Source organism: Procambarus clarkii, chromosome 81, assembly GCF_040958095.1.
Source record: "Procambarus clarkii isolate CNS0578487 chromosome 81, FALCON_Pclarkii_2.0, whole genome shotgun sequence".
Lineage (NCBI taxonomy): Eukaryota > Metazoa > Arthropoda > Malacostraca > Decapoda > Cambaridae > Procambarus > Procambarus clarkii.
Window position 1 is genome coordinate 10,698,770 of NC_091230.1, and position 72,089 is coordinate 10,770,858.

The 72,089-nt window shown below is 43.0% G+C and overlaps 1 protein-coding gene across 1 annotated transcript; it reads right to left on the reverse strand.

Annotated features, from left to right (window-relative positions):
• Positions 1-27,745: 27,745 nt before the first annotated feature.
• On the reverse strand, positions 27,746-30,346 carry LOC123751534 (basic salivary proline-rich protein 3-like). Its single transcript, XM_069315525.1, has 5 exons — positions 30,234-30,346; positions 29,808-29,913; positions 28,650-28,834; positions 28,156-28,449; positions 27,746-28,031 (listed from the first exon to the last, which is right to left on the reverse strand). The coding sequence occupies exons 1-5, from the start codon at positions 30,344-30,346 to the stop codon at positions 27,746-27,748; spliced, it is 984 nt and encodes a 327-aa protein (XP_069171626.1).
• Positions 30,347-72,089: the final 41,743 nt, after the last annotated feature.

Here is a 72,089-nt window from a genome sequence, read left to right on the forward strand (position 1 = left end):
ATATTCGTATTGCTTTTGCTGCGAAGACCTCCGTTGTTACCGTCCTTTTTGACCTGGAAAAGGCTTATGACACCACTTCGCGATATCATATTCTGTCCCAACTTCATCCTTTTGGCCTTCGTGGTAATCTCCCTCTCTCGTCTTTCCTTTTGGGTGAGGCTTGGTACCACTCTCTCTGCGTCTTTTCAGCAATACGAAGGTGTGCCCCAGGGTAGTGTTCCGAGTACTACTCTTTTTGTGGTTGCCCTCAATGGTCTTCTCTTTCCTCTCTTCCTTCTGGCGTCTTCTCCGGTCTCTATGTCAACGATCTTACCCTTTGTTGTCGGGCAGATGATTCACATCTCCTTCAACGGCAGCCTCAACTTGCGATTGATGCCATGTCGTCTTGGGCCACCAATCATGACTTCAGGTTCTCTTCGTCTAAGATTTGTGCTATGACTTGTACTCAGAAGCGTGTCATTCTTCGCCCTTCTTTGTCGCTTTATAGTCACCCCATTGTGTACAAACATTCTGCTAAGCTCTTGAAGTTGATTTTTGACAATCGTTTCTCTTGGTCGCCCCATATCTCTTACCTCCTAGTTGAATGCTCTAAGGCCCTTTCCCTCCTTCGGGTATTGTCCCATACTTCTTGGGGAGCGGATAGGCGCACTCTCCTCGCTGTACATTCCTCTCTCGTCCTGTCTAAACTCGATTATGGTTGCCCTACTTACTCGTCTGCTTCTCCTTCTACTCTTCGCCGTCTTGATGCTTTGCACCATATTGGGTTGCCCCTTAGTTCTGGTGCCTTTCGTTCGACTTCTACCCTCAGCTTGTATGTTGACACTGGCTTCCGTTCTCTCCAGGACCGCCATGATCGCTACTGTCTTCGCTATCTTGCGTGGTCCTTGCAACATCCTTCCTCTCGCCTCTGTCGTGCTTTAATTTTTACTCCTCCTGTGGTTCCTGTTTCTCTTCACCACCTCCCTCTTTCTGTCCGGTTATCTCACATACAGGTTTCTCTTTCGGTTCGTATTTCTAATATTTCTCCTCGTGTTGTTCCTTCTTTGCCCCCGTGGAGAGTCCCCATTTTACAATTTTGAACTTCCTTAACTTGCATCACTAAAGCTTTTACCCCTCCTATGGATCTGAAACGCCTTTTCCTTGAGCACTTTTCTTCACTCTCCCGCTCCGTTTCCATCTTCACCGATGGGTCTAAGTCTGCGGACAGTGTAGGCTATTCTGTTGTTTTTCGTGACAGCACTTATATATGTCCCTTACCTCCGGAGACTAGCATCTTCACAGCGAAACTTTATGCTATTCTCTATGCTCATCGACTCCTGCTTTCTCGTTGTCAATCTTCCTTTGTACTTGTCGTTGACTCTCATAGTGCTCTCATGGCTCTTGGGTCCTTTATTCCGGTTCATCCAGTGGTTGTCGAGATTCAGCATTGGCTGTTTCTTACTCACAGTAAATTTAAGTCAGTTGAGTTTTGCTGGGTTCCTAGCCATATTGGTGTTTCTTTAAATGAGCGTGTGGATGCTGCCACTAGGGAAGCTGTCCGCTCTTGTCCCATCTCACGTAAAGGTATTCCTTATTCCAACTTTTACCCAGTTATTCATTCCTCCATCCTTACCCGTTGGCAGGCTTGTTGGTCCTCTGTTACTGGTGACAAACTGCGTACTCTAAAGAGTTGTGTGTCCTCATGGCCGTCCTCCTATCACCGTAACCGGCGAAGGGAACTGCTCTGGCGAGGTTGCATATTGGCCATACTCGCTTAACTCGTGGTCACTTAATAGAGCGCCCCCCCCCCCACTGCTCCTTATTGTCCAAATTGCATTGTCCCTCTTACGGTCGTGCATATCCTGGTTGAATGTCCTGACTTCTGGGACTAGCGTGTGTTTTGTTTTCCGACCGTCCCCCGCGGTCGCTTGTCCCATGATAGAATTCTTGGTAATTCGGATATTTTTTATATCGTTCGCCTTATGCATTTATGTTCTCGTATTGGCATTCTTGGTGATATTTAGCGCCCTCTGATTATCCCGCACATTTGATGGTGCTACATACCTTCCCGATTTGGTTCCTTCTTTTGATAATTACTTACTTACTTTGCTTTCAGGTGAGTTTTAAAGATTCCCGTGTGACCTGCAACCTTAGATGCATATGCCAGCTTTAATGCTGCTGATCTTAACTCGTCTGAAATAATTAACTGGAATACTGCTCCATCTGCCTGACTATTTACATAATATAGCACTCCCTCCTTTCACTCAAAGTCGTGTATTGGCAATTTACGATTTTTGGAAAGATAATTTCCCCCTTCCAAATATTCAATAATATCTTTCCACCTGGGTTCGCTCATCTGGAATTCTCTCATTTTCTCAGAAGAAATGTTTTCAATATTCTGGTTGACGTTAATAGCAACGATGATCCTACTTAAAGTATCCGGGACTTCATGTGACGGTCCAGGCATGTAAAGGATCTGGAATGAGTGTGCAGACAATTCGTGGACCAGCGTGACATCCGTGGGTATTTTGTACATTTCTTAAAAATGTGTGTTAATGCTCTGTGGTCAGTGTAGATTACAAAATGGCGTTGAAAAAGGTAAGGTTCAAAATATCTAACTGACTCTACCACTGCGAGCGCCTCCCGATCCGTGGCCAAATAGCGAACCTCTGGTCCGTTGACCTTCCTTCTGAAATAGGCCACTGGATGGGGAAAATTTTCATTATCTCGTTGCATCAAACATCCACTAATAGCTATACTACTGGCGTCTGCTGTACTTCCCACTCTTTATCAAAACCAGGCACTGCCAATACTGGTGTTGTACTGAGTTGACTTCAATTGTGCATTGGCTACGTCATGTTCAGGTATCCAAATAAACTTTACATTTTTCCTTGTTAAATCGGTCAGAAGTGCGGATGTTCTCGCAAAACCTTCAATGTGGCGTCGAAAGTATCCGGCTGCACCCAGAAACCTGCACACGTCCTTTCCTGTCCTTGGAGTTGGTATTTCAGCATTAGCGTGGCAAGAGTCAGGGTCTGGCCTGATACCGTCTGTGTTCACCTGGAACCCCAGAAATTTCAATTTCTGAGCTGCCAGAGTGCACTTCTGCGCACTTAATTTAAAACTCGCTAGATCTAACAAGGTCAAAGTCTCAGTCAAGTCTTGTAAGTGCTCATCAAATGTCGTATAATAGATTACCACATCATCCAGGTACGCTAACGAGTGTCTTCCCAAAAATGGGCTGAGGATAAAGTTAAAGGCCCTCTGAAATGACGAAGGGGCTGTCTTAAGGCCAAAAGGCATCTCACAAATTTGGTAGGTATGCCTGCCATCGGAAAATGCTGTTGTTTCCGTCTTTTTCAGCAACTGGTATTGCCCAATATGCCGACTTAGCATCGAGAGTGGAAAAATACTTCGCAGCTCAAAATTGACCTATTATCTCCTGAATTCGGGGTAAAGGGTACACATCACCGCTAGTTATTTCATTTACCTTCCAGTACTCCACACAAAAGTGATAACCTCCCTCTGGTTACGAACTAACACAACAGGCGACAGCCACGGTGACGTACTAGGTTCTATCGCGTCTTGCCTAAACATTTTCTGTCACTCATCCCTTGATAGTTTTCTTAACCTGTTCCAGCAACTTCCACTGCCATGTATAAACAGGCACGTGACCACTTGTTGGAATGGTGTGGTCAATCCTATCAAGAAGACCAATCTGGTCATCCTCGGTTGCAAACAATTTTGAGAATTTTCGTAAAATTACCCTTAGCAGTTCTCTATTAGTCTGCAAAACATGTTGGAAATCGAGTTCCGAGATCAACTTACCTATATCCTGTATGTTACTCGAAACATCTGTCTCATTCTTTATCTTTGATGGTTTATAGTTGCCTATCACATTTAAAGCACTACATTGTGCTGTGACAGTTGGCATGACAGCTGACTCATGGTGAAATTTTTTTATGTCATTCACCATAGTTCCCTGAGATACCTTATCACTCGCCGTGAAGCAAAAGGTCTTGTGTGAGAGATTGACGACTGAAATAAGTGTACTTTTATCAAACACTACAATTAGATGATGGGGAATTAATAACCTATCACATCTTGCAGCCATCTGAAGGGTGGTGCCTGGTAGGATGTGACGTCCCAAGACCACTTTAATAAATTTAGAGGCAAGTAATACACTTTTTTAAATGTTGTTTAATGTCAACCAAACTTTTTTTACTAGTTGTATGTAAGAAGGGCTGCAACTGTTTTATGTTTCAGTATCGCACCCTAAATAGAAAGGGAGTTATTGTGTTTTTTGTTTTTTCCAACGAATTTTACACATTTTCAAAAATCTTCACAAACACAAGTTTCAAATGAAATCATTTCTATGACACTCATATATCATAAAAGCATATAATAAAGGATTTGTATGAAAAGGATTATCCAAAATATGTTTAGTTTTACTAATACAAATAGTCAAAGTTCCCTAAAAATATATGCCAATATTTCATGTTTGAAAATTATTTATAAAATCAATAAATGAACTTAGGAAAAAAGTATTTTAAAACGTTTGTAGAGACGTAAATTCTACATATAAGGAGTAAATTTCATGTAAATTGAAAAAAAATGAAAGCTGTGAAGTAATTTTATGTTACTTGACCATAAATAAGATCAAAGATTCTGCCACCTGTGGTTGACGGTTACTTCAACCAATTTCCTGCAAAATTTGCATCCCTATAGATAGGCGTACGTTCTGTAAGGTATATAAGTTTCATGCAAATCGGCTGATAAAAAATAAGAGAAAAAAAGATAAAATATATATATATATACATTTTTTTTTGCATAAAACTAAATATTAAAATACTTTATTATATGCTATTGTGATAGCTTAGAGTCATAGACATGATTTCAGTTGACACTTTTGTTTGATGTTAATTTTTGACCATTTCGGAAAATTTTTGATACATAATTCAATATTTTTTTCTCCCTTCCTATTTATGCTACGATACTGAGACCTCGACCAGTTAAACCCAATTTTATATACAACTAGTCCAAAAAGTTTGATTAAAATCGAACCAGTTTTCATTTATAGCATATTTTCGTAATGTGCCCCCTTAATAGAATTTAGAATGTGGTGGGCAACTATGCTTAATCAATGCATGTAACCCACATGACCTCTTGACTGTGTCTGGAAGAGACTTAAAAATAAATTTTGGATAGTGTGCTTTATATTTCTGTTTCCTCTTAATTGAAGCCACAATGGGGGGATGGTCGATCATCTCCACTGGGTAGGAAATCTGTTCCCACTGCAATCTGCAGTTCCTTTCCCCCCTTTTTGTGTAGACAAAGAGTAATCAAACCTATACAAAAAAATCGGTACCCATAAGGATGTCCCCAAGAAAATCAAGATTCTCAACGATCGTACATGTATGAGGTTGCAATTCCCTGTTAATTTCAAAGTTAATGGTACCTTGACCCATGATATCAATCTTTTCCCCATTTACTGGCGTTAACTTTGTCTCACTATGCTTAAGGCATGCATATTAAATTTGCTGAAGGCTGACTTTTTAATTAGAGTTGCCTGGCTTCCGGTGTCTACAAAAACTGTCAATCTCACACCTTCCACTTTCACTTCAAAGGTAGGCCTACCATCACTAGGGGCGACCTTTCCCGGGTCTACCTTAATCCCTATGTTTTGACAAGAATTCCTAAAATGGCCTTGGCCATAACAATTCTAACACACTTCATTAATAATATATTAATGAAGTAAGCAGGCGTCTACCAGACGCTTGCTTACTTCTTTGACAAACAGCATCCTGGGATGCAACACTAGGGAGGTGAGGAGTGAGGAGTAGGGACCGTGGGGAATAAGGGAGTAGAAGAGGGCATTTGGGGTTGAGTGGGATAGTGAAAGAGGGAGGAGGGAAGGGGGTAAGAGGTGGGATTCGAAGGAAGGTTGATAGGGAGGGATTGAGGGGGAAGGGAAGAGTGGACGGCGGATTGTTTAGGAGAGGAAGTTTGGGTGGGGTGGGGTTGAGGGAAGACCGTGTGGGTGGGAAGGGGTTGAGGGGGCGTGTATTCAGGTAGAGGTTGAGGGAGACAAGGTTTGGTTTGGATAGGTTGTGGCTGGGGTGGGTAGGTGAGGGTGGGTTCAGACTGGGGTGGGTAAATGGGTAGAGGTTGGGTAGGGATAGGTTGTGGCTGGTGTGGGTAGGTGAGGATGGGGTTGAGGCTGGGGTGGGCATACAGGCAAGGGGTTGGGAAGGCAGAGGCTGTGGCCGGGGTGGGTAGGTAGGGGTGGGTTCAAGCTGGGGTGGGAAAATGGAAAGGGGTTGGGTAGGGAAAGGTTGTGGGTAGGTGGGGATGGGTTGAGGCTGGGGTGGGTAGATGGGGAGGGGATGAGGCTGGGTTGGGTAGGTGGGGAGGGGTTGAGGCTGGGTTGAACATGAGGGCGGGGGTGGGTAAATGAGTTGGGGTAGGGTAGGGATAGGTTGTGGGTAGGTTGGGATGGGTTCAGGCTGGGGTGGGAAGGTGGGGAGGGGGGTTGAAGCTGAGGTGGGTAGGTGGGGAGGGGTTGAGGCTGGGTTGAGCATGCGGGCAGGGGTTGGGTGGGGATAGGCTGTGGCTGGTGTAGATTGGTAGGGGTGGGGCGAGGCTGGGGTGGGTATGTGGGGGTGGATTGAGGTTGGGATGGGTAAGTGAGGTTGGGTTGAACCTGGGATGGGTAGGTGAAGGTGGGCTGAGGCTGGAGTGAGTATTAAGGGGCGAGCTGAGGCTGGGGTGGGCAAATGGATAGGGGTTGGGTAGGGATAGGTTGTGGATAGGTGGGGATGGGATGAGGCTGGGGTGGGTAGGTAAGAGTGGGATAGAGGCTGAGGTGGGTAGGTGGGGGCAGGTTGCCACTCAGGTGGGTAGGTGCGGGTGGGTTGAGGCTGGGGTGTGTAGGTGGGAGTGGGTTGAGACTGGGGTGGGCATACAGGCAGGGGTTGGGAGGGGATAGGCTGTGGCTGGGGTGGGTTGGCAGGGGAGGGGGTTGGGTGAGACTGGGTTGACACCATTGTTTATCCATGAACCATATCCATCTTCAGAAATTTCTATAACTATATGACCAGTCATCCGTTCCATGCGAAATATTAACACCTCGCATCTCCATAACAAATTCACAAACAATGCTTGAAAAGCTTAACTTAAAGAGCCCTTGAAAAATCTTCCATGCATCCAGTCCTGTATTCAGAATTAAGCCACGTTTTTAAAAGGATTTCCATAAGCCATAAGGGTCCATACATCATCTAGTTATTAAGACAAGTGGTGACAGGTGCTGGGGAGCCAAGTTTTGCTAAGCCGCCAATGAATAAACTTCTTTTCTTTCTTTAATTACGCGACCCACCGTCGTAATTAACGCGAAGAAAACATAAAATTTGCACTTGATCAAGTATACAATAAATCAAGTTGCTTAATTGTGCAAAACTTTTTAAAGAAAACTAATTTATGAAGGAGCACGCACTGCCCAGCCAGTTTCTGAAGATATCCTTGGCCACTGAGATGCGTACTCTCTATAAGAATTAAAAAATATTACTTTCACAAAAATTTAAACAAGAATATATTAACTATCGTGCCGCACTCATGATGGACTAATAACGACGATACTGAACTCGTATATTAGATGAAATTTAAGAGAACAGAGCGGCCACTTGCTATTGATGAAGCATTCAGACGCGCTAAAACACAAGTCCCGTGTTTTCTGTTTTTTTTTTTTTGCTTAAACAAAAATCAAATTTGTATCTGCAAAGTAGAAAACAAGATTTATGTTAATAGCTCGCTCTAATGAATAAAACAGACACCTGGGACACGCATTTATCTTACCAATTCGATTTTCCACCAAAAACTGCGTTTTTACACAACCTGGACTCTGAAAATTTTCTATCACGAATTCTTCGAAAATTCGCTTAAGTCGGCAAAATTCACCTTACGATTTCCTAATGCTAACACAATAATTATTTTACTGTCGCGGTAAAAAGGATAACCATTACACATTGGACGTCCACTTTACACTCAAATTCGAATTTCTCTCAAAATCTGCTATTCTAGCACAACACCGGACTTAAAAAAAAATTCCAACACAATTTTATTCGTAAAATCTCTTAACTTAGCAAAAAATCAAAGTACAAATGCCCTGGAACGTTCACTTGACATGAAATTTCGAATTTTCACCAAAAAGACAGATTTTAGACAAAGTTAGACTTAAGATTTTTCCAACCAAATTTTCCGAAAAAATTCACTTAATTTAAAATAAAATAATTCTACATTCCTATCTTTAAATCTAGAATTACGTTATTGCCACAGGAATCATAATGATATCCGGATCTTACCCTTGACCCGCGGAATTCAAATTAACCTCAGTTAACCCAAATTATCCAAGTGGACTCTGAAAAAATTCAACCACACAATTTTCCTAAATTTTTTTAACTAAATCGTTTTAACTTTTTCCACAAAATCACTGTATCACTTAATAAAAAAAACTCATTGTACAATTACTAACCGGACAGGAAGTACTATGCTGGTTAAATGTATAAATACAAGGCATTATGGTAATATTTATGATAAATATATGTATATTCTTTTTATGTACAGAGGAAATATAAGTTAATTCCTATCAATATGTTACGGGATTCATTAAAATATTGATTATATTTCTATATCGATGCTACAGAGGAAGGATTCTGTAATGAGATCCAAGCTATGCACGAAAACCTTTTTGAGAACCAATAAAAAATATTCAGACATGACGCGAATACATTCACACATGTTGTGAGCTTTACAACGCATCGGAATAGTGAGTTGTTAATGTGGCAACACAGGAATTAGGTGTTACTGTTGAAACACAGAAATAATGTGTGTTTCAACACAAGACTAATATATTTGTTGAAAACATTGCAACAGAAAAATAATATACTGTGAGTGATGCATCTCTTTATTTCTGTGTTGGAATGCTGCAACATTCATCACATAACATCCTTGTGTTACATCACTCGCAACACGTTGCAACACTGGAATAACGTGTTGTGAGTGTTGCACCGGACATTTATACATTTGTTGTAACACATAATTACTGCGTTGTGAGTGTTGCAAAATATTTTTTATGTGTTGCAACCATCATAACATGTTATTATTGTTTTGAAATATAATAATAATGTAAATAATAATGTAAATAATAATAATAATAATAATAATAATAATAATAATAATAATAATAATAATAATAATATTAATAATAATAATTATCATATTAATAATAATAATAAATAAATAATTTAACATATAAAAGTTACAACACTCGACATATAAAACGTGATTGAATATTTAAAATATAATTAAATAGGCGACAAATATTATTGAATTAAAGATAAAGGATTTTGTTGCCAATATATAGAAAAAGGAATGCTGATTACCTTCAAAGTGTTCGAACTGGTGACCGCGTGAACACCGGGTCCGACCTCCCAGTCTGACCATGACGCTTTCTGCTTAATGAAGAACTCAGCAGTCATACATTCATCCACTTCATCATACATTATCAATTCACATTCGAGGCATGAGAAGAAAAAATTAGAACAGAAAAAAAATAATCTCTGTGAGGAAGCGAGGTAAGGTATGGTAATTATGAGGTGAAATTACTCGGCCGGTATGATTATATAGCACTTGGAAGGGATATTAAGATCATCTGGGATATATAAGGACGATGTGAAGGAATGGAAAGCTACCACTTGAACCTTCGGGAATCGAACGCAGACACTGCAAGAAGGGTGAGGACGGTGTGGAGTAAAAGTGCCCAAGCACTTGGACCATCGGGGATCGAACTCAAACGTACTTTATAAGCAGCACAGATGTAATAAATTTAAGCAAACAGAAGTGTACACAGTTGTTCTTACCAGTCCTTTTTGGTATATAATTAGTTATTGAACTCGGTATTTATCTAATAAATATTATTCTTTGTACAGGCTGTTTATAGGCATAGATGCTCACCTAGATGTACGCACCTAGACGTGATCACATAGATGTGCTCACACAGATGTTCTCACTCTAATATAAAATCTTTCATCTTGTTTAAAGCTTAGGTATTACTGACACCTTAAGCTGATTTTGTACTGTTCATGTTTGTTTAGTAATGGTCGGATGGTAGTAATCCCAGTTCAATGATTAGAGAAAAGAGGGAAACATTGGTATATTTGACGAATTGTTTTATTAAGATTTTTCTTTTAGTTCGCCACACGTGTTTAAACACCAGAACGAAAACAGATCGATGGATCGTTACTTTTAAATATGTTTCAAATCATGTCTCAAATTCTTGCCATAGATTTTGTCAAATCAGTTTCTTAAAGTTATCTTTCTACATTGAAAACTTTATGAAATGATTCTTAATGACATAGAAATTAAGTATTTTCAGTAATAATTTATGATAACAATAAATAAGGTAATTATGGTAAATTCCTTTCAACATATTTTTTATTATAATTCTTTATTGATTCTAGAGAGAAAAGAATTTTGGATGACAAACTTAATTTAAATAATAGTTCTCACTCTATTAGAGGAACAAAAATTACATAGACATAACACGAATGTACATAGAAATCAAAATAATGTGAGATATCATATGAACAAATCCACAAGGGCCGTTATGAAGGTTCGAACCTGCGCACGGGATGTTCCCAGATGCGCCTTAGTCAACTGTGCCACGACATGGTATAAGAATTGCCACCACGTTAATACTGTTTTGTAATAATATAATAATAATAAATAATATAATATATGAATGCTGCTAGAATCGATATTTAAAACGTGATTGAATATATAAGATATGATTAAATAGAGGAAAAATAGTATTGGATTAAACTAAAATATTTTGTAGTCATTATATGGAAAAAAGAAAGATCTGCCTACATTCAAAGATGTCGAACTGGTGACCGCGGGAACACCGGGTCCGACCTGCCAGTCTGACCACGACGCTTCCTGCTTCATGAAGAACTCATACCTCATTAAGGTGTGAGATTTTTCTCTACGCCTACCTCCCTTAGGAGGTGGACTACAAGTTTAAAGTCTGCTCACGGCAGTTAAGCATGAGTCCAATAGAAAAAAGGAAAAGCGGGAGCAAACCGCCAGGCCTCCACCACCAAGGGTGAAAACCTGTCCACAATAGGCCGCTGGCTCCTCCTAGTTAAACAGGACGTTAAAACTAATAAAGGGTAACCGACGGGTTCTCACAATCAAATATTTATATTTGATGTGGCGCTATGAATTGGAATTTGAATTCCCAAGAACAGCCGCCTTATCAAGATCACATCAACATTTATTAATATGCAGAAATATGGTGGAATAATATGGTTGAAGGGTTGACATCAAAGACCGTTTTCTATAACATAACAATTTATTAATAACAAGAGACTAACTACTACATTACCGAGTTTACGTTACATTAATGTCCATCCAGTGGCACGATAACAACCAGCTAAATAGCAACCCTTGCTGTGAGGCTGCATACTGAACTAACCTGAACACAGGTGTGCCCACTGATGACGCAATATTGCAAATCAAAGAAAAATATCACAGACTAAGTTACACCACAGCGAATGGTTACGTTATTGTACATCAAGTGGCATTTGCAACACAGCTATTCAACTGCCCCTCGAGAAGTGACAGCAGGCTCCATCTTGCTGACAACATGAACTAACTGAACAAATGAAGGATATCCACTGAAGACAAAGACACAAGCAGGCAATCAATAGTGTCTCGGTTTCCCTGACAGCTACTATAATCACAAACTTAGGGGTCCTCCCGCCCCCCAGGAGAGACCCACGTAACTAGGAGGGTAGTCCAACAGTGACCCCCCCCCCTATCACAACCCAGTGTGACCACTCTTTGCAACTCCCTACAAGAAGTTGCACTGTTGTAAACAGTAACAAAGACAGGCAAGGCGGGATTCTGGGACACAGCTCCACAAATCCCTAGATGACTCTACTCTCATCACCAGACGACAACCAAAAGAAATTGCCTTAAGTGATTAATTACGTTAATTGACTGATCGCAGCAGTCAGCAACAAAGTACTACGGTAATCACAAACAATTGTCTCCCACTAGACAACAACATGATGATACTCTACGTTAATCTTTAACACTTGTCTCTCTCTTGTTAACAATAACTCAAACATATATTACATCACACTTGACTCCTTGCAAGTATTCAGTGAGTAATTCTCAATTAAGGTCAAACGGACCACTAATTACATCCCCAGTGAGTTACGTTAACTAAGCCTACCCTAACTTGGTAGCTTCTCCACAGTCTGTGTCAAAAAATTACTAGGTAGTGTTAATTACCCTAATTAACTCCCTTAATTAATACTGAGCAATTAATTAACTGTCATCAGGACCGATAATTAATCATCCATAAATACGTCTCACTCCGCACTGCCTAAGCAGGTCTCATCAAACACTGTGAATTCACGGGAAAGGAGTTAATTACCCTAATTAACAAGATGTGCCACTAATCCACTGTCCTCAGACAGGATATGATTAATACAACGATTTATGCTAGCTCCATGACCTCGCTTTACCGAGTCATCGAAGCTCTCCAATGTTAATTACTCCACTAATTAACCTGAGCCACTAATTGCTATACCCCAGAAAGGTAATTAGTCTCGAGCATATTACGTTAACACAAATACTGACAGATCCTCTCCCACTACGTGAATTCATGATGAGAAGGCTAATTACATAATTAGCTAGAGTGGTCAATTAGTTGTCACACGGACAATTAATTGCTCCTGAGACGTATCTCACTCAAGCTCAACACTGTTTTCTCTCATAACAGCCCTCACTTACTCCACAACACTAAGTGTGCACCCCTTATCCAGTTAATTACCCCTTACTTAATTAACTCACTGAATCCTTAAGTCCTCAACACAACTTAAAGAAACAAAGTAACCCCAGTGTTACATAGGTCACACTACAATGGCATGCAACATCATAAAAGCACTGCCCACATATGGTTGCGGTTACTGCAACTCGCTAATTACTGTGCCCACACAATAATGACACACGGTTGTGCAACACACAAAAGTATACTAATATTACTGCCCCCCTCTTTATCTTGCACCCATTGCAAAGGACTACTGTGAACACACACATACCTCAGCAAAGCAATTAACCCATCAATTGCCTGCTCTCATTAAGTACTGTGAATTCCCCTGAATAATCCTAGAGGTCCCTTAAACCCTCAACACAGTTCCTGGGGCAATAATATCGTATAAACTGAAACAATACTGCACAAACCTTCAACATAATGATGCCGTCAGCATACCCCACATGCTAATGACATCATTAGGCAATCAGTCAGCAATGACATCTACTGACTTACCACACCACACAGTACATAAACATGCAAATGAACACATAGAAATGGCATTCACATAATCAATGAAAATTATATCATCATGTAAATGTAACTAACTACCTCTAATGATTATAATTTTACGGTACTCTATGGCATTAATCCAGTCTGAACGATTATATAGAATCGACAGGCTGAATCACTTATATGGTAAATCTCTACACTGACCGGTTACATACTCTAGTCATTCTACTATATATATACATAATGATACTACAGTGTTGTCCCGTGTATAATATCTATCTCCAGGTACCGCCCTATCAATCACCTGGACCCTACTGACAGCTGTCACTCAGCTGCTTCTCTAGCCTGGCGAGGCTCTGAGACAACTCTTACCGTGAATTTCCACCGGTATGCATCACACTGTATACAATGATAATAGTCCTATCATAACCCTTATTTTTTCCTCATTTCCCAAGTCACTACCACACTAGCTGACAACACTTAGCTTGCTTGCTCCTCATGCGTCGACAAGATGTGGCCCTAGGCTGTCCCGGGAAAGTGGCCAAGGCATGTGGCCACCGCGTGGCCCACAGCGCCCCTCCCGAGCTCAGAGGGGGGGGGATGGTGGTAGTGGTAGCCGGCGCGCGGGCCGGGCCGGGCCGAGCCGGCCGAGCGTCTGGGTGGCCTGGGGTGGCCACGGGTAGCGCATGACGTCATAGCACCCCACCCGGCTGAGCAGGTGCGCGGGGTGGGGGTGGAGTTTGGCCGCGCGGGTGGCCCTCCCCCCCCCCTTCCCCAAGCAGCTGGCCAAGGTGGGCGGCGCGGGTGGGCACGCACATGGGTGCCTCAGGCTGGCAGGCTGCCGCCCACAGGAGTACCCACGCGGCTGGGGTTGACAATGGCCGGCGGCGTCCCCACACTGACGCAGCCTGGCGGAATGCAAAGTCCAACATGGGCCTGTAATATCACACTCACTTACACTGCCCAACACCAATTGTCCATTGGTGTTGGACAGGATACTCGACCCACCTGTTACACCATGAGGCTCTGCCAGCTGCCTCATGTGTGGACACAGTCAACTGTCTCTAGCTTTTTACTGTTCCTTCCGTAAATCCTTGGCCCCAATTCACCTAATTGGGCCTTGACACAACCCCTGATAGCAGGAGTGCCATATTCGATGAGTAATTTGGACGAGAGAAGCGATTAACGTGGGGTGGTGGTGGCCGGCGTGCCACCTCCACCAGACACTTCTTCCTCCCCTGGCAGCCCAATTCAAACTGCCTCCCTGGCGGGCAGGGAAACTCAAATACCCCTACCTCCTCCCTACTTTGTCTTGACCAATCAGCTTAGAGCCGGCACACTACCAAGATGCCGCTTCCAACCACAGCTCTTCGCGCCAAAACTAGGCTTGGAGCACACATGCCTAAACCAATCACCTCTCTCCGTCACCCTCGGGCGTCCTGTGACGTCACAAGCAGGGGTGAGGCCTAAAACAAAGGCGCGATGTCTCCCATGTGGGGGGGGGGAGCAACGTTCACTCCACTCTCCCCCCTCCTCTAACGGTTTTAGTCAAGTACCTCCTCGTCCTATTTCACAGAAACAGGAAAATCTCTGTAATTCTCTCTACAGAGCAATCACAGACCTCTAACTACTCACAAATGATAGTCCATAACATAAGCTTTCATTCAACACCCAACAAGCATATGTTATTTTGAAAGCTTCAGTTTCTAGAGTGACTAGCCTAATCTAGAAACTAGGAAAACTAGCTGAGGATCTAGATCCCTCATATAAGGTATATAAAGGTATATATATTGGTTATTGAATTTGGTATTTAACTAATAACTTAAAAATTTATGCACGTGTTGTTCATAGGCATAAATGATCACCTAGTTGTGCTCACCTAAATGTACTCACCTAGATGTGCTATCCTAGATGTTCTCAACTAAATGTGATCACTTAGATGTGTTCACCTAAATGTGCTAAACTAGATGTGCTCACTTAGATGTGCACACCTAGATATGTTTATCTGGATGTGGTGAGTGGTGGTGAAGGAGGTCAGCCATTGTTGTTAGACCAATTCGCTGTGGAGAAGATCAGCTCCTATAATTCTCTCTTGGACGAAGTGTTATGGAGATCAAATTAGTGCTCTACCATCATTAACACGCAGTCAACATCTAAACTAGGAAAGTGTCTTACCGAAACCCATTTATCTAATCATTTCTGGCCAGTTAATGTTAGGTAGACATAGGGCGAACTGGTTAGCACGAAAAACAGCGTCTAAATACAGGTAATTCATCCTTGTTCCTTATCTTATATAATATACAGTGTTTCATTTGATATAGCTGTCATATATGAGAATTCCGGCTATACAGCTAGTGCTCTTTAACAGGAATAATAGAAGAGGAAGCAGTACAGTTGTTTGGTACATCAGTACAGGGATGGTGGATGCTAGCCTCACCCAGAGTTTTATTTGGTGTCATCATTCGTGTTTTTACCATAAAGGAGAGTGCCATAAAGGAGAGTGCTCAGGACACAGGCTCTGTAAACCTGAATCTTAGTATACTCAGTTAGCCTATTGTTAGCCCACACTCACTTTGTCAGTCTGGACATGGTAGTAGATGCCTTACCGATGCGTTTGTTTAGCTCCGTATCAAGAGAAAGGGAGTCAGAGATTGTGGAGCCCAGGTACACGAAGTCGTGAACGACTTCCAGTTTTGAATCGGAGATGCCGATGTCAGGTGTGGAGTCCACTCCTTGTCCCATGACTTGTGTTTTCTTCAAACTGATGGTGAGTCCGAAAGCCTGAGAGGCCTCGGTGAAGCGGGTTATGAGCCGTTGGAGGTCTTCGGCTGAGTGGGCAGTGACTGCTGCGTCGTCGGCAAAAAGGAAGTCGAGTAAACACCTCAGCCGAACCTTCGTCTTGGCTCTCAGCCTGGCGAGGTTAAAGAAATCTCCATCCGACCTGGTCTGGAGGTAAATGCCTTCCATGACAGATCCAAAAGCGTGCCGCAGCATAACTGTGAAAAAATCCCGAATAGGGTTGGAGCCAGTACGCTCAGGGCGTCTTCGGTGACCACATTGTCCCTGGCGAATAGCTCAGAGTAGTGCTCGACCCAGCGCTTCAGCTGCAGTGTCTGGTCCTGAATAACCTCGCCAGTGGCAGATTTCAGAGGGGCGGTCTTCCTCTGGATTGGGCCGAGGGTCTGCTTGATGCCGTCATACATTCCCCTTACATTGCCTGTATCCTCTGCAGTCTGTATCTGGGAGCCGAGCTGGAGCCAATAGTTGTTGGCACATCGCCTGGCGCTCTGATGCACTTTGCAGCGGACGGCCCGAAGGATCTGTAAGTTGTTCTGACTTGGGCAGGCTTTGTAGGCTGCCAAGGCGTTTCTCTTCTCTTCGATGACAGGTGTCATCTCTTCCAAGTGAGCCTCGAACCAGTCTGCCGACCTGCTGGTCTTCTTGCCAAAGGTGGAAATGACAGCGTTGAACACAGCGTCTCTGAAGTGCTCCCATATTTTACAGGCAGTGACCCCGGCTGGGCCAGGGAGAGCTTCCTTGAGCACACGTGCAAAATCTTCCACCTTGTTCTGGTTGCGGGTCTTGGTGGTGTCAATGCGAGGTCTGCCCGCCTTTTTCGAGCGATGAATCTTCTTTGGTTGCATTTTGACCCTGCTACATACCAGGGAGTGGTCGGTGTCACAGACAGCACTCTGGTAGCTACGCGTAATCTTGACGCTGGGTAGACTTGCACTCCTGGTAAGAATCAGGTCAAGCTGGTGCCAGTGCTTGGATCTGGGGTGTCTCCAAGATACTCGGTGTTGAGGCTTTGTGCCAAAGAACGTGTTGGTGACACAAAGACCATAAAGGCAGCAGAGTTTTAGCAGACGTTGCCCGTTCTCATTCATCCTCCCTATGCCGAATTGACCCAGACAAGTGGGCCAAATGTTGTGCTCGGCACCCACTCTGGTGTTGAAGTCGCCGAAGATGAACAGTGGCTCCTTTACAGGGATTCTCGCTATGACTCTGTTGAGGTCATCGTAGAACTTTTCCTTTGCCTCTGCTGGAGAAGTCAGGGTTGGTGCATATGCACTAATTACATTGACTGGTCCTGTTTGGGAGTGCAGCTGCAGCGACAGAATTTGTTCTGTTTCCCCATTGTTGGTATAATGTGTCCCAACACAACCCGTCCTCGCAAATTTAATAAGTCAATATTGACTTATTAGTCGCGTGCATAGGTGACATACTAAACATAATAGTTTCCCTTGAAAAGCTTCATAGAAAACACCGACCTTACCTAACCTACTTAGTATGTTAAAATAAGCATCTTATAGCTTCATAATTACAATTGTTACTTAACCTATTATAGGTATAGGTTAGGTAATAATTGTAATTACGAAGCATTAAGATGCTTATCTTAACATACTAAGTAGGTTAGGTAAGGTCGGTGTTTTCTATGAAGCTTTTCAAGGGAAACTATTATGTTAAGTATGTCACCTATGCACATATTTAATAAGTCAATATTGACTTATTAAATTTGCGAAGACGGGTTGCCCAACAGTGCATTCCTGACGGCAAATCCCACACCATGTTCTCTGGTCTCATCAGGTGGTTTGCCTTGCAAGAAGAAAGAGAGGGTCCTCTCTCTCACAGATCATGATCCTGGGAGCCTGGTCTCTTGGAGAGCAACAATATCCATCTGCAGCTTGCTCAGCTCCCTATCGATATTGCTGTTTTTCGGGCGTCATTGATTTCTTGCAGGTCGTCAGAGAAACCTGGTGTCAGTGTCCTGACGTTCCATGTGCCCAGCTTTAGGGCAGTTGATATTTTCTTCTTTGGTTTGGTATTGCTTGGTGCAAAGTTGTCGGGCCGCTTGTCGGTTTTCACCCTACACCCCACGCACCCAGTGAGGTTAACGGACCGTGGCGAGGCAACACCTTATTGGCTGGGGTTTGCCCAGCTTGAGGCGGGCGGTAGCTGCCCAGTGGGGCGCGATGACCCCTCCCACCGTCGGAAGCAACCCCTGGCGTCACACTCTTCGCCAATCGAGCAGAAGACTTAAAACCGGTAGCCTGTCGCTTCCCGTGTTGGTTCGACGCTGTGAGGCGAAGCTGGAGTGTCCTCTCCAGGGCGCAAAGCCTGGGTAGGTACATATGGAGGAGAAGCTATTACCCATGCAGCAGGTCCCCCCTCTCCACGTTGCTGAAATTATCCAATAGAAAGGCAAATGCCAATACGCCTGGTTCCAGCAACGTCGCAGGAGCTGCCAGAACGAGGTCGACGTCAACAACGAACTGCCTTAGGGGCTCCAACTCCGGATTTTTCCTCGAGGTTGACTCCTGAAGCCTTCCCCAAAAAAGGGTATGGCCGCAAGGCAGCGGAGGTTTAAAATCAGGGTTTTCCTTCCCCTAGATGGGCTGCCTTCCCAGGCTATCGAGTCCCATCTACCCGGAGCAGCTGGTTTTAAGGCGCCAGAGGCACGCCCTCGCCCCTTCTCCTGTCGGTAAAAGCAGTTTCGCAGGACTTAGACTAAGCCACCCGTGCAGGCCAGGAGTTGGACTTGGTTGACAGAGGCTATTTGAGACGCATGCCGTATAGGAGCATTTTATAGGTCATGGGAACTCGTTCCCCATTACCACCCCCTGGCTATGACAACCCCTTGGAACCAAATACTCTGGTACTAGTGCAATTTATACAATAACAACATATTGCCAGTCGGGACCGGCGGCGGTGACCCGCCATCTGCTCACGACCCCCAGCCCAGACTCATCAGCGGTTTCATGGTCATTCACCAATTTAATGGTGTGTTATTCCATGAAGTGACAGTGCTTATTTTAAAGTCAGCCAAATTAGTGGCTGCGCCCTTGCAAGATTATCACCGAATTTTGTGGTGTTAATTTTGCGAGGTTACTAATACGATTTAATACTTCTAGATAATATTAGAAGTTTCTGGAGGCTAATTAAGAGGTTATCATCATTAATAATTGTGTATATAATTTATCTTAAATATATATTGCACTAGTGTTCTCGATACAATATTTACTAATTGCCAGCCCACAACAAGGTAGGATATACAATGACTAGTGTTTATTGATAACCTTGTCCCCTATTATCATTGACTAGTTGAAATATTTATTGTTCATCCTATTTCCATTTATTACCATAGTCTACTAGACTGGGTTAATATGTAATTTGGCTATTATTTTAGCCTCCCAAAGAGTTAACAGGGAAATTAAATCACATTGGACTTCAAACCTCTGCAACTCTAGTACGGGACATCCGTCCAGTACGAACAAACACACAAATGTGTGATTACTAATTATTAACATCAAATTAATTTAATTATTAAAAAGGGTCATTTCGGTGTTCGTCTGTTCTAAATAGGACTTCGACCCGTGAGCAGCCCCCCGGGGAATTATGTCGGAAAACCTGACACATTTACTAATATTGAATACAATAAGCAGATAATATTGTTATTGTTGTATACACAAGTTAGCCCATAAAAAAGAAAGCTTGTAGTGGAATTTTTCATCAATAGAAAACAGGATATCATTGCCACATAGTGCTATAAATTCCCCAGCTATTCTTTTGGGAATTATACTTAATACAGTAGTCTTTGGACTTATAACATCACAAAAACATCTCATTTGAATTAACTTAATTATCAGTATCAAAATAAAGTAAATGTGACCCTTCTATCACTTATTAACATCTGGACAAAGAGAGCCAAGTGTCAGGTGTGAGGAAGGTCAGCCATTGTTGTTAGACCAAGTCGCTGTGGAGAAGATCAGCTCCTATAATTCTCTCTTGGACGAAGTGTTATGGAGATCAAATTAGTGCTTCTTCCATCATCAACACGCAGTCAACATCTAAACAAGGGAAGTGTCTTACCAAAACCTGTTTATCTAATCATTTCTGGCCAGTTAATGTTAGGTAGACATAGGGCGAACCGGTTAGCACAAGAAACAGTGTCTAAATACAGGTAATTCATCCTTGTTCCTTATCTTATATAATATACAGTGTTTCATTTGATATAGCTGTCATATATTAGAATTCCGGCTATACAGCTAGTGCCCTTTAACAGGAATAATAGAAGAGGAAGCAGTACAGTTGTCTGGTACATCAGTACAGGGATGGTGGATGCTAGCCTCACCCAGAGTTTTATTTGGTGCCATCATTCGTGTTTTTACCTGGTGGACTAGGCCTACCATACAATAAGATAAGATAATTATTATTACTAATGTATGTAGTATAATACTGTAGTTTGATTGGCTGCATATATATAAATTTAATATAAACCTCCCCTAATGTGTAAGAATCGATTTGTGAGAATATTGCAGAAATACAGTCCGCTAAACATCATATTATATATTAAACATTATATATATTGCTATCGAAAATATATATTAACGTAAATATAAATTCTATATAAATCAAGTATATATAAATATCACAAGTCGGTTCTCACAATTGTAACCTGACTATAATAGCATAGAGAGTTGGAGTCATATTATTATTCTTGTGTGTGTGTGTGTTGTACACGTTCTCTGTCAAGTAAATATGTATATTTTACTGGTGTTTGCCCTTGTGTTAGTGAGGCTTCCCAGGAAGTAGAAAAGAGAGAGAGAGAGAGAGAGAGAAAGAACCACAGCTGTAGACAGGGTGGTACAGAATAATAATTCAAAGAAATGGGGATTGAGGAGGTCATACCAAAATGAGGAGAGAGTAGGGAGTCACAGCGGCTTGAATTGGGTGTATGCACGTGATAACGAGGCCAGTGTTGGAGCCGGCCCCCTTTAAATGTGTGATGCTGAGCCCCTCTCCAAGAGCAGGAAGCATACAGGGTGATCTCTTGATCAAAGTAAAGCACTACAGAGATTTTGGTGGGTTGTCCGAAAGGGACAATCCATCTACTCACAACAACCACAATAACAGCGAACTTGGTGCGTGGCCTCTGGAAAAGACAAACGTTCCCAGTGCTTCATGGTGAGGATGGCTGCCTCAAGTTTGTAATGTATATACGCGCGGGAGAAGGTAGGGTGGGTCTCACCGCAATTGAGGCAGCGAGCCTGGGGAGAAGTGCACTCCGATTTAGAGTGACCTTCGTCCCCACACATGGGACAGAGAGAGACAGAACTGGAGCATCGGAAGGCACCATGGCCAAAAATCCAGCACTTATTACAGAACCGAAGAGAGGGAATGTACTCTTGGACCTAGCACCTGGCACCAGCAGGAATGCCAGAGGGCGGAAGGGTCCTACTATCAAAGGTAATCTTCATAATCCGAAGGGGCTGACGCGACGATCACGAGGGGTACGAGTAAACGTATCCACCTGGAGGACAGAACAGCCCCGGGCTTAGAGGATATGCCAAATAACTGACTGTCCTGAAGATTCCTAACACCGGTTGCAACATGGGTGGGAGAAGAATAGTGCCAACACTGACATTCAACCGAGCGTTCTTGGAGACCCAAACAGGGGTCTCGCCAAGGCAGGATAAGGGAGCCAAGCCGGAGGCGGCATCCTGAGAAGGATCAGCAACGACACGTGTACCAAGACGAGTGGGGTTGAAAGTAACAGAGGCATCTACTGAATCAACAAGGTGCCTATGGAGGGAGAAATCGTCAGGAGGTGTAGAATCCAGAGGGAGGAGATCAAACTGTTTGGCCAACGAAGCGGGACCAAACAAGGCTTGGTACACATTAGTATGGGAAGGGATCATGCGAGTGCGGCCGTGGTATGGACGGTGTTGAGAACCCCCAGAGAGAGAGGGGTTAAAAGGTGCAGTAGTCACAATCAGAGACTGAGCCGTGCCAGGGGACGAGGTGGTCACCACTGGGAGCTTGTGCCTCGACCCAACCACAGAGGAGGGAGAGGAGCCGAGCGGAATGGTCAGGAGGGTCAAAGGAAGAGCAAGGTCGGGGCCCAATACAGAGGCTACAGAGCCCGGGACTACAGAGCCCGGTCTTCCAACACGGTCCGACTCGGGGGCTTGGTCGCCTACCCCACGAGCCCGAGAAGGTACATGAGGAACAGTATTTAACATAAAGACGAGAGGAAATACTTTCATTCACAAATGTGCCTCCACACCCACCACGGAGCCACAATTAGAGGATATGACACCCAATAAGAGACATGTTGCCAGTCTTACCGGGGCCCCCCAGGGAGAGCGTCGTGAGTATATGCCCCACAATCGCCACCTTAAAAATCGTCAGTCCGTCGAAATCGGGTTCAGCGATGAAGGGAGGATTGACAATAAAAGCATGCCCTCGCTCGAGACGTTGGGTACCACAGTTCTACAGGTGAGAGAGTATGCCTCCTCAAACACGTGGGCATCAAAACAGAAGGAGGTCAAAAGAATAATCATAACTGGCAAAAGGTCGGCGGGAAAGGACAATGAGAAAGAAGAAGAAGGGGGGGGGGGGAGAAAACCGAAACATAAGGAAAAGGAAAAGTTATCCAGCAAAATTCGAAAAGACAGCAGCATTAGCATAAGGCTTGAAAAGAACAAAGGACTGTCCCATGGAGCATCACATCTACACAGCCTCCCACCAAGCCCCTTCACGGCAACAACGGGCTGGCTAAGGAGGAGGTACACACAGCAAAGATCTGAATATATTTAATCAAAGGAAACTGTATACAGTGTTCTCTGGAATTCTTTACGGTATATCAAGGTATTATTTAATTAATATTTAGCAAATTTATAATCCTAGGGACAGGTTGTTTAAAGGCATTAATGTGCTCATCTAGACGAGCTAACATAGATGAACTGACCCTAGTTATCAACGAACATTTACGTTTTTATTTAAATAGAATGATGCTAGAGAGGCATTAAGGAATCGAGAATGATTACCTAGCTATGAACCAAAATCTGCTTGGACACAAACAAAAAATATTCAGACATAACACGAATTCATTCACATATGTTGTGTGCTTCGCAACGCAAAGGAATTACGTTTTATGAGCGTTGAAATACAGGAATGCGTTGTTACGAGTGTTGCAACACAGATATAATGTGGTGTAGGTGTCGCAAAACAGGACAAAAATATTTTTTGGTGAATGTTGTAATATAAAAATAATATACTGTGAGTGTTGCATCACGTAATTTCTGTACTGCATTGTTGCAACACTCACCAGATAATATCCTTGAGTGGCATCTGTCAAACACATTATTTGTGTGATGAATTACTCGGAACACGTTATACCTGTCCATTAAACCACACTAATCATGTATTGAAATGATGTAACACAACACTCATAATTTATAATTTATGTGTGCAAAAGTTACCGAACATCATTTCTGTGTTGCAACACTCACAAATTGGCTTTTATGTGTTGTAACACTTACAATACGTTAACCCCTGTTTTGAATCGCAGCCTCACTCACAACATGTTATTGTTGTGTTTCAACACTCATAAGACCTTAGCAATGTGATGCAACACTCAACTCGTTTTCCCATCACGCATTAAACGTTGTATTCTTGCATGATATAAATTGTTCATTGCTAATATGTATATTAAAATATATAAAAGATTCAAAAGGTTGTTAATTTACCATCACCTTTTACCTAAGTTATAAAAATAATAATTAAATAAACAAAAAGGGGGAAAATAAATTATATGCAATTGACTAGTTATTAACGATGATTAAGTGTATAAACACAAGTGATTAAGCATCTAAAAATGTGATTAAATGATGATTAAAGAAATAATTTAAATGTGATAAATAGATATTTAAAAGATGTTGGAATAAATATATTAAAAGTGAGAATATATGAAAGGAGATAAAATAATTGATACGTATAGGACTGAATAATTCCAACTAATGTATTATGTGGGCAATATATGAAAAAAAGGAAACGTGGAAGAGGAAGTCGAACTGGTGACCGCGTAAACACCGGGTTCGACCTGCCAGTCTGACCATGACGCTTCCTGCGTAATGAACTCAGCAGTCATACATTCATCCACCTCACCATACGTTTTCAACTGACAATTGAGGCGTGTGAAGGAAATAGCCGGGAAGGAAAATCAATCTTTATGAGAAGAGGATGTAAGGTCAGGTAAGAAAATGATGAGGTGAAAGCGCCAGGCCAGTATGAATATATAACTCTTGGAAGGGACACTAGGATGTGCTGGGATGTGAGGACGGAGTGAAGAAATGGTGCTCAACAACTTGGACCTTTGGGGATCGAACACCGACCCTGCAAGACGCGAAAGTATGGGGTGGAAAACGAGGCCTAATCACTTGGACCTTCTGGGATCGAAAAGCAAAAATGTTATATAGACATGATAGATCTCAAAACATTTTAACAGAGCGAACTTTACGAAGTTACTTTCTCCAATATATTAAGGTATATCTGTGAGTTATTCTACTTAGTATTTATTTAATAAATAAAAAAAATCTGAATAAGTTTTTTTTTTATGGGCATACATTAACAGCTTCAACGCCCTAATAAACAGTGGTTCATCTTGCTTAACGCTTACGTATTATTGAGACCTAAAGCTGATTTGTACATTTTATCTTGTTTAAGTAATGAACACAAGGCAGAGAAAAAAGTGAATATAAAGTGTATTTGACGCAGAGTTTAGATAAGATTTCTCGTATCTTAGGTTTCAAATGTTTGCCCGAAGCTTAAAGAAAAGGCTTAAAGATTTTTGTCTGTATCGAGGACTTCAGTGAAAAGGTACTTAATCACATACAAATTTTGTATTTTCACAAAATTATGTAATATTATCGTACTACTAAAGTAATTATGGAAAAATTAAAGTAATAATAGAGTTAAATCTTTAACTTAAAAAAAAAATATTATTTTCTCTAAAATTGGAATATACTCAACAGCATTACCCCAAACATGCTAGACACCGACACTTACCATTATCGAGTGGCGTCGGCAAGTGCAGTATTGGATAGTATCCTTAACTAAGTTCACCCAGGACTGCATGCTGACTCATACACAGAGACACTATAGGATGCTTGGCATCTTCAGCAAAAAATGATACCGCATATTCACTTCAACAACTAGAAAAATAATAATGAATCAATACTAGCCATGTGACATAAAATAACAGGATGTCACTCACAACCCTATGGGACTGTGGTGGTTATGTGGGCCTGCGGGCCGCTCCAAGCAACAGCCTGGTGGACCAAACTCTCACAAGTCAAGCCTGGCCTCGGGCTGGGCTTGGGGAGTAGAAGAACTCCCAGAACCCCATCAACCAGGTATCAACCAGGCAACATACAGCACCTCACAACATATACTGCACCTCACAACATATACTGCACCTCACAACTCATACTGCACCTCACAACACATACCGCACCTCACAACATATACCGCACCTCACAACACATACCGCACCTCACAACACATACCGCACCTCACAACACATACCGCACCTCACAACATATACCGCACCTCACAATACATACCGCACCTCACAACACATACCGCACCTCACAACACATACCGCACCTCACAACACATACCGCACCTCACAACACATACCGCACCTCACAACACATACCGCACCTCACAACACATACCGCACCTCACAACATATACCGCACCTCACAACATATACCGCACCTCACAACACATACCGCACCTCACAACACATACCGCACCTCACAACACCTCTGCACCTCAAATCACATGCCACACCTTGCAACATCTGCTGCACTTCACAACACATACCACACCACACACTACCTGCTGCTCCTCATAACACACACCGCACCTCACCACACATACCTCACCTCACAACACATACCTCACCTTACAAAACCTGCTGCACCTCCCAACGCATACCGCACCTCAAAACAAATACCTCTTCTCACAACACATATCTCCCATCACAACACATGCTGCACCTCACAAAATATCTCACCTCAAAACACATACCGCAACTCACAAAACATGCTGCACCTCTCAACACATTCTTCACCTCACCTCACATCTGTACATCACAACACATACCGCACCTCACTACAGTAGTAGGCAGTAAACGCCGAAAACCCAATATTTCGTTTTTTGAAAAGTCATGTTTAAAATGTGGGGGTTCCAGGTAAACTTTGTCACTTACCGATTTGGACTTAAAGGTTTCTTATGGGGAAATAGGAGACAAAAATCACCAAACACTCATTTGGACTTAAAGGTTTCTTACGGGGGAAAACGCCGCACTTTGGAGAGTCACTTTTGGGTTAGTTGCAAATAAGAGGGTCATCTCTGAGTTTGCCGCAGGTTGGGTTATGTAACGTAATTTACCTATCCCAACTTAACCTAACCTAACTTAACTAAACTTAACTTACATTACCTAACTTAACTTACATAACCTAACCTGTCACAACCTCACTAACTTAATGTAACTTACTTAACCTAACTTGACTTCCATAACCTAACCAATGTTAACTTTACTTACTTAACATAACTTACCTAACATAACCTAAAATAACCTAACCTTACATAGCTTAGCAAAACGTAGCTTTACTAATATAACTTAACCTAACCTTTCTTGCTTAATATAATCTAACCTATTTCTCTCCGACCTAATGTAACTTCTATAACTCAACTTACTAACTTAACTTACATTACTTAACCTAACTTACATAACCTAACCTAACCCTACTACCTTAACATAACTTACCCATATTAACCTAACCGCCAAACATAACTTACTAACTTAACTTACATCATGTAACATAACTTATCTACACTCACCTACCTAACCTCCTCCACCTAATGTAACTTACCTAAACTGATTTGGCGCAAGTTGGATGGTCACCTCTTGGTTTTACCATATGTTGGAGGGTCACCCCTGGGTTTGGTGCACGTTGGAGGGTCACCTCTTAATTTTGTGCACGTTGAAAGGTAGTTTCTGGGTTTGCCGCACGTTGGAGGGCCATCTTTTGGCTTTGCGCACGTTGGAGGATCACCTCTGGGTTTGTTGCATGTTGGAGGGTTTCCTTTGGGTTTGGCGTACGATGGAGGGTCACCTGTAACTTTGCCTCACTTTGGAAGCTCACTTCGGAATTTGGTGCACGTTGAAGGGCAACGTTTGCAGAATGTTGGAGGGTCACCTCTTGGTTTGCCACACGTTGAAGGGTCATCTTTGGGAAAGCCGCACGTTGGATGGTCACCTCTGTGTTTGGCGAATGTTGGAGGGTCACCTCTGAGTTTGGCGAACGTTGGAGGGTCCTTTCAAGGTTTGCCGCAAGTTGGAGGGTCACCTGAGGTTTGACGTACTTTTTAGGTGTCACTTCTGGGTTTGCCGAATGTTGGAGGGTCACCTCTGGGCTAGCCGCACGTTCAATTAAGGGACACCTCTAATTTTGGCGTACGTTTGAGTTGAGTTTGCCATTCGATGAAGGGTTACTTCTGGTATTGGCGCCCGTTGGAGGGTCACCTCGGGGGTTTGGCACACGTTGGAGGGCCACCTTTGTATTTGCCGCACATTGGCGGGTCACCTCTGGTTTTGTCGAACGTTGGAGGGTCACCTCTGGTCTTGCCGAACGTTGGATGGTCACCTCTGGTCTTGCCGTACGTTGGAGGGTCACCTCTGGTCTTGCCGTACGTTGGTGGGTCACCTCTGGTCTTGCCGAACGTTGGAGAGTCACCTCTGGTCTTGCCGTACGTTGGAGGGTCACCTCTGGTCTTGCCGTCCGTTGGAGGGTTACCTCTGGGCTTGCTGCACGTTGGAGGATCTCCTCTGGGTTTCTTACATTGGAAGTTAAACTCTTGGAGTGTTGTACGTTGAAGACTCAACTATGGGTTTGCCACACGGTGGAGGGTCACCTCTGGGTTTGACGCACTTTGGAGGGTCACCTCTGGGTTTGCCGCACGTTGGAGGGTCACCTGTGGCTTTCCTGAACGTTGGAGGGTCACCTCTGTGTTTGGCGGTCGTTGGAGGGTAACCTTTGGATTTACCGCACGTTGGAGGGTCATCACTAGGTTTGGCGCACGTTGGAGGGTTACCTCTGGGTTTCCCGCATGTTGAAGGATCACATTTGGCTTTGACGCTCGCTGGAGAATCATCTTTGTGTTTGCCGCACGTTGGAGGGTCATCACTAGGTTTTGCGCACGTTGGAGAGTCCCCTCTGGTTTTACTGCACGTGGGAGAGTCACGTCAGGGTTTGTAGCACGTTTAAGGGTCACCTTTGAATTTACCTCGTGTTGGAGAGCCACCTCTGGGTTTACAGCACGTTCGAGGGTTACCTCAGAATTTGCAGCACGTTGAAGGGGTCATCTTTGGGTTTGACGCACGTTGGACAATCACTTGTGGGTTTGGCGCATGTTGGAGGGTCACCGAAGAGTTTGCCGCACGTTGAAAGGGACATCTCTGGGTTCGACGCATGTTGCAGGGTCACCTTTGGGTTTGCCGCAAGTTGGAGGGTCACCTCTGGGTTTGCCGCACGTTAGAGGGTCACCTTTGAGTTTGGCGCACGATGGAGAGTCATCTCTGGGTTTTCCGCACGTTGGAAGGTCACGTCTCTGTTTACCGCACGTTGAAGGGTCACCTCTGGATTTGGCTCATATTGGATGGTCACCTCTGGGTTTGCTGCACGTTGGAGGGTCCCCTCTGAGTTTACAGCACGTTGGAGGGTCACCCCTGGGTTTGCCGCATTTTGGAGGATCATCTCCGAGTTTGGCACACGTTTGAGGGTTACCTCTAAGTTTTCCACACGTTGAAGGGGTCATCTCTGGGTTTGACGCACATTTCAAGGTCTCCTCTGTGTTTGCAGCACATTGGAGGTTCACCTCTGGGTTTGCCACACGTTGGAAGATCACCTCAGGGTTTGCTGCACATTGGAGGGTAACTTATATCCCGCCAAACACACACCGAAACTACGACGTTGGTACAACGTTCGATCAAGTTGTAACACCTCCTAACCAGTTATAACAACCAATATAGCAAGTTGTAATAACGTTCTAATACGTCATAAACACGTTAAGCCAAGATGTAACAACTTTATTACAAGTTGTAACAAGCGGAAAATAGAGACAATTTCGGTTTGTGTTTCCAGGATATGGAATTGCTGGACGTTGAAGAGTCACCTCTGGGTTTGTCGCAAGTTGGAAGGTCAATTCGGTGTTTCGTGCACGATGGAGGTTCACCTGAGGTTTTACGAACGTTGGAGGGGTCACCTCTGGGTTTGCCACGGGGACAGGGGTCACTTCTGCATTTTGCATCATGTTGGAGGGGTCACTTCTGGGATTGCCACACATTGAAGGGTCAGCTTTGGGTTTGGCGCCCGTTGGAGCGTCACCTCGGTGTTTGCCGCACGTTGGAGAGTCAACTCAGAGTTTGCAGCACGTTGGAGGGTCACCTCTGGGAGTACCGTACGTTGGAGGGTCACCTCTTCGTCTGCCGCACAATGGAGGTTCATCTCAGAGTTTTCCGCACGTTGAAGGGTCACCTTTGGGTTTGGCGCCCGAGGGAGGGTCACCTCTGGGTTTGCAGTACTTTGTGGGTGTTAGCTTTGGGTTTGGCAGAAGTTGGAGGGTCATCTCTAGATTTGTCCCCCGTCGGAAGGTCACCTCTGGGATTGGCGCACGTTGGATATTCATTTCTGGGTTTGGGGCACTTTAGAGGGTTACCACTGGGTTTGCTTCACGTTCGAGGGTCACCTCAGGATTTTCCGCACGTTGAAGATTCATCTCTGAGTTTGGCGCATGTTAACCCCTTAACTGCACGGCCTCCAAATAATATCGTTGGTATTTGAGGGACAAATGTGGTGCAATCCTCCCACACAAGTACACCAATGGGTTTGGTGTTGGCGCCAACACCACGGCCAACACCACCACGAGCACCAAAACCATAGCTACTTCGTTTGCTGTTGCTGCTGGAGCTGTGTGAGAGTATGCTTGGCGCTGAGGCAGATTTACGTACCGTATGCCTACCACGAACATGTGATGTTGAGGGCCCACTGTCGTCATGCTGTGAGACACGCTGCCGTCTGCCTCGATGTGTTGCTGAGGCAGCAAAACCCCGCCTGGTACCATCCCCGCTGCTAGTACTCGGGTCGTCCACACTACTCGTATCGGAGCCAATGTCACTGAAGCCCGAGAAAGATTCATCACATGAACTGTCACTGAATAGACTTGCATCTGAGGACATACATGATGGTGGTGGTGATGATAACGGTGTTGACCCAGGGCGGCAAGGCAGGCTGGGCGAGGCGCGTGTACCGTACATGCTCACCCACATCATCCACTTCCGTCTCTCCCTCACTCTTATCAGACCTCTGTGTCAGGTCTTTCTCTGGATCATAGTCCAGGTCATCATCCATAGCACCATCATCGTACAAAATATCACGTATCTCCTCCTCAGAGAGTCGTTTTACATGACCGCGGGTCACCGTGGAGCGGGAGCTAATTGACGATGCGTCAGACATGGTTGTTGCTTGGGAACTGAGGCTTCCCACGGCCACGGGGGATGCTGGGAATTTTTTTCAAGATGACGGACGATCACTGGGGCCCCCAGGCATCCATTCCATACCCGCGTCACCGCGCCCCAACTTTTAAATGGAACGTGAAAAATACAAATACCCGGAGGTATTTGCATTGGTCACCGTTGGCGGGTCACCTGTGGGTTTGACGTACGTTTTAGGTGTCACCTCTAGGTTTGCCGCATGTTGGACGGTCACCTAATTTCTTTTGCACAATTTGGGGGGTCACTTCTCGGCTTTCCGCACGTTGGAGGGACACCTGTGGGATTGACGCACGTTTAAGGATCTCTTAAAGGTTTGCCACACGTTGGAGGGTCACCTCTGACTTTAGCGCATGTTAGAGTGTCATCTTTGGGTTAGATGCACGTTGGAGGGTCACCTCTGGGTTTCCTACACGTTTGAGGGTCACCTCTGAATTTGCCAAACGTTGGAAGGTCACCTTTGATTTATGGCGGACGTTATAGGGTTTCTCCTCTGGTTTTAGCGCCCGTTGGAGGGTCACCTCTGGGTTTCCCGCATGTTGAAGGATCACATTTGGGTTTGATGCACCCTGGAGAATCTCCTATTGTTTTGCTGCACATTGGAAGTTCATTTCTGGGTTTGCCAATCGTTGGAAGTTCATCCTTAGGTTTTCTGCACGTTGGAGGGTCACCTTTGTGTTTGCCACACGTTGGAGGGTCAAACCTGGGTTTTGCGCACGTTGGAGGGTCACCTCCGAGTATGGCGAACGTTGGAGAGTCACGTCTGGGTTTGTAGCACGTTGAAGGGTCACCTCTGGATTTGGCTCATGTTGGAGGGTCACCTCTGGACTTACAGCACGTTCGAGGGTTTCCTCAGAGTTTGCATGACGTTATAGGGGGCATCTTTAGGTTTTACGCACGTTTGAGGGGCCCCTCTGGGTTTGCCGCATGTTCGAGGGTCAATTCGGGGTTTCGTGCACGTTGGAGGTTCACTTGTGGGTTTCGCGAACGTTGGAGGGTCACCTCTGGGTATGCCACATGGTCAGGCGTCACCTCTGCTTTTTGCATCATGTTGGAGAGTCACTTCTGGGTCTGCCACACATTGAAGGGTCAGCTTTGGGTTTAGCGCCCGTTGGAGCGTCATCTCTGTGTCTGCCGCACGTTGGAGGGTCAACTCAGGGTTGGCAGCATGTTGGAGGGGTCTTCTCTGGGTTGGTCGCACGTTGGAAAGTCACCTGCGTATTTACTGCACGTTGAAGGGTTACCTCTAGGTTTAGCGCACGTTTGGGGGTCACCTCAGGTTTTGCCGCCAGTTGGAGAGTCACCTTTTAATTTGCCTCACGGTGACGGGTCACCTCAGGCTTTCATGTACTTGGAGGGTCTACTCTGGGTTTCACGCACGTTTTAGGGTTACCTTTGTGTTTGGCGCACGTTGGAGGATCACCTCTTGGTTTGACGCACCTTTAAGGGTCACCTCAGGGTTTAACGCACTTTGGAGGGTCTCCTCTGGGTTTCACACATGTTGCTGGGTTACCGTTGGGTTTGGCGAACGTTGGAAGATCACCTCTGGGTTTTCCGAACGTTGGATAGATCATCTCTGGGTTTGCTGAACGTTTGAGGGGTCACCCCGGGGTTTCTCGCACGTTGGAGGGTCATCTCTGCGTTTTACTTACATTGGAAGGTCACCTCTGGGTTTGCCGCATGTTAAAGGGACACCTCTTGGTTTGGCGCACGATGGAAAGTCATGTCTGGATTTGGCGCCAGATGGAGGGTCACCTCTGGCTTTAACGAACGTTGGATGGTCTCCTTTGGATTTGCCGCACGTTGAAGGGTCTCCTCTGGGTTTGATGCATGTCAGAGGCTCACCTCTGGGTTTGCCTCTCGTTGGAGAGTCATCTTTGTATTTGACGCACGTTGGAGGGTCACGTCTTGGTTTGGCGCACGATGGGGGTCCACCTCTGAGTTTACCACACGTTGCAGGATCACCTTTGAATTTGCCTCATGTTAGAGGGTCACCTCTACTTTTGGAGCAAGTTCATGGGACACCTCTAAGTTTGTCGCACGTTGGAGGGTCATCTCTGTGTTTGGCGCACGGTGAACGGTCACCTCTGGGTTTGTCATACATTTATAAGTCACCTCTGGGTTTGCCGCACGTTGGAGGGTCTCCTCTGGGTTTGCTACATGTTGGAGGGTCACCTCTGGGTTTGCTACATGTTGGAGGGTCACCTCTGGGTTTGCTACATGTTGGAGGGTCACCTCTGGGTTTGCCGCACGATGGATTTGAGTAGGAGTATGAGGTTTGAGTAGGTTACCTCTGGGTTTGAGTAGGGAAATTTACGCACATTCCCGTCCCCACCACCTGGACAGGTGGTGCAAAGGTTCGCACCAGGTGTCCAGGTGATTAATTAGGGGACGTGTATTGGCGTAAGGTCGTAGTATCGGTTAAGCTCTGCCTCCTTGAGCGGGCATGCGGTATTGTTTGGATGGTAAGGAGTGTGTAGTAGGATGTTTGCGTGTTGGATAGGATGAGTAGGTGCATGAGGTTGAAAATATATATATATTTATATATATATATATATATATATATATATATATATATATATATATATATATATATATATATATATATATACATATATATATATATATATATATATATATATATATATATACATATATATATATATATATATATATATATATATATATATATATATATATGTATATATATATATATATATATATATATATATATATATATATATATATATATGTATATATATATATATATATATATATATATATATATATATATATATATACATATATATATATATATATATATATATATATATATGTATATATATATATATATATTTTTTTTTTTATTATAATTAAAAGGGTACCACCTCTGGTGCCAATGTGGGGACCCATAGCCTCGGAGAAGAAAATAAAAAGTATTCAGAGGAGACCTTGTGGTTTCTCACTGAACACTAATATTATCTTCTCCTACCACCCCCATTCTTTTGTATGTACACATATATATTTACTTTATTTGAACTTTGTTACAAAAAAGGGAGTTACATATGGGTTACAAAGATGGTTGTCATAGGTTGTCGAGTTCCTCCAGCTCCTCAGATGGCGGGCAGGAACCCTGGATGCAGTGCGCATTTCCCCTCTGTATCGCCACACTGAGGCGCTGGAAAAGAAAGCTTGCAGCTCTCGGGTCCCTTGTTGTTTCAATGAGCCTAGAACCCAGTTCCTTCAAAAAACTGGTAGCACTTTTACCCCAGGCGCCGAGCGTCTCAGAAGCAATGGGGACAAAATTGTAGTGGTGATCCAGTTCTCTATACTTACGGGATTTGGCTGCTTCCCTGTGGGTGGCAGCGCCACCTGGTTGTGCAACACTGAGGTTAATGTAGGTGTTAGCCAGGGTTGATACGCACGTGTAGTCCCATACCAACTGCTTGCCATTCTTCCAGGGGTTCACTGTGATACCATCCGGGCGACCAATAAGAGCATCAGAGTTACGGGGCGTTAGGTAACGGGGCTCTCTTTCAGCTGGGCATCCAGCTGTGGTGAGGCTCCTCTTGATGATGTCGTTAACTTCACTGTGCCTCGAGTGCCATCCCCCTGTGCTTTGGCAGAGTAGGCCATGGTGGCCGTACCTGTCAGCCACCACCTCGCCGCAAATACACCTATATCTGGTGTGGATTGGGGCAGCAAGGCGGAGGGCCACAGCAATTTGGAGGGCGTGTGGTGTGAGACGCGTGCCAGTTGCCGACATTGGGGTTGCTAACAGGAAATCCCCTGCATGTGGTGCTGCTACTGCTGTGAGGCGAGCAATGTCGTGTTGTGTTGTTGCAGCACCCAGGCACTCTGCAGCAACTTGGTCTACAATGGGACCATCCCAGCTGGATTGCTTGTGGGATTTTGGGGATGGTGGTTGAGGTGATTGGCCTGCACGAGAGGCCCACTCTGTGGCACAGCGTGTAAAATTGGGATCATGTACACCTGCCAGCTGATGTAAGTGGGCAGGTAGAATTTCCTTCACAAGGTCGTCGGATGCTGATAAGGAGGACAGGAAGGCTGGAACAGCGATTTGCGTTGCTGTTCGAACTCCGAGGCCCCCAAGTCTTACGGGAAGAGAGGCTTGTTTCCACTGTAGGTCATCGAGAGAGGTTAAGGGCTTTTTCTAGCATTAATTTCAGTAACCGGTCATACTCACTTAGTTTTTGGCTACTGTAAGATGGTGAACACCTCAGAAAGTAGGTTAACCTGGGGAGGGACAGACATCTGGTGATGAGGTAGAGTGCATCATGAGCATCAATATCCTCAATCCTCCCATCCATCCTCTTAAGGTCGGCGATTTTCTTATCAAGGACCTCATCGATGGCTTTCAACCCCAGGGGAGCTCCTAGGAGTGTGCTGTCTTCAGGTTTAGTTTTATGGATATTTGGCAGAAGACCCTCTATTCTCTCTACGATGCCCTGGTTGGAACATATTATTTCACATTTAGAAGGGTTCAGGGTGAGGCCTAAAACTGCACCTTGCTCCTGGATTTTTCTGATGTCCTCCAGGAGGGAGTCTTGGGAACCAGCTAGGGTACCATCATCCAAGAACCAGATGTTAAGCTCGCTGGACAGGACCTCTGTGACTTGTTTGATGACTAAGCAGAAAAGGAGAGGAGCGAGGGGGTCACCCTGTTGGACGCCTTCTCGCGAGTCAATTTCATGTTCGCCAAAAAGTAGCTTAAGATCCATACTGTAGCATGAATGTACAAAAGGGTAGAGGGAAGGGAAATGACTATGAACCGCACGGAGTACAGCATCCCTCCGCACCAAATTGAAGGCATTTTTGAAATCTAGCTTGATAAGGGCCTTTTCGTCTGTGATGTTGGCGATGAAGGCTCGAGCTGCATGGGCTGCCGCCTCACACCCTTGTGGAATGCCAAACCCGAGCTGTTTTGGCTTCAGCATGTTGGCCGCTGCATCACTAACTGTTCTTGCAGCTGCCTTTGCGACGAGACGCCGGAGAGAATTGCCCACAGCTATTGGCCTGATCCCTCCATCCTTTTTCTTTAGAGCACAGAGAGATGCTCCAAAAAAGATAGGTCTTATGGACGCTGGTATGTTGCCAGCTAGACATGTGTTGGTGAATCTGGTTAGTTCCACCAAGAGGTTCTTTGCAATGTCACCCAGTGCAGGGTTGAGCATTTGCTTGAGGTGGTTGGGTTTTAGTCCTGTGAACCCACCTGCTGATCCTGTAGGGAAGGACATGGCTGCTTTATGGACCACAGATTCAGCCACCCAGAGAGGTTCTGCTCCGGTAGCCCCCACTTGTACAATGTCGTCCTCACGCAGAGCCCTGGGTGGGTGTTTCTCCCTTAGGGCTTGAGCTGTTGCGGCATCTCTGTCGGCAATTGAGTCCTCACTGGTGATGACTCGTATTGCGCCAATAGTGTTTCCTTCTTCTATTTTCTTGGTGACTGATGTTCTGATTTTTGATGTCTCGGATATGCCACTGTTGCTCTTCCTGCCGTGGGTGTTTCTCGCGCGAGTGGGAAGGCGCACCTGGTTGTCCTCCCTGGGAAAATCATTTATAGCTTTGATGACTGAGGCAGCTAAGGTTTTGTCTCTCCTTGCAGGGGTGGCTAGACATATGTTGCCAAACATTAGGAGGTTGTGCCATGCTTGGGTCGTTCCAGGAGAGTCGTTGACCTTTCTCAGGAGGGCAGATAATTTGGCTGCTGCATGGGGGCGGGCTGCTTTAGGGATGTGTTGCAAGGTTCTGGCCGATGTTGCTTTGATAGCTTCTAATAAATTTTCTGTGGGAATGAAGGTCTGGGAGGTGTTTTGCCTTACGGGCGGTGTGGGCTGTTGATTGGTGTTCTCCCTGGGAGGGCGCCCAGAACCCAAACACCTGGCTCCGTTGTGGTAATGAATGCGCACATTATCGTCACTCAACCGGATATAGCATACCCGGTCACACGTCTGACATCTACCTTGTCTACCCCTGTTTGATGGCTCATCTTGGCTTGGAGAAGCCTGGCTATCTGTTGGGAGCTGCGACATGGGCGGGCGCTGGGCTGGCGCTGGGCGGGCGCTGGGCGGGAAGGTGGACGGCGGGTGGAGACTGGAGGGTGGGCGGCGGTTGGAGGCTGGGGGGGTGATCAGCTGGCCGTGGCACTTACTACTCAGGTGAGTGGTAATACATATACCACCTCTATACAAAGTGTGGGTATACACCCACTACACAATATGTGGGTATACACCCACTACACAATATGTGGGTATACATTGGGTGGGTGGGTAGCGTAGACACACATGGGAGCCTCCCGGCTTCTATGGGCGGGTGGCAAGGTGGCCTCGTGGGTGGGGAGGCGACGTGGTGGGGTGGGTAGGAGGGGGAAGAGCAGGTACTTCCCGGCCTGGGCGCTGGGTGGGGGCGGGGGTCAGGGCGACACTAACACTGGTATAATTTCCCCGTATATCACTGCACAATAATGAATGAATCACACACTTGTAATCTGACTCACTGCACGTGTGATGTACTCACAATATGATAGATATGTTGCGCCAATTATCGCTGACAACGTAACTTGTATATATATATATATATATATATATATATATATATATATATATATATATATATATATATATATATATATATATATATATATATATATATATATATATATATATATATATATATAACTTGTATATATAATATATATATATATATGCTTGCGCGTTCATATATATATATATATATATATATATATATATATATATATATATATATATATATATATATATATATATGCAAACAAGCCTGAATGGTCCCCAGGACTATATACAACTGAAAACTCACACCCCAGAAGTGACTCGAACCCATACTCCCACAACTGGTATGTACAGGGACGCCTTAATCCGCTTGACCATCACGACCGGACATAAGGAAGTGATAGCCGAGGCTATATGAACCACTTCCCCGCCGGCACTTACCATATATATATATATATATATATATATATATATATATATATATATATATATATATATATATATATATATATATATATATATATATATATATATATGCTTGCGCGTTCATATATATATATATATATATATATATATATATATATATATATATATATGCTTGCGCGTTCATATATATATATATATATATATATATATATATATATATATATATATATATATATATATATATATATATATATATATATATATATATATATATATATATATATATATATATATATATGCTTGCGCGTTCATATATATATATATATATATATATATATATATATATATATATATATATATATATATATATATATATATATATATATATATATATATATATATATATATATATATATAACTGAAAACTCACACCCCAGAGGTGACTCGAACCCATACTCCCAGAAGCAACGCAACTGGTATGTACAAGACGCCTTAATCCACTTGACCATCACGACCGGACATAATGAGGTGATAGCCGAGGCTATTTGAACCACCCCACCGCCGGCACTCGGATAGTAATCTTGGGCATAGCATTTTACCAAATCACCTCATTCTTTGGGGCACACGTGAGGAACACAAATGCGAACAAGCCTGAATGGTCCCCAGGACAATATGCAACTGAAAACTCACACCCCAGAAGTGACTCGAACCCATACTCCCAGAAGCAACGCAACTGGTATGTACAAGACGCCTTAATCCACTTGACCATCACGACCAAACATAATGAGGTGATAGCCGAGGCTATTTGAACCACCCCACCGCCGGCACTCGGATAGTAATCTTGGGCATAGCATTTTACCAAATCACCTCATTCTTTGGGGCACACGTGAGGAACACAAATGCGAACAAGCCTGAATGGTCCCCAGGACAATATGCAACAGAAAACTCACAACCCAGAAGTGACTCGAACCCATACTCCCAGAAGCAACGCAACTGGTATGTACAAGACGCCTTAATCCACTTGACCATCACGACCGGACATAATGAGGTGATAGCCGAGGCTATTTGAACCACCCCACCGCCAGCACTCGGATAGTAATCTTGGGAATAGCATTTTACCAAATCACCTCATTCTTTGGGGCACAAGTGAGGAACACAAATGCGAACAAGCCTGAATGGTCCCCAGGACAATATGCAACTGAAAACTCACACCCCAGAAGTGACTCGAACCCATACTCCCAGAAGCAGCGCAACTGGTATGTACAAGACGCCTTAATCCACTTGACCATCACGACCGGACATAATGAGGTGATAGCCGAAGCTATTTGAACCACCCCACCGCCGGCACTCGGATAGTAATCTTGGGCATAGCATTTTACCAAATCACCTCATTCTTTAGGGCACACGTGAGGAACACAAATGCGAACAAGCCTGAATGGTCCCCAGGACAATATGCAACTGAAAACTCACACCCCAGAAGTGACTCGAACCCATACTCCCAGAAGCAACGCAACTGGTATGTACAAGACGCCTTAATCCACTTGACCATCACGACCGGACATAATGAGGTGATAGCCGAGGCTATTTGAACCACCCCACCGCCGGCACTCGGATAGTAATCTTGGGCATAGCATTTTACCAAATCACCTCATTCTTTGGGGCACACGTGAGGAACACAAATGCGAACAAGTCTGAATGGTCCCCAGGACAATATGCAACTGAAAACCCACACCCCAGAAGTGACTCGAACCCATACTCCCAGAAGCAACGCAACTGGTATGTACAAGACGCCTTAATCCACTTGACCATCACGACCGGACATAATGAGGTGATAGCCGAGGCTATTTGAACCACCCCACCGCCGGCACTCGGATAGTAATCTTGGGCATAGCATTTTACCAAATCACCTCATTCTTTGGGGCACACGTGAGGAACACAAATGCGAACAAGCCTGAATGGTCCCCAGGACAATATGCAACTGAAAACTCACACCCCAAAAGTGACTCGAACCCATACTCCCAGAAGCAACGCAACTGGTATGTACAAGACGCCTTAATCCACTTGACCATCACGACCAGACATAATGAGGTGATAGCCGAGGCTATTTGAACCACCCCACCGCCGGCACTCGGATAGTAATCTTGGGCATAGCATTTTACCAAATCACCTCATTCTTTGGGGCACACGTGAGGAACACAAATGCGAACAAGCCTGAATGGTCCCCAGGACAATATGCAACTGAAAACTCACAACCCAGAAGTGACTCGAACCCATACTCCCAGAAGCAACGCAACTGGTATGTACAAGACGCCTTAATCCACTTGACCATCACGACCGGACATAATGAGGTGATAGCCGAGGCTATTTGAACCACCCCACCGCCGGCACTCGGATAGTAATCTTGGGCATAGCATTTTACCAAATCACCTCATTCTTTGGGGCACACGTGAGGAACACAAATGCGAACAAGCCTGAATGGTCCCCAGGACAATATGCAACTGAAAACTCACACCCCAGAAGTGACTCGAACAAATACTCCCAGAAGCAACGCAACTGGTATGTACAAGACGCCTTAATCCACTTGACCATCACGACCGGACATAATGAGGTGATAGCCTAGGCTATTTGAACCACCCCACCGCCGGCACTCGGATAGTAATCTTGGGCATAGCATTTTACCAAATCACCTCATTCTTTGGGGCACACGTGAGGAACACAAATGCGAACAAGCCTGAATGGTCCCCAGGACAATATGCAACTGAAAACTCACAACCCAGAAGTGACTTGAACCCATACTCCCAGAAGCAACGCAACTGGTATGTACAAGACGCCTTAATCCACTTGACCATCACGACCGGACATAATGAGGTGATAGCCGAGGCTATTTTAACTACCCCACCGCCGGCACCCGGATAGTAATCTTGGGCATAGCATTTTACTAGCATTTGCCCAAGATTTGCCTTGACATACCAGAAAATATTCTGAGGAAACTACTCCAAGCTTGTACTAAAGAGGCACCCTTCTTGAGCCCGGATGGGCACATGTATAAGCAAGTAGATGGGGTCGCCATGGGTTCTCCCGTAGGTGTCCTGTTTGCAAACTTCTACATGGGTACCATCGAGCAAAAAGTCTTAGTCGACATGAAATTGAAACCGGCCATATACTGCAGGTATGTTGACGACATTTTTACACAGGTACCTGATGTCAGACATCTGCAGGAGCTGAAGGAGGCATTTGAGCAGAGTTCCGTGCTGCGTTTCACTTACGAGATGGAAAAGGATGGGAAGCTGCCCTTTCTAGATGTAACAGTCATGGAAAAGAGCGGAGGTTTCCACACTGCAGTCTACACTAAGGAAACGAACATAGGAATGTGCCTAAATGCCAACACCGACTGCCCAGACAGGTACAAGAGGAGTGTTGTTAACGCATATGTCGACCGTGCTCTCAGACACAGCTCAGAATGGAAGCAAGTCGACGAAGAACTCTGTAGGGTAAGGCAGGTCCTAGTCAACAACGGCTTCTCCAATGGTTTCGTCGAAGACATCATAAGAATGAAAGTGAAACGCCATGCAACCTCTGAAGAGACAACTAACACAACACCTATACCCCCTATTAGACTATTTTACAGGAACTTCTTTTCCACAGCTCATAAAACGGAGGAAAGGGTCCTGAAAGATATTGTTAATAGAAACGTTATCCCTACAGATAAAAATCAGAGAATACAACTGACGATTTACTATAAAACCAGAAAAACGGCCAGCCTACTCATGAGAAACTCTCCAGACACAAAGCAAAATGCTTTAAAAGAGACCAACGTCATATATGCCTTCAAATGCCCACTTGGGGACTGTAAGCTCCAAAAAACCCAGTATATAGGCAAGACAACAACATCTCTTTCTAGGCGTTTAACGATGCATAAGCAACAGGGCTCCATTAAGGAACATATAATCTCTTCCCACAACCAAACCATCGCCAGAGAAATCCTAGTAAACAACACAGAAATCATCGATAGATACAGCAATAGCAGACGGCTTGACGTTTGCGAGGCACTGCACATTAAGAAGTCAACACCAGCAATCGACAGCCAATTAATGCACAACTATATTCTACCCACCTCAAGACTCCGCTCCAATATAGAAGCATCAAGAAATATGGACCAATAGGCTTTCTACAATCACTTCCATTTCAATACCCATTGTTTCTTGTTCTGTCTTGTGTTGATGAAATTAATACCCTATTAAATACCACCTCACCCCATCCACCTCACTCAGATGTAGATATATATACAAATCGGAGATATGTAAGTTCTATTCAGTTGTGTATGTGTAAAGTCTTTGAAAATGTAATAAGTTTTACAAAACGCGCTCAAGTGTCACGTCAGACACTGTGATTTATTAATAGGACACTGTGATTTATTAATCGAAGCGTTAGTAAAAGGACATCTGGTGTGGTTCTTCAGGAATATATTGCTCTAGTTAGGCCTCATTTAGATTATGCAGGTCAGTTTTGGTCGCCATACCATAGAATGAATATAAATTCTCTTGAACGTGTCAAGCTAAGGATGACAAAGTTAATTCCCCAAATTAGAAATCTTTCATATGAATAATGATTAACAAAGCTTAAATTGCATATACGGGAAAGGGGAAGAGTTAGAGGGTGACATGACTGAGGTTTACAAGTGGATGAATGGATATAACACAGGGGATATTAATGGAGTATTAAAAGTATCAACACACGACAGAATGCGAAACAATTGGAATCAATTGGATAAGTTTATATTTAGGAAAGACTTGGGTAAATACTGGTTCGGTAACAGGGTTGTTGATATGTGGAACCAATTACCATGAAACGCAGTGGAGGTGGGGTTCCTCGACTGTTTCAAGCGTGGTTTAGACATGTATATGAGTGGGATTGGGTGGTTATAAATAGGAGGTGCCTCGTATGGGCCAATAGGCCTTCTGCAGTTACCTTCGTTCTTATTTGTTATGCAGTAATTTGTTTAACAAATCAACAACCGAACCAGTATTTATCAAGGTCTTTCCTAAATGTAAACATGCCCAATTTATAACCATTTTTTCGAGTTCTATTTTGTTTTGATTCCTTTAATACCCTATTATTATCCCCCTTTTGTTATTCCCATTCGTCAACTTGTACACCTTTAATGTCACCACTAGTTTTTCACCTTATGTTAGTATTCTTTGCTTTCCTTATTCAGAGCAGACCTTTAGCGAAACATATGAAAGGCTGTATTAGTATGACAAGAAAAAAAAATTTCCAGTTAAATACATGAACTCAAAACAAAAATCGATGTATTGGAAATATATTGCATGAGCAGCAAAGATTTAGAGCAGACAGAGGTAAATACTGATCACAAATTTCTATCTCTCCACATTAAAAAATTCGAAAGCACATTATACAACCAATTCTTCTAAATCTTGATTAAAAAATCATATTCCATCAGACATACAATTTTTACATTTAAAATTGTATATAGGGAGTTTAGCTTTTAAATTTCATAATAATTTCCCTAAATTAAGATAACTGTTCGTCTGGAGTTTTGGTCGTTGGGTTTGATCAATCTTGGCTTATTGCATGAATCCTCTGGATTGTTACAGTCATCTTTTCTAGCTCGCTTTTTGGGCTGCAAATATTCGGTGCGGTTTTGCTCACAATTTTTTATCGTCATATCAAATGAAGTTGAGGGAGTTTGCTTGTTACTTTTGATGGAATCATTCAAAGTACTGATCTTCTTATCGAGGCTTGTGACCAGCGTATCATTTCTTCTTTTCATTGGTACATCTGAAGACTGATTTTGTTCATCGCTTGTTTGCCTTATTGTCGATTTCGACCTTTTCCTCCTTCTGTTGGAAATTTGCTTGCGAGCCTAGAGTCTTCTTTATCGGAGCACATACTCTTTTTGGCCTAGTTGGTTTGCGAATACAACATTCGTATATAATTTCTGCCATGGCTTTGTATATTGTACCTGTGGCGTTACAGGAAAATCTATTATTTTTCTTATTATCAGTTAGAATTCACCAACTAATGAGTACAGTTTCTCCAAGATATGTTTTGGCAAAATATTGAAAAACACGTAAATTATGCGTCCACAAACGTATTTTCTGGTCTGTGCTAAGAACTTGACTAAATTATTCAAGGAGCGGGTTCCTTTTATATACACTACAACAGTTGTGTAAGTGAGGTGATTGACCTGCGCCTGAATACAAATAGGAATAACAATAGTGATATTAAATATATTTACGGGCTCAACAAAGTCCATGGTACATTTACACTTCGTTCTGAGTAGCTAAATCCGAAACAACAGTGATTTTATTAGTGAGAGAGAGAGAGAGAGAGAGAGAGAGAGAGAGAGAGAGAGAGAGAGAGAGAGAGAGAGAGAGAGAGAGAGAGAGAGAGAGAGAGAGAGAGAGAGAGAGAGAGAGAGAGAGAGAGAGAGAGCGAAAGAGAGAGAGAGAGAGAGAGAGAGAGAGAGAGAGAGAGAGAGAGAGAGAGAGAGAGAGAGAGAGAGAGAGAGAGAGAGAGAGAGAGAGAGAGAGCGAAAGAGAGAGAGAGAGAGCGAAAGAGAGAGAGAGAGAGAGAGAGAGAGAGAGAGAGAGAGAGAGAGAGAGAGAGAGAGAGAGAGCGAAAGAGAGAGAGAGAGAGCGAAAGAGAGAGAGAGAGAGCGAAAGAGAGAGAGAGAGAGCGAAAGAGAGAGAGAGAGAGCGAAAGAGAGAGAGAGAGAGAGAGAGAGAGAGAGAGAGAGAGAGAGAGAGAGAGAGAGAGAGAGAGAGAGAGAGAGAGAGAGAGAGAGAGAGAGAGAGAGAGAGAGAGAGAGAGAGAGAGAGAGAGAGCGAAAGAGAGAGAGAGAGCGAAAGAGAGAGAGAGAGAGAGCGAAAGAGAGAGAGAGAGAGAGCGAAAGAGAGAGAGAGAGAGCGAAAGAGAGAGAGAGAGAGCGAAAGAGAGAGAGAGAGAGCGAAAGAGAGAGAGAGAGAGAGAGAGAGAGAGAGAGAGAGAGAGAGAGAGAGAGAGAGAGAGAGAGAGAGAGAGAGAGAGAGAGAGAGAGAGAGAGAGAGAGAGAGAGAGAGAGAGAGAGAGAGAGAGAGAGAGAGAGAGAGAGAGGGAAGATTGTCAGGTACTGTTTAATGCTGATAAATGCAAAGTTCTGAGGCTAGGTAATGATGATAGAGTTACAAGATACGAGCTAGATGGTGTTGAGATTGCAAAGTCGGATTGCGAAAGGGATCTGGGAGTTATGATTAGTAAGAATTTAAAACAATAGGATCGATGCATGAATGTTCGTAATAAGGCAAATTGGACACTGGGATTTATTAATCGAAGCGTTAGTAACAAGTGACCTGATGTGGTTCTTCAGCTATATCTTGCTCTGGTTAGGCCCAATTTAAATTTTTCAGTTCAGTTTTGGTCGCTGTCCTATAGAATGGATATAAATTCACTTGAACGTGTCCAGTGTAGGATGACGAAGTTAAACCTCTATGAAATCTTTCATATGAAGAAACATTAACAAAGCTTAAATTGCATTAACTGGAAAGGCGTGGTTATAAATAGAAGCTGTCTCGTATGGGCCAATAGGCCTTCTGCAGTTACCTTTGTTCTTACAATAATAAGATACAAGCTAGATGGTGTTGAGATTGCCGAAAGGATTTGAGAGTTTTGATTAGTAACAGTTTAAAACCAAAGGATCAATGCACGTATGTTCGTAATAAGGCAAATAGGACACTGTGAATTATTATTCGAAGCGTTAGTAAAAAGACATCTGGTGTGGTTCTTCAGGAATATATTGCTCTAGTTAGGTCTCATTTAGATTATGCAGGTCAGTTTTGGTCGCCATACCATAGAATGAATATAAATTCTCTTGAACATGTCAAGCTAAGGATGACAAAGTTAATTCCCCAAATTAGAAATCTTTCATATGAATAAAGATTAACAAAGCTTAAATTGCATATACGGGAAAGGCGAAGAGTAAGAGGGTGACATGACTGAGGTTTACAAGTGGATGAATGGATATAACACAGGGGATATTAATGGAGTATTAAAAGTATCAAAACACGACAGAATGCGAAACAATTGGAATCAATTGGATAAGTTTATATTTAGGAAAGACTTGGGTAAATACTGGTTCGGTAACAGGGTTGTTGATATGTGGAACCAATTACCATGAAACGCAGTGGAGGTGGGGGTTCCTCGACTGTTTCAAGCGTGGGTTAGAATGTATATGAGTCGGATTGGGTGGTTATAAATAGGAGGTGACTCGTATGGGCCAATAGGCCTTCTGCAGTTACCTTCGTTCTTATCCGAACCAGTATTTATCAAGGTCTTTCCTAAATGTAAACATGTCCAATTTATAACCATTTTTTCGAGTTCTATTTTGTTTTGATTCCTTTAACACCCTATTATTATCCCCCTTTTGTAATTCCCATTCGTCAACTTGTACACCACTAATATGTCACCACTAGTTTTTCACCTTATGTTAGTATTCTTTGCTTTCCTTATTCAGAGCAGACCTTTAGCGAAACATATGAAAGGCTGTATTAGTATGACAAGAAGTAAAAATTTCCAGTTAAATACATGAACTCAAAACAAAAATCGATGTAATAGAAATATATTGCAGGAGCAGCAAAGATTTAGAGCAGACAGAGGTAAATACTGATCACAAATTTCTATCTCTCTACATTAAAAAATTCGAAGGCACATTATACAATCAATTCTTCTAAATCTGTATTAAAAAATCATATTCCATCAGACATACAATTTTTACATTTAAAATTGTATATAGGGAGTTTAGCTTTTAAATTTCATAATAATTTCCCTAAATTAAGATAACTGTTCGTCTGGAGTTCTGGTCGTTGGGTTTGATCAATCTTGGCTTATTGCATGAATCCTCGGGATTGTTACAGTCATCTTTTCTAGCTCGCTTTTTGGGCTGCAAATATTCGGTGCGGTTTTGCTCACAATTTTTTATCGTCATATCAAATGAAGTTGAGGGAGTTTGCTTGTTACTTTTGATGGAATCATTCAAAGTAATGATCTTCTTATCGAGGCTTGTGACCAGCGTATCATTTCTTCTTTTCATTGGTACATCTGTAGATTGATTTTGTTCATCGCTTGTTTTTGCCTTATTGTCGATTACGACCTTTTCCTCCTTCTGTTTTAAATTTGCTTGCGAGCCTAGAGTCTTCTTTATCGGAGCACATACTCTTTTTGGCCTAGTTGGTTTGCGAATACAACATTCGTATATAATTTCTGCCATGGCTTTGTATATTGGACCTGTGGCGTTACAGGAAAATCTATTATTTTTCTTATTATCAGTTAGAAGTCACCAACTAATGAGTACAGTTTCTCCAAGATATGTTTTGGCAAAATATTGAAAAATACGTAAATTATGCGTCCACAAACGTATTTTCTGGTCTGTGCTAAGAACTAAACTAAATTATTCAAGGAGCGGGTTCCTTTCATCATTCATACAGACTCTAAATCTTCGCTCCAGGCATTGTTATCCAGTCAGCACAGAGATAATATACATCTCACAGAAATTCAACATATAGGAAAAGATGCCCTAATCGAGGGCTGTCAATCACCCTAAATTGGATACCAAGTCAAATTGGCGTAAAGGGTAATGAAAAGGCAGACTCACTAGCAAAAACTGCCACTGCTCTACCTGTTGTACAGGTTCAAATCCCTCCAAGTTTCTCACAGATAAAGGAGCAAATCAAGAAGAAAATATGCTCAACTATCAAAAGTCGCCACAGAGCCAAAGTAGCGGAAGGAAGATCCACTGCGATATGGTATGAACAAGCCACTGGTTACTCCTCTTTCAAGTTTGGCAAAAAGATATCCAGAGACATTGCAGTAGCCATACACAGACTCAGACTTGGGTACAAGTGCTGCTGGGAGGTAATGAACCAAATAGTTAAGGAGTGTCACATCTGTGAAACTGAGGCAGAGGCGCCGCTATTGCACTACTTACTAGAATGTGAAGCTACTGAACCCCTGCGCATCAAACTCGACATTAATCCAACGACAGCAGCTGCATTAGATGCACATTCCACCGCGACTACAATGATTAGAAAAGCTGTTGAGGAATGGGACTCATTAGTGAGCATTCTGCATCTACATCCGCCACCAAGATAATGTTAATAAAAAAAGATTAAAACCAGTGCAATAAAACAGAAGCGACAAAATAAGCAGGGAAAAAGGAGAAGTCCTCTCCTTTTTAAACTTAGACCTAAATATTACAGGAAAAAGGTTATCATGTATATCACCAAACTCAATTACGGGCTCACCATAGCCCGTGCTACATGGACACTCCGTCCTGAATAGCTAAATCTTTAACAACAACAACAAAAACCTTTATTCTTCGGGTAGGCCTCAGCTGGTGGTTTGTGGAGGGGAAGTGAGGCGGGCCATTAAGGACTATATGACCAAGAGAGCTGTGTTAGCAGTCCGGAGAATACATTCTGAGGCCAAAAGACGAGTCGGCCGCTACGATTCTAAAAAATTACGCAAAATGTGAGGAACTGAAACCAGAGGATAAAATAAGTAAAGTCATTGTCCTCCACTATCCCTTGCATATGGCCCTTGGCCATCTCGAAAAGCTGAACTATGTGGTGTCAGCAGAGAGATGCCAAGTACGAACAAAACAAGAAACTCGACAAGTCCTTCTCACAGTAAGAGGACGGATCCCGGAAAAACTTGACCTTGGAATCTGGGGGGTGTTCCAACACAGGCCTTACACCCCAGAACCCCTAAGATGCTTTAGATGTCAGAGATTTGGGCATCACAAAGATGGCTGCCAACGCCCAGTGAGGTGCGGAGTCTGCAGCCAGCCCCATGATACAAAAACATGTATTGATAAATTCAAGGCAAACCACCCTGTTCAGGCAAAATTCCCAAATTGTTCCAAGGCACATCATGCCTGGAACTTGAAAAGCCCTGAAAGGCTCAAAAGGCTTCAAACGAACCCCATCACGCCAACAGCGGAGCCGAAACCCCCACCAAAACGAATACCAGCTCCCATGCCCACTAAAACCGCGTGGGGTCTACCCATTCAGGAAGAGGGGGCACACGGCCCTTCACCATCGGCCATGGTGAAGGGTGAGAAGACAGTACAGGACAAAAAGAAAGATGGAGGACACAAGACTCATGTTCAAAGCAGTCGGCCTCCCATTTCATCCAGCAAGCACACTGGGGCCAATAGGAGTAGCAAACCCAGTGCCAAAGTTACCACCGAGAAGGGTCTAAAAGCCACTAGGCCCTCAACCTGCACAACATTAAATAGTGCTCCCACTGAACTGAACGCTCTCTGGCCAATGCTCAAAACTTTGGTCACTGAGTTAATCGAAAGTCTGCTGTCTTCACATGGAATCAAGCAAACCACAGAGACTCGGAAGACAATTGAGCACAAGCTCAAAAAATTCGAAGATGTAATATCCACACCGTCAAGACAGCAGGGCAAGAGGCACCCCCATAAAAAGCAGATAGAGTCCAGCTCGTCGGAAAGGGACATTGATGAGGCAATTTCAGGACCACTAAGAACCTATACCCCAATTGCAACTTCCATAGCGTGTTCATCAGACTCCATGGATACCACGGAATTATCAGCACATTCCAAGAACCTAGAATTCTAAAGATCCTGCAATGGAATGCGCAAGGACTGCGCACTAAATTGCAACACTTGCAATGCATAGCAGCAACCAAAGGCATAGACATCCTGATACTACAGGAGAGCTTGCTTCGAGCCGGATTAGAACCTAAAATCTCAGGCTATCGAGGCTTCTTCCTTCCATGGATCAATGGGCAATCCAGGGGATGTGCAATCTATGTAAAATGTGACCTGTTCTCCAAATCCATAACCAGCCCACCCAATTGTGGAGCAGGGACAGAGGTAATGGGAGTCACCATTGAGCTAAGACACGACAAACTTGAAGTGTTCAATGTGTACAGGTCTCCACAAGCCGAAATGGATCTCTCTGTGTTATTTGGACACGCGACAACAACAAACACAATCATTTGTGGAGATTTTAATGTGGACTTCTTCATCATCGATTGGCACTGGGCTCGAACAAAACAAATGAAGCCGGCATACACATTAAACATCTACTGGACCAGCTTCCAGAAATACAAATCCTAAACAAGAATGAACCTACCCACATCCAAGGAGGCAGATTAGACCTAACCTTCGTTTCAGCCTCCCTAAGAGATGCAGCAACATGGTCAGTTGAGCCCACACTCACAAGCGACCACTATGGGGTCCAAATTGATCTTCAGTTAGACCTACCCACCCCACCTCCGCCTCCATCTGAAGCCTGGAACTTTGCTTTAGCAAACTGGGACCGATTTCAAAACCTCATTTCAGAGTGGCAAAGAAACTATGATCTTCCCGAAGACATTAATCAGGCAGAACAAGAATTTGTCAAAGCGATTCAAAGTGCAGTCAACCACTCAATCCCACTGAAAAAACAGTCCACCGGACACCATAAAGATCATTGGTACTATTGCGAACGTGTCAAAGAACTCAACCATAGACTCAATAGAACAAGAAAGCTATACAAAAAGCAGCCAAGTGACCGCAACCGGATCTTACTTTGTGAGGTCAAGGAACATGTACATCGAGAGACCAGACAAATAAAAGAACAAAAGTGGCTAGAATGGTGTTCACACCTGAATGAACACACCTCTCTCGGGGAGATGTGGCAGCAAATTCACCGGGCCAAAGGGAGTAAAACACCTAAAGCTCCACACCCCAAAGATCCTCAACAGGAAGCCGAAGTACTGGCAACCAGGTTTGCAGAGAGAGCAGCCAGCAATCAACTTCCACCAGATGTATTAGCAGTACAGACCGGACTAGAGGAAGAAAGGTGGCACAGAGTCCTTGCAGCGTGTGAAGAAGTCTCTGACACTAATGCCCCCTTCACACTGGATGAGCTCAATCGGGCTAAGAAAAACTCCAAGGATACATCCCCTGGAGCCGACAAAATAACCTATAAAATGATTAGAAACCTCGGCCCAGAGGGAGACGCTGCATACCTAAGGTTAATTAATTTAGCCTGGACTTCTCAAACTAGACCTTCTGCTTGGAATAGAGCAGACATAGTGCCGATCCCAAAACCCAAAGATCCAGCTAATCCCAGGCCTATCTCTCTCCAAAGCTGTGCAGCCAAGACGGCTGACAGAATGGCACTCAACAGACTGGAGTGGAAAATGTCTAAACTGCATCATGATATGTATGCCTATAGAAGAGGGGTTGGCACAGTGGAATGTATTACAACTCTGTTAGCCCACTTGAATGATAGACCAGGAATACTGATATTCCTGGACCTCGAAAAAGCCTTTGAACTGGCTAGCGCCCCAGCTATTCTCTGCTGCCTCATTGACAAAGAGGTCAGAGGCAACCTGCTCTCCTGGACCAAAAACTGTCTCATAAACAGAGAAGCAAGAGTAAAACTTCATGGCACAGTCTCTGAGTACAAAAGACATGAAAATGGTACACCGCAAGGAGGTATTCTTAGCCCTCTTCTCTTCAACTGTTTAATGGAAAGAATAATGAGGTTGAAACTCCCACATCACTGCAGGCTGCTAAACTACGCGGACGACTTTGTCATCATCATAAAAGGAAGGGATGCGGCGCGCCTTGCACCCAAATGCTTAGACTGCATCAGTAAAGAGGCAAAACAGATTGGGATCAAACTCAACCCCTCAAAGTCAAAGGCCATGCCCATAAAAATAGCGAAGCCCAACATCCAACTCACAGTACAGGGTCAACCAATAGAATGGGTCGACACCTATCAGTATCTAGGAATCATCCTGGACACACACATGAATTTTAATGCTGAGGTCACATACTTGAGAGAGCGAACTGCGGCCCGGACGGCAATCCTCAGGTCGCTAACCTCCCTTTCTGGAGGAGCCAATCTGCAAGTCCTTCGCACATACTATGTACAGGCAGTCAGATCAGTGATCGATTATGCCGCACCTGCACTCACAAATCTATCACACCAACAGTGGAAAAAGCTTGAAGTTGCCCAAAACAATTATATGAGAGCTGCACTGGGAGCCCCCTTGTGGACCAGGCTTGAAACTCTTAGACTAGAGACGGGTTTGCCCTCTCTACAAGAAAGAATATCACAAAGGACAGCTACAATTATCAGTAAGATAATTATTTCTTCTGATCCAATCCCAGTACGGCAGGCTTTGGTGGTTGGACTAGGCCAAAACAATGGAAACTCTTGGGTTGCAAGAGCAGGAAAAGTCCTAAACAGACTACATTTAAAAAACATGATTCTTGATAGAGAGGGTGATCATCCACACCCAAATAACACTCCTTCCGCGCTGTGGGAAGAGCCTACTTTCAAAATAGTAATAGAAAATCTCCCAATGAAAAAGGCTGCATATGATCCGACAATCCTAAGGCGCATAATAGAAGAGCAAATGTATAGCATAGCAGTAGCAGGAGCCACCCACATCTTCACAGACGGATCGGTGGACACAGAAAATGAGAGTGCTGGCGCTGCTCTTTGCACGACCAGCGTTCAGGCATATTGGAGACTGGGAGGACTAGTATCATCAACCCAAACTGAGCTGTTCGCCATACAACAGGCATTCGCATATGTGATTGCACAAAACACTCAAAATGCAATCATACACACAGACTCAAAAGCTGCACTTCAAATACCAGGACAAAAACAGTGGCAAGATAATGTGGAAATAATTACCACCATTTTGTATCAAGGAGCAGTCGCTAAAGGCAAAGGCCTCAACATAACTTTAAACTGGATCCCATCCCATATTGGAATCCCATTAAATGAAAAAGCTGATGAAATTGCTAAATTGGCAACTCGTCATCCAGTGATACATAAAACAATTCAACCCAGCCTAGAGAACATAAAAAACATCATCACCAAAAAACTCTCACATCTCAACAAAGCCTACCTACACCAGAGAATAGCTGAAGGTTCGCCATCTGCAACATGGTATCTTCAGGCAACCAAATTAGAAAGGTTAAATATCCCAAAAGGAATCCACAGGGAAATAGCAGTTAGGCTATATAGACTACGTCTAGGTTACAGATGCAACTGGGAGATTGGTGAACCCCGACAGAGAGAGTGCATCTTCTGCCAAACTGTCACAGAAAAGCCATTACTTCACTATCTTCTGGAATGTGAAGCAACCAATGACCTTAGAAGAGCTTTAAGAGTTCCTGAATCATGCAGTGGCCACCCTGAAGCCATCAACACAGCCACTCTCCTGGTCAACAAAGGTGTCCAGCAGCTGGACACCCTCATAAAGACTGTGAAGCAGTATCCTCCCCCACGATAACAGCTTGATGGTTAAATGCAACCTCAGAACACTGGAAAAAAAAAAATTGTACCACTTACGGGCTATTCATGCCCGTGCCACCTCTTGGGTGGCTTAATCTTTATCAATCAATCATGTCCTCTTCCATGGGAGGCATCTCCCGTCACGCAGGGTGCAGTCGCACCTCCACAGATCTCCAGTATCATCTATTGATACTGGTAATGGCTCAAAAGGGCCACCACTTACGGGCTATTCATGCCCGTGCCACCTTTTGGGTAGCTTAATCTTTATCAATCAATCAATCAGTTAGCAGCTCACATCAACGTCTCTCTCAGTCATTGACTCCTCCAGCGACCATTCCCTGTTTCCCTGCAGACAGCTCGGCACTCAGAAGACTAAAGAGATGATCATCGAGGTCTTAGTCTTGGGAGGACTTTTGCTGTTATTAACACTCTTGCACTTTCTGCGTTGCTTCATTAACAAGGTGAGGTTGTTGCAACATCAACAAATTCTCCGGCCACAATGTGAAAGCCGCATTGTTCCAAGCGAAATAGTACTGTAGTTTACTATATTAATCTTGTTTAGAACTACAATGTTATTGTTCATGTTTTTTTGTTTTCAGGTACAAACCTCATCAAAGTCATGTGGGCAACAACCTAAGTCCTACAACACCTTCCAGAATGAGATAACCAACTTTGATGGGCTCAGACGCTCCTGTCAAGAGTCTGCTTGGCCCCTTGGCCAGAGACAGAATGTTCTCCACGCCCTGAGTGTCGCCAGCAGCTCTCTGCATGTGCCGAGGCCAACATTTACCACCTTCCAGGTTAAGGCTCCTGTCAACACTTCAGAGGTCATGTCACCAGCCAATCCCTGCCCGCAGTCAACAGCCCAGAGAGTGCCTACTTTGGAGGAAATCTCTCGATTCCACGAAATCTCTCTATTCCTGGGCCAGCCTTCAGAGGACATTAGTATGGCTTCTGATACTATGAAAGACAAGACATCAATACCTTTGAGAGACATGACCTTGGTAGAGGTACATCCTGGTAGCGACCAGTCCCACCAAGCGACCAGGGGCATAGTCAGGCAAGCCCTGGCTCTAGCACGTCACACTGCCTCGACCAGATGGAAGAGGCTCTAGTGTCCTGTCTATCAAGTGTTTCAAACTGTTGTTTTCCACATTAAGTTGTTCTGGAAGTTACTCGTAACTCACTGCTTGTAGTCTACACAGTTTACTACAATAAAACATGAACATAAACCCAGTTTATAATTTATTTTCCCATCATTTAAATACTTGTTAAGGGAAACAATAATATATTATACATCATTTATTGATTAATTTGATGCCGTTACTTTGCACTTGACAATCGTATAATATTAGAGATTTTGAGAAAACTGTTAAATATTGAGGTATTGACTTACATATTGACTAACTGGTAATGATAGCAGTAGATGGAGGCAGTAGGAGAGAGTGTCGCCAGGGAGAAGGGCAGAAATAGGTCTCGAGTTAACACCAAGGTGGAGAGTAGCAGAGATACAACACAAACTTTACGCTGTTGTTGTTGTTGTTGGAGATTTAGATACTCAGAACGAAACGTCCGTGTAGCACGGGCTATGGTGAGCCCGTAATTGAGTTCGGTAATTCATGATAACCTTGTTACTGTGATATTTGGGTCATGGTTTTATATGTAGGTGGGGTTTCCTCCTTTTTCCCTGATTCTTTTTCGCTTCTGTTTTAGTCTTGTTTTAATAACATTATCTTGGTGGCTCTAGATGTAGAAAGTTCACTTGTGAGTCCCATTCCTCAACGGCTTTTCTAATCATTGTAGTCGCGGTGGAATATGTGCATATAATGCAGCTGCTGTCGTTGGATTAATGTTGAGTTTGATGGTCAGGGCTTCAGTAGCTTCACATTCCAGTAAGTAGTGCAATAGTGGCGCCTCTGCTTCTGTTCCACAGATGTGACACTCTTTAACTATTGGGTTATTATCTCCCAGCAGCACTTGTAACCAAGTCTGAGTCTGGGTATGGCTACTGCAATGTCTCTGGATGTCTTTTTGTCAGGCTTGAAAGAGTAGTACCCAGTTGTTTGTTCGTACCATATCCCAGTCGATCTTCCTTCCGCTACTTTGGCTCTAAGGCTTCAAAATTCTAAGGCAAATTTTGATATTTGAGAATATTTTCCTCTTGATTTGCTTCTTAATCTGTGAAAAGTTTGATATTTTAACCTGCCCAACAGGCAGGGCAGCGACAGTGTTTGCTAGTGAGTCTGCCTTTTCATTTCCATCTATGCCAGTATTCTTATGTTCTTACAAGAACATAAGAACAAAGGTAACTGCAGAAGGCCTATTGGCCCATACGAGGCAGCTCCTATCTATAACCCCCCATTCCCACTCATATACTTGTCCAACCCGCGCTTGAAACAATCGAGGGATCCCACCTTCACCACCTTACTCGGCAATTGGTTCCACAAATCAACAACCCTGTTACATTGTATATTTCAGGAATTCATACAACTGGTTAGCAATGTTAAAAAAAGTTTAGGAAAGCAAAAAGAAACTATGAAGTTCGCATAGCAGAGCAAGCAAAGTCAAATCCTAAAGGGTTTTTTCAGTTATATTGAACTAAGGATAGGTCCATTAAAATCTGAGACAGGTCAAATAACGGATAATGACAAGGAGATGAGTAGTATTTTTAACAAATATTTTATATCTGTATTTACTAAAGAAGAACTTAACAATATGCCTTCAGCCGAACAAGTCTATGTGGGTGGGAATGAGGACAGTTTGACTAGTTTAGCAGTTACCAGGGAGGATTTAGTTAAACAATTAGAAAAACTAAAACCAAACAAATCCCCATGGCCGGATGAAGTGTTTGCCAGGGTGCTTAAAGAATGCAAAGAGGAGCTTTGTGACCCACTGTCAACCATATTTAATAAATCAATAGTCAGGCAGAGTGCCAGAGTCATGGAAGGTAGCTAATGTGGTACCAATTTTTAAGAAAGGAGATAGATCACTTGCGTCAAACTATCGGCCAATTAGCCTAACGCCTATTGTGGGAAAGTTACTTGAATCAATAATTGCAAATACAATTCGTCTCCATCTTGAAAAACATAAATTAATAAATGAGTCGCAACATGGTTTTACAAATGGCCGTTCATGTTTAACAAATTTGCTAACTTTTTATTCCAGCATAGTTGAGGCAGTTGATAGTGGTAAGGATTGTGATGTTGTGTACCTTGACTTTAGCAAAGCTTTTGATGCAGTGCCACATGAAAGACTAATTAAAAAAATAGAAGCTCATGGTATTGGGGGTGCTATATTAACTTGGATTAGGGCATGGCTATTCCAAAGGAAACAGAGTTAGTATAAATGGGGTTAAGTCAGAGTGGGATAATGTTGTTAGTGGAGTACCTCAGGGCTCTGTCCTGGGACCTCTGTTGTTTATAATATATATAAATGATTTAGATTCAGGTTTGAGTAGCAACATTTGCAAATTTGCCGATGATACGAAAATCGGTAGGGAAATTATTTCGGAGGAGGACTCACTATCACTTCAAGTTGATCTAGATAGGGTTTTGAAATGGTCAAATGATTGGCAAATGCAGTTTAATGCGGATAAATGTAAAGTTCTGAGGCTAGGTAATGATGATAGAGTTACAAGATACGAGCTAGATGGTGTTGAGATTTCGAAGTCGGAATGCGAAAGGGATGCGATTTTTGTTTTTCTCAAAACAAAAATCGATGTAATAGAAATATATTGCAGGAGCAGCAAAGATTTAGAGCAGACAGAGGTAAATACTGATCACAAATTTCTATCTCTCTACATTAAAAAATTCGAAGGCACATTATACAATCAATTCTTCTAAATCTGTATTAAAAAATCATATTCCATCAGACATACAATTTTTACATTTAAAATTGTATATAGGGAGTTTAGCTTTTAAATTTCATAATAATTTCCCTAAATTAAGATAACTGTTCGTCTGGAGTTCTGGTCGTTGGTTTTGATCAATCTTGGCTTATTGCATGAATCCTCGGGATTGTTACAGTCATCTTTTCTAGCTCGCTTTTTGGGCTGCAAATATTCGGTGCGGTTTTGCTCACAATTTTTTATCGTCATATCAAATGAAGTTGAGGGAGTTTGCTTGTTACTTTTGATGGAATCATTCAAAGTAATGATCTTCTTATCGAGGCTTGTGACCAGCGTATCATTTCTTCTTTTCATTGGTACATCTGTAGATTGATTTTGTTCATCGCTTGTTTTTGCCTTATTGTCGATTACGACCTTTTCCTCCTTCTGTTTTAAATTTGCTTGCGAGCCTAGAGTCTTCTTTATCGGAGCACATACTCTTTTTGGCCTAGTTGGTTTGCGAATACAACATTCGTATATAATTTCTGCCATGGCTTTGTATATTGGACCTGTGGCGTTACAGGAAAATCTATTATTTTTCTTATTATCAGTTAGAAGTCACCAACTAATGAGTACAGTTTCTCCAAGATATGTTTTGGCAAAATATTGAAAAATACGTAAATTATGCGTCCACAAACGTATTTTCTGGTCTGTGCTAAGAACTAAACTAAATTATTCAAGGAGCGGGTTCCTTTCATCATTCATACAGACTCTAAATCTTCGCTCCAGGCATTGTTATCCAGTCAGCACAGAGATAATATACATCTCACAGAAATTCAACATATAGGAAAAGATGCCTTAATCGAGGGCTGTCAATCACCCTAAATTGGATACCAAGTCAAATTGGCGTAAAGGGTAATGAAAAGGCAGACTCACTAGCAAAAACTGCCACTGCTCTACCTGTTGTACAGGTTCAAATCCCTCCAAGTTTCTCACAGATAAAGGAGCAAATCAAGAAGAAAATATTCTGAACTATCAAAAGTCGCCACAGAGCTGTGGTGTTTGTGTGTTACTGAGGAAGTCTTGGTTGTAGGGTTGATGTAAAGTCATGACTTGGTTACTGACTTTAATACTTAATATGATTACATGACTAGTAGCTACCAAGCTTGGCGGGCGTCCTGTACGCTCTATTGTTTACCTCCTCCTTCTGGCGTCTCCGCCGCCGCACATAGAAAACGGATGGTACCATTTTCTGTGAACATGACATCCCTCCTTTTCTTTAAAAAGAATGAATACAGGATGTCTACCATGCTTGTAGCACAAAGCAAAGTTATTGACACAAAGTAAGTTATTAACATATCAAGAGATACTGCATACATTAAACATTAATTAAGCACACAAAGAATTTAAACAACTTAATCTTTTCCACAAAGGATTTCATTGTTAAAAATACATATGCAATGTTAAACAAACATGAAAGAAACTGTAATACAAAGTTACAAAATATTGAATGAGATATCTGCATTATTCAAACAATATTAAATTTAGTTTAGCACAATAAGTAAATACTTTTCATTACATAGGAACACAATTAATCATCAAATCGTGTAGGGCGTTTAACATGACGTTTAGGACGAGAGTCCTTAAATGCAATGACATCCCTTGATGAATTGTTTGTCGGGTTACAACTATTTTTTTTCTTTTTCTTTTGCACGACTTTGCACTTCATCATTTTCTACACTAGTTGGAATCACTTTGAAATAAGCCATATTACGTGTTATACTATGATCTCTATTACTAGCTGTTACCATAGTTCCTTTTACACTAATCACTTTATATGGTTTTGTATCATACGGCATATCTAACTTTCCCTCTTTTTTCTTTTTAACGAGAACAGTGTCTCCAACCTTTATGAACTGTTCCTTTGCACGTTGATCATGAGCAATTTTCATTTTGCCCTTGGCTAGTGCATCCTTCTGAGCGAGACGTTTATCCGTTACCTCGGCTGGCATGACGGGTAGTGCGATTCTCATAGGACGTCCAAATAAAAGTTCGCCAGGCGACTTGCTTAGTGTTCCATGTGGTGTTGCACGGTAGTTCCTGAGAAAAGCATACATAGCTTGTTTCCAGGATCGTCCTTCGGCATGAGCACAGCGTGCCGCTTTCATGAGAGGTTGCATGAATCTCTCAACTTCTCCATTTGCTTGAGGATGTAGTGGCATCACACGGCGGTGTTTGAATCCAATATGCTCAGAAAAGTTGACGAAGTCTTGTCCATTGAATGGCGGTCCATTGTCTGTCTTGACAACTTCAGGAATGCCAAAGTTTGAAAAGATCTTGTCAAGTTTCGGGATGACGGCCTTTGCAGATGTGGAATTGATGATTTCTACTTCTGGATAACGTGAGTGATCATCAATGACTACCATCAAGTACTCTCCAGTTGGTAGCGGTCCGCAGAAGTCCATCGATACTTCCGTCCATGGTGCAGCAGGTAGTGGTGAAGGTTGTAGAGGTGTTGGTCTTGAAGTATCCACTGCAGCTTGGCAAGGGACACAGGCATCATGCATATCCTTTGCTTGACGATCAATGCCAGGAAACCACACCTTTTCTCGTAGCAGCTGTTTCGTCCTAACAAGACCTTGGTGTCCTTGATGTGCAAGCTTCAGAGCACGTTGCTGGAGAACAGCTGGAATCACGATACGAGTACCTCGCAGCACAGTGTCGCGTTGTTGCGTAACACTTAATTCTGTCTGGATGCGTTCAAGTGCTTTGAATGCATCTTGGTCAACTCCTGAGGGTGGGATGCGTGGAAACTTTTTCTTAGTCAATGCATCCACTGTTGCTTGCAGAGTTGGGTCCTCTAGGGTTGCAGTACGGATTTCATCAAGAGTAAGAGCCTTAGGGACTGCATCACAGGTTACAGAGTGTACATATTCCTCGGCCACTTGCTGATGCTTGGTGATGGTGAAACTGTTTGCAGGATGTCGACTGATGTAATCAGCGGGATTGCCTGCACCCGGCTTGTATTTCACCGTAAAGTTGTATGGTTGCAGACGAAGAGCCCATCTCTCAATGCGAGCTGGTGGTTTGGACTTTGGATTATTGAAGATGGTCTCCAACGGTTTGTGGTCAGTGACTATCGTGGTGAAGGGTGCACCAAGCAGATACACATTGAAGTGTTCACAGCCCCATACAAGAGCAAGAGCTTCCTTCTCTGTCTGACTGTATCGTTGCTCAACATCTGTGAGAGAACGGCTGGCGTAGGCAATTACTACTCTGGAATCTGGTTGACCAGGTTTGTGTTGGGCTAAAACAGCACCTAATCCAACAGGACTAGCATCCACCGTTAACTCAGTGTCCATTGATGGATCAAAGTATGCAGCAGTCGCATTCTCTACTAGTGCATCTTTCACAGCATCAAATGCAGTTTGCTCGATATCGCTCCAGTACCATGATGCATTTTTCTTCAGGAGCTCACGTAGAGGCTTCGTAATGGTAGCAAAATCTGGAATGAAGCGAGAACAGTAGTTTGCCATTCCCAGAAAACTATGTACTTCAGTGGACGTTGAAGGAGGTGCAGCATTCTTGATATCTGCAACTTTCTTAGGATCTGGAGATAGACCTTTGTCACAAAGTACATGTCCAAAGAATTCAATTTTATGTTGATTGAACTCACACTCTGCTCGGCTTAGCGTCAAATTCTTTTCTCGTAAGCGTTGCAATGTTGCACGAAGAGCTTTGTCGTGTTCAGCTTGGGTACGGCCATAAACAATGATGTCATCAGACATGTTGTCAGCATTAGGTATATCTTGCAATACCTGGCTGATGATGTGCTGGAATACCTCGGCAGCACTGTTAATACCAAAACTCAGGCGCTTGTACCTATACAGACCTCGATGTGTCGTAAACGTTGTGATGAAGCGACTCTCATCATCAAGTTCAAGCTGATGATAGCCCTTGTTTAAATCTAACTTGCTGAATACAGTTGCACCATTCAAGCGGTAAATCATATCATCTACAGTGGGTGTAGGATGGCGTTCACGCATTATTGCCTTGTTGGGAACACGCATGTCCACACAAATGCGTATCTCATCTGGATTCTTCGGCTTTGGTGGAGTGACAATTGGGCTTACCCATGGTGTTGGACCTGTTACTGGTTCAATGATATCTAGGTCGATCAGCCTATCCAGTTCGGCATCGACTTTCTTGCGAGTATGGAATGGTTGTCGGCGATGTGGTTGGGCAACTGGAATTACATCTGGGTTGATATGCAGATGTACTTTGCTATCAGTATAACAACCTATGGATTTAAATCGATCAGAAAATTCAGCAACAATACCATCAACATTGTTTGCAGATTCCACTGCTACAGCATTAGAAAGCTGAAGTAGCCCCAATTTGGTTGAAGTCTTGTAACTGAGTAAAGACTCCTCTGCATTCCTAACAACATGGAATGTAGTAATGAGCATTGCATTCTTTGACTTAATCTCTGCAGTGAAAGTTTCAATCACTGGCAAGGCTACCTTTGAAGCATAGGCAGTGGCTTTGCCATTATAGTTCTCAAGCTTTGGGAACTGTTTTTTAAATTTCTCATAGTGGCACTCAGCAATGGTGTCAATGTTTGATCCAGTGTCAATGAGAACCTTGAGACAAATACCAGCAATGAATACACATGTCTCTGGGTTGTTTGGAAGATCATTCCATTCTGTGATTGCTTGTACTCCATAAGTATAATCACATTCACTGTCATCTGAGACTGGTTGTAATGAAATGTTGTCTTGTATATTATTAACATTCTGGATATGAGGTGCAATATTGTGTTTACCACCTCGACCCCTATGACCTGATCCTCGTACAGTGCTTTTATTCATTGACTGTGGTTTCTTTAGTGTGGAACGACACATAGCACCAACATGACCTAGTTTTCCACACTCATAGCACTTCTTACCTTGAGCAGGACAAACATTATCTTGGTGTGGGTAGTCTCCTCCACAATTGTAACATTTATTGTTGACACCCTCTGATGTGGGTCGTTGTGACTGCTTGAGTCTTGTTCCTTGACTCCAGTTGTGATGTGGTTCTCGGCTCAATTTACTGTTAGGTTTGCCATGATATCTTCTTTGATCACGGTGTCCTCCCTGAACCTTACGTACCTCATCACTTAACAGTGATAACAGTGGCAGAACCGTTATTAGCACTGCACTCCATGACAGGAGCATCACGTGCAGCATCTTCCATTCGACGAGCCATATCCAGTATCTTGGTAAGAGAACTGTCATCATCAACAAGTTCTAGAGCTCTTCGACGAAGACGTGTAGATGTGCATGATTCAATTATTTGCTGTTTGATTTCTTTGTCAACATCAGCAAACTCACAATGGGCTGCTAAACCCTGCAGACGTGTGTGGTATTGATCCACAGTTTCATTAGAGAGTTGTTTTGCTCTCCTGAAATGCATAATTTCCATAGCAGTATTTTGCCTTGGTTTGAAATGCTCTGTTAGTTTGGCTTTGGCAGTGTCATAATCTTTGGCACCACCAGTGTCTTTCAGTGTGTCAAAGATGTCACAAACTCTATCACCTGCATAATGAAGTAGAAAGGCACGCTTTCTTTCAGCACTTTTGATGTCAGAAACTATCAACAAATTTTCAAACTATTTAAGCCATTTGACCCACCTCTGTGACAGGTTTGTCTGGTCACAGTCAGGATCAAATGCAGGAAACTGAGGTATATTTGCCATTTTTACTGAATAAATGTAACTTATCACTTAAATGTTCCTCAGAATATTAAACACTTACTGCACTGTATATGTTAGTCAAGAATTCACTGTAATTACTTTAATTTTGCAAAGCACACAAGCATTTTAATGCAAAAGTTCACAACAGTGCACAATATAGCAGCAACTGACTTCTTACCTAGCCCTTGTGTACATGTGTTGTTCCTACTCACAGCAGCAGCACAGCAGTTGGCACAGCAGTTGGTACAGCAGTCAGTTCAGTGTGATGAATTTTGTAGCACGAAGCGTCGTTTCGTAACCAAAACATCAGGTTTTGTACACATCAAAGCGTCGTTTCGTACACAACGTCGGCAGATTCCTCAGTACAGTTTCTTCAGCACAGCTTGGGTAGCACACAGCTTGGGTAGCACACAGCATTGGTTAGAACACAGCATCGTTTAGCACACAGCATTGGTTAGCACACAGCATCGGTTAGCATACAGCATCGGGTATGGCGCTCACAGCTTCTCTTCCTCCTCCAGGCAGCATGCTTCTCCCTTGTGTTTGAAACTGAACAAATACCTGCGTTCACAGTTCATCCTCGTCGCCAATGTGGTGTTTGTGTGTTACTGAGGAAGTCTTGGTTGTAGGGTTGATGTAAAGTCATGACTTGGTTACTGACTTTAATACTTAATATGATTACATGACTAGTAGCTACCAAGCTTGGCGGGCGTCCTGTACGCTCTATTGTTTACCTCCTCCTTCTGGCGTCTCCGCCGCTGCACATAGAAAACGGATGGTACCATTTTCTGTGAACATGACAGGAGCCAAAGTAGCGGAAGGAAGATCCACTGCGATATGGTATGAACAAGCCACTGGTTACTCCTCTTTCAAGCCTGGCAAAAAGATATCAAGAGACATTGCAGTAGCCATACACAGACTCAGACTTGGGTACAAGTGCTGCTGGGAGGTAATGAACTCAATAGTTAAAGATCTGTGAAACTGAGGCAGAGGCGCCGCTATTGCACTACTTACTAGAATGTGAAGCTACTGAACCCCTGCGCATCAAACTCAACATTAATCCAACGACAGCAGCTGCATTAGATGCACATTCCACCGCGACTACAATGATTAGAAAAGCTGTTGAGGAATGGGACTCATTAGTGAGCATTCTGCATCTACATCCGCCACCAAGATAATGTTAATAAAAAAAGATTAAAACCAGTGCAATAAAACAGAAGCGACAAAATAAGCAGGGAAAAAGGAGAAGTCCTCTCCTCCATTTAAAACTTAGACCTAAATATCACAGGAAAAAGGTTATCATGTATATCACCAAACTCAATTACGGGCTCACCATAGCCCGTGCTACATGGACACTCCGTCCTGAATAGCTAAATCTTTAACAACATGTTAGCAGTCACTTCACTTCAGTCGCTGAGTGTAGCAGTACACAGTTACAGTCACTCCCTCAGTTACTCTTTTAGTACAGTGTAGCCATGTCTCCCCAGGATATGACTTTCCTAACCATCCTTCTTGAATTATTAACGTCAGAAGGACACAGTGATATAGTAGCAAGAGCAAGGAAAATTGCTGAAGACGAACCAACCCTAAACGAAGCACCGTGGCAACTTGTAGGCAACGGAAAGGCTAACAAACGAAGAAGAACCGAAGAAACGTCCAAAGAAACCAAACTAGAAGCCAACCAGAACTCAAGAGCAGCACCCAAACCAATGCCAAGGACCATATTCAAGACCAAAAAACCAGTGGATGGTCCCACTTATGCTTTCATTGCCGCACTGGAAAAGAATAATCCAGGATCAGATCTTAGAGCCAAGCCCGACATTAGAGGTAGATATAACATATCCACAGCTAATCCGGATATAATCACAAACCTCAGGAACACAGAACACCTAGTGGAACTGAAACTAGAAGAAAAAATCACCAAAATGATAGTTCAAAATTTCCCGGTCGAAGTTCATGCAAACAGACTCCTAGAACGCCCAAATGTCACAACGGCGGAAAGATGTAAGCACAGCTATATCGAAACAAGACAGGTTCTTGTAACAATAAAAGGACCTCGCATCAACACTCTGAGTGTTGGCATCTATGGTCAATTCAGGCTGAGACTATACAACCCAGAACCCATGCGCTGTTACAGATGTCAGCGCTTCGGCCACCACAAAGATGGCTGCAGAGGCCCGGAACGATGTGGTGTATGTAGCGAGCTCCATAATACCGACATATGCAAGAATCTGCACAAAGAAGGCAGACAAACGAAAGCAAAATGCCCGAACTGCGGGGATACACATCACGCCTGGATCAAACGATGTCCAGAAAGGGTAAAAAGAATTCTAGGCAGGAATGATGATCCCTGCATCATCGGGTGCCTAAGTGGCTGGATGTAGCAGGGGCGCTTCGGCCCAACCAGGAGTCTCCTCACCCGCGAAGAAGGAAGTCTCCACTCTAGCCAAGAAGACACAAACGGTCGGGAAAATCAGTACTATAAAAACCATGGACTTAATGATTCCACTAGAAACGGAAAAATGGACAATCTCAAAATTATACAATGGAATATTCAAGGATTCAAAAGCAAAGCACAAACACTCAGAGCAGTGCTTCTCAAGGGTAGCATTGATATTGTTCTACTCCAAGAAACACTCACCAGGACTGGTAGATTCATCAATATTCCAGAATATCAAGGATTCCACTGCCCTATGGCACAAGGTGGCACCAGAGGCATTTCAATTCTAGTAAGAAATCATATCAATGCCACGGCAATCACAGACCTGCCCAACTGTGGCGAGAACGTTGAAATTATGGGAGTTAAGCTCACTATGAGGAACTCAACGCTGTCCATTTTCAATGTATACAAGAACCAGAGAGAACATGACATGGATCTCTCAACAATCTTTGAAATAGCAGTCACTACACCTACTATCATCTCTGGTGACTTTAACGCTCATAGTGAATTACTTCTTGATTCACCAAGAACCAACGCCAACGGAAGACATATTGAACATCTTTTGGATGAAGTGCCAGAAATCAGTCTGCTTATTTCGACGGAACCAACCCACACTGGTGGGGGAAAGTTGGATCTCACGTTTGTTTCCACCAGTGTTTATGAGTTGTGTCATTGGTCAGTGGATCATGTTCTGACTAGTGACCACTTTGCCACAAAAACAGTTATTAATATAGCACTACCTCCTAGACCTCCAGCTCCCGAGCCCGGATGGGACTTTATCAAAGCAGATTGGACGAAGTTTTAGGAAGCTCTCGAAACTTGGCACCAAAACTACACTCCTCCTGACAACACCGAAGAAATGGAAAAAGATTTAGTAAATGCAATACATAGAGCAGCAAATCACGCCATCCCCAAGAGGAAAAAAATCACCCAACAACACAAGGACCATTGGTATTACTGTGATAGGATCAAAGAGCTACATAACAGACTAAATCGTACACGAAAGAATTTCAGAAGAGATAGAACCGAAGCTAATCTAGGACTTCTTAGAGCTGTCCGAGATCATGTGCACGAAGAAACAGCAAAAATCCAAGAAGAAAAATGGCTCGAGTTGTGTGCCAAGCTAAATCAGCATACGTCCTTGGGCGACATCTAGAGGCAGATCAACAAGGCCAAAGGAAAATCGTCTCCTGCTCCGCCGCACCATGTTCATCCAGAGCAGGAAGCAGAAAGGCTAGCAAATCTATTTGCTTCAAGAGCCAGTTCCACTCAACTTCCTCATGCAACTCACCAACAAAGACATCAAGCAGCAAGATGGAAAAAAATAGATGATGCTTTAGCCTTACCTGACGAACTACACCAACCTTCCAATCTAAAAGAACTCAGAAGTGCTACAAAGAAAACTAAAAATACAGCTCCAGGCGAGGACAAAATCTTCTGCTTCACTATTCCCTGTTTTGTTCACCCAGTTTATTCCACTAAAATTAAAGTCACCCATGACATAAATACTGTTAGATCTAGATGCTCTAGATATTTCATTCCATAGATGATTTGCTTCCATTCTGTCTAAATTTGGTGGCCTATATATAACTCCTATTATAATATTATTTGCTTTTTCGTTTAATTCTATCCAAATAGTTTCTGTGTGTGGCTCAGTTTTGATTCCCTCTTTGAGACTACATTTCAAATTGTCCCTAACATATATGGCTACTCCCCCTCCTCGTCTAATATATCTATCTGTTTGAAATAGTTTAAATCCATTTATCTGATATTCAGCTAATAGTTCTCTATTTTCTACGTTCAGCCACGTTTCGGTAAGTGCAATAATATCTATTTTTTCTGTGCAGACAAGAGCATTTAATTCATTAATTTTATTTCTTAGACTTCTACTGTTAGTGTAATATATCCTAAGTGAATTGTTATTTTGAGGCCCTTTTCTTTCCCTGATCATTTTGCCAATTCTTTTCTCCCACGAACACATACTTTTATTACCTCCTTCCTCCAAATCAATTCCCATACCACTATCTACTAACCGTTTAAACCCAAACAAACACCTCTAACTACTGGTTCCAACGAGTTCGCAACAGCAACAACCCCAGCCCTCGATAGATGCACCCCATCACGAGCATACTTTTCATTTCTTCCATAGATGCGTTCCCAGTTGTCTATGAAAGATATTGCATTTGATTTGCAATATCTTTCCAGCCGGCAATTGACACCAAGTGCCCTCGACATCCATTCATTTCCCACTCCCTTTCTTGGAAGAATGCCACATATGATCGGGATTCCTCCCTTGCTCCTAACTAATTCAATTGCTGTCCTAAATCTCTGTATTAGTTCCTCACTCCTAACTCGCCCAACATCATTACCCCCTGCACTAATACAAATAATGGGTTTGTTCCCATTTCCCGTCATAATATCATTCATGTTTTCAACAATATCACCAATTCCAGCTCCCGGATAGCAAACCCTTAATCTGTTCCCCCTATCTTTGGCACAAAACGTTCTGTCTAAATACCTCACCTGGGAATCTCCCACAACCAAAATTCGCTTCGGTACCACCCTAACTTTCTGAGCAGCCTGAGGGGCCTGCGCTCCGCCGTTCCTCGATGATTTCCTCGCTGCAGGCGCACTACAGCACTCGTCCTCCAACACGGCAAATGAATTTGCTGTCCTTAGGGCGTCTGTAGGCGGCCTTGTCAAGGTCTTCTTAAGACCCCTGTCTTTCACTACTCTCCACGATGAGGTCTCGTCAACACTGGTCTCCTCCTTCGTTTCCTCTCAAAGTCTCAGCCGTCGTACCTCCTCCCGCAGGGAATCCATCTCTGCTCTCAGAGCTCCAACCAAACTCACCAAATCATTAACTAATCCTTCCATTATTGCAATAATAATGTTACTCCAGAGCTCCAGCTAACACAACCTCTCACTGTGACAGCACCTGACTTTTTAATTAGTCTTTCATGTGGCACTGTATCAAAAGCTTTGCTAATTTCAAGGTACACAACATCGCAATCCTTACCACTATCAACTGCCTCAACAATGCTAGAATAAAAAGATTTGTTAAACACGAACGGCCATATATAAAACCATGTTGCGACTCAATTATTAATTTATGTTTTTCAAGATGAAGATGAATTTTATTTGCTATTATAGATTCGAGTAACTTTCCCACAATAGACGTTAGGCTAATTAGTCGATAGTTAGACGCAAGTGATCTATCTCCTTTCTTAAAAACTGGTATCACATTAGCAACTTTCCAAAACTCTGGCACTCTGCCTGACTCTATTGATTTATTATTGATTCACTGGAACGGCGGGAAACGCTGGCGGTGGTACCGGCTCCGTCACAGCTGCTGAAATTTCGTGTTTAATTTCGTCTCCACTCAACGTTGCATGGCCTAACTGCTGCCTAGCACGAGTTAAGTGCATGGAGACTTAATATGACATAACTCACAGTGAACCTCAACAGTAATCAACCAAAATTAACCAATTTTCGCCTGCCTTTCTACGACCCTCCTGCCAAGTGTTCCCTATACGCTAGTCATCCCTACTATAATTCACCAAGTATCTACCTTTAGAAACGCTACCAAGAATCTATTCGTCGAAAACATGCCCAAACATAACAACAAGCAAGGTAGGGGTGCCTCTCGCTCTGGTTCCATTACTCCTAGAGTTCTGAATGAAACACTGGCAACGCCGCAACCCTCGCCGATGTTTGTAAACACAGCATCCGCTCCCCCTCCTCACTCCCCCCCCTTCAACTCACCTCGGATCTCTAGCTTTAGAATTCACTCAATCTATGGCTCCCTGTATAAACTTCAAACCTCTCCGAAGTAATCCATGGCTCCAGAAAATGCACAACCTTGTGAAAATGCAATCAGAAGCTATTTTGGCCCTCCAAGACACAGTCACCCGACAACAACATACCATAGACCGCCTCCTTGAATCGTCGATGAACAACAACCAAGAAATTCTCAACATACAAACTGTTGCAAATGATGCAATGGATCAAATACGTAAGATTCAGGCTGAAGAAACCCTCACAGCTCAAAGTGACCTCCTTAAAAAGCTGGAAAAACAGATCAATCTCCTTCAGACTCACCAGGCGGCTTCCAAAGATGACCAAGAGCAACAACAACTTCATGACTCCCTGATAATTAGCTCTACTGATCTACCTGTTGAACAACAAGGTGAGGATTGCTGTAACATAGCCAACACCCTAATTAATTCAAAGATCAGTGTCAATGTTCAAATCAAATCGGCTGTTAGGATAGATAAAAACAATCCCCGTAACAGGAGAATGCTCATCAAACTTGCAAATCCCTCTGCGAAGTTTGACCTCATACAAACAGCTGCTCAGCAAAAAACCAACCTCTATATAAATGAGTGTCTTACAAAGCAGCGTGGATCCCTCCTCTACAGGCTGCGCCAAATTCGCAAACAAAACCCTGGTCTTATCAAGCAGTGCTACACAAGGAATGGTACGATATTTGCGAAGAAAGAAGCTACAGGAAAAAGATATGAAATAAAATGTGACCAACAACTCCTGGCCTTCTTAAGTGATTGTGGTATATCTGAAAACCTGAACCCGACCAATGCCAGTACTTAAAATAACTCTTTCAGTGCCTGAGCCTAACCTAACTTAATCTAACTTTGTCTAAGGTGCTGTCTCTGCCTTACCATTTACCTGATGTTCTCCTATTCATATAACTTCCTAAATAATCCATCAAGTCTCCATGCACTTATGCAAGCATCTACCTCAGTTTCATTGTAAAATTTTACTCTTAAATCTAATCTTACCCTATTCCATTTATATTTTAAATTAATTTGTATTGATCTATGTCATTTATTGAAATCAATTATTGATCTCATTTTTGTTCTTTTAATTAAGTTCATACTAATTATAAGTTAAAACTAAGCTTAATAAAATTTATTATCTTTAAGATTATTTTGCTTTACAATTATCATTTGTCAATTTTTTTTATATATTCATCTTGACAGTCTCTACTGATTTTTTGTTCTCTCCGCCAAACCTGTGTATCCTCCATGGCTATCTAGTGACCTTAATTCTACCTCTAATTGTTTCACTTCCGTGTTTGCTTGCATTTATTGTTGTGTCTTGCCATAATTATTCTCTAATTTAGCAGACTCAATACTTTGTAAGCTCTTATTGTATTGTTATATTATTATATTGTGTTTTGCTATAATTACTTCCTATTTTACAGCAGATTTGTTTTTCATCTGTTCATGTAATTGCTTATCTTATTGTATTGTGACATTCTTTTCTATATTGATATATATTTTCTGTCTATTGTTACTTACAGTGTACCTGAGAGTACCTGTAAGCAATCTACCTCATTTTTCATTTTTGCTCAATTTTTTTGGTATTGCTTAGTCTTGTTTATATTTTTGTTTTGTATATCTATATCTTGTGTTTTGTATAGTCCATGTTTATATGTTTTTTTCTTTAACCTCATTCATTACCTAGGTTTCCTAGCCTAGCCATACTCCCATACTCCATTGTACCCCTGTAAGCCCCTTTTGTGTTTGTTTGGTACAGTATTGTGTACATTAATTTCTTTTTGTTTTTCTTGTTTTTCCTGCAATCAGCTTTTTTATGCAGTCAAGTATAGACCCAGAACTTAACCTCTTATCCACTATCTATGACAATAATCACTTTAATGATCTAAATTGCAGATATTTTGCAGCACATGATGTAAACAATGTATTAACTCATAGTCACAATATCTCTGTAATCAATTTGAACGTTAGATCCCTAGGTAAACACTTCGATGATGTTAGTGCCTTGATTGAAGCTATTGACAACAAATTCTCTTTTATTATACTTACTGAAACATGGTTGAAAGATGATACTACTCAACTCTTTAACATGCCTAACTACTCAGCAATCCACAACTGTCGTCAACTTCAGAGAGGTGGTGGCACTGCTCTTTACTACCACCAAGAACTAACATGCTTAAAAGAAATTAGAACTAGAGACTGCTATGGGGAGTATATCTTCGCCAGCTTCAGAGTCAAGGGTGCCGAGTCTATCCTGTCTGTGGGTGCAGTTTATAGAATTCCTAACACTGATGTGTCCGAATTCAACTCAAACCTTAGAAATCTAATACTTGATAACAGACTGAACAAAAACCACCTAATTATCGCAGGGGACTTTTATATTGACCTCTGCGAGCCAGAACACCCTACTGCTGTTAGCTTCCTCAACTGTATGAATTCCTGCTTCCTCATACCCTTAATCACTAGACCTACTAGAATCACTGATAGCACTGCCACGACTCTAGATCACATCTGGACAAATATAACCTCTCCGCTTACTTCAGGTATAATCACCGATAGCACTACAGACCATTACCCCACATTTCTCTTAACTAACATTAGCAAACCACCACTTGAGTCAAGAGAGATACGTTTTAGACTACACAATGAAACTGCTATAGACAATTTTATAACTGCTACTGATAATGTCAACTGGGAGTCCGAGTTAGGTAACATAGAGGACATCAACCTAGCAGTTCAATCTTTTCTTCAAAAAACTCTTAGCCTTTATAATACCCACTGTCCTATGCTTACAAAACAAGTCACAACCAAAAGGCTTAACAATCCCTGGCTTACAAAGGGAATACTTAAATCTATTAATAAAAACATGACCTTGAGAAAAAGTATAGGTTAGGAATTGTCTCCAAAGAATTCTCAAAGAATTACTCATTATTGCTATCTAAGATAATTAGACGAGCCAAAACTAAATACTACGAAGATAAATTTACCCAAATAAAGAGCAACATTAAACAAACATGGAGAACAATTTCACAAATATTGGGATCAAAGAAGTCTTTAAATAACAAACCGACTCTCCTGTCTAATAACGATGGTCAGCTTTCAGCCTCTGATTCTGCTATTGAGTTCAATAGGTTCTTCTCTTCCATTGGTTCATCCCTTGCTAATGATATTCCATCTTCCAGTACTGACATTAAGGACTATCTTACAG

Bases quoted from the DNA above. Each gene is read 5' to 3' on its own strand.
- LOC123751534 (XM_069315525.1), bottom strand. From the start codon at position 30,346: ATGGTACCAGGCGGGGTTTTGCTGCCTCAGCAACACATCGAGGCAGAC. The intron at 28,450-28,649 runs GTGACCCTCCAA...TCCCACGTGCAG, and splicing joins AACGTGCGGCAAACTCTTCG to TAAAACCAGAGGGGACTCTC. The intron at 28,032-28,155 runs GTGCGTCAAACC...TCCAACGTGCAG, and splicing joins CCCAGAGGTGACCCTCCAAA to CAAGCCCAGAGGTAACCCTC.